This window comes from Haplochromis burtoni, unplaced genomic scaffold, assembly GCF_018398535.1.
Source record: "Haplochromis burtoni strain Fernald_Lab_line unplaced genomic scaffold, NCSU_Asbu1 Contig_31, whole genome shotgun sequence".
Taxonomy (NCBI): Eukaryota; Metazoa; Chordata; class Actinopteri; order Cichliformes; family Cichlidae; genus Haplochromis; species Haplochromis burtoni.
The window spans coordinates 1,442,000-1,514,088 of NW_024582392.1; the positions used below are offsets into that span (position 1 = coordinate 1,442,000).

The following is a 72,089-nucleotide window of genomic DNA, read 5'->3' on the forward strand; positions in this document are numbered from 1 at the left end:
AACATAGGCAATATAGTCAATATGAAAACAGTGTATATCTTGGTAACAATGGCAAAAATTCACAAAAATATGAGAACTTAAATTTCATATCATAGATTCGACATAATTTTTGCAAGAAAACTGGGCTACTCTAAAATGTCAATTAAAAACGGAATGCAATGAATTGCATATCTCAAATGATTTTAGTCACAATAGTTCATGTTTAAACTGACAAAGTGTATCATTAAAACACCAAAAAGGTTATTTTGAATTTAATATCAGCTTCTAAAAAAGTTGGGATAGGTCCCAAGTTAGCAGATGCATCCCCTCTTCTTTTAACAGCAGTCTGTAAATGTCTGGAAACTGATGCGACCAGCTGCACGACTTTCGGGGAGGAACGTTGTCATATTCTTGTCTAATACAGGTTTCTAGCACCTCAACAGTCCTGAGGCTCCTTTGTCATTTTTTTCGTTTCATGATGCTCCAAATGTTTTCAATTAGTTAGAAGTCGGGACTGCAGGCAGGCCAGTTCAGCACCGGACTCTTCTACTACAAAGCCACACAGTTATAATAGCTGCAGTACGTGGTTTATCATCGCCTTGGAAAGATGCTGTCTGGATGGGAGCAGATGTTGGCCGAAAACCTGTATATTTCAACACCGATGGTGCCTTTTCAGATATGCAAGCTGCCAGTTCTGTGGACACAAATGCATCGCCATACCATCAGAGATGCAGGCTTTTAAACTCAGTGCTGATAACAAGCCAGATGGTCCCACTCTTCTGTAGTCCAGAGGATGCAGTGTCCTTGTTTTCCAAAAAGAATTTCAAATATAGATTTGTCAGTTTTCCACTTGCACTAAATGAGATTTGGCCCAGAGAAGATGCTGGTGTTTCTGGATTATGTTCACATATTGCTTCTTCTTTCCACCATAGAGCTTTAACCTGGATTTATGAATGGCACGGTGAACTGTTTTCACAGATACTGGTTTCTGGAAATTGAGGACAGTTTGAATACAACAGCAAGAGTTACATTCGCTTTGAATGTGTGGATATCACAAGCCTTGGATTGATATGAGGCTATAAAAGCAACAACAAAATTGTCTCTCATTCAGAATAACTTTAGTAGTACAGTAGTCCACACCTCTGTTTGTACACAGATAAGTTTCTGTTGTAATTTCATTTAGAAAGGTGGTGTCACTACAGTATGTTATCCTTGATTGACCAATAGGCACGCCTCAGCAGAATGCTAGCATTGGTGTCATTTCTTTAAGAAAAAAAAAAGACTTCAGTTTTGCCGCATTATCACGGCCATTTTTCAGAACCTGCTGTTATTAAATATTCCTGCTGTTTAGTTCAATTCATTCATTCAAATTTGCTGCTTGCTGCCCCCCCGGCCAAGTCGGAGGCAATTTATGTATGATGGGATTAGAAGGAAGTACAATGGTTCTGCTGTGAACCCTAAAGAATAGCAATAATTATTATAATTTCTTTATAGGTTCATTAGACAAGATAAAGATTTCTGTAAGTAGGAGAGTTTATCTCACGCAAACCACCATTACACACGCCTGCAGTGATTTGTTCCTCGGTTGGATTTGAGATGATTTCTCAGTCGATTGCAGATTAATCACAGCTAATTTAGAGGTTTAATGCTTTGCTCTTATATTATTACTCAAATATGGTTGATTTTGGACTGTTTGGATATTTGAATACATCAGTGAAGCATAAAGAAATAGCGGTGGTCAATTTATATGCCAAATAGTTAACTGATCAATCAGAACAATTACCAAGCAAAGTGAAAACAGTAACAAGTTGCAGCCTTAGTCTTACACCGTTCTGCCTTTGTTGTGTTTCAGTCAAGTAGATTGGAAAGCCCAACTGAATTTCTGAATGATGGGACAGGATATAAGAGTCCTTAGCCTTGACAGCTGCAGTGAAATGCATTATGAGAGAATGTCAAGTAAGCTATATCATGGGGATTAAGAGGGAAGGCCTAAAAAGCACAAAGCGAGATTGAGTGCAGTGAAGAGACCTCGTGTCGGGGGCTGCGAGAAGCACAATCCAGGTATGCACCTGTGTCAACAAATGTCACAGATCATTTAGGAGGCAGCGATAGGGCACACAGCTCAAACTGTAGACGGCACGCTAAGTTTTTGTGAGACTTTTAAGACTAATTAATTTGATGGTAATGAATTCCTTCACTTCCTGTGGACAGGGACTCTGGACCGCATTATGTGTGGAGGCTGAGCACTATGTTGGGATATCTTCTGTCATTCATTTCATTACTGTCTGTCAAGATGATCAGCCGAGACAATAAAGGCGCAATTCCACTGCGGCGGCTTATGAATCATCTGAATGATGAAGACAAGTCTGTGTGTGGACTGATCCCTCAGTGAGAATTTCTGTGTGTGTGTGTGGGGGGGCATCGGTGCAGCAATCAGAACTTATAAGTGCTTCGAAAACAAATTGGTGTCTCAGAGCCAACATCCAGTGGTTTATTTAAAGATTTGTTTATCTTTCATTTATGAATTGCTGAATTGGAAATTAAAACTTTCACCCCGTGTATTACCAAGCCTCCGCCTAGAATGCCTAAAAATCTGTGGGAGTCTAAGGCTGTAACTTTCCATCAGTTAGCTGCTTTAATCAGAGGCCCCTAATATGCAGAGAATATTACTTCAGAAATACATTTCCATATCCACCACGGAAAAATAGACCAATAACTTACCATATGAAAGACAGTAGAATGACTCCAAATATATCAATGAATATCATTACCTAAAATTTTTGTCAGTTACACAGCAAAGACCTTGAAGAAACGGACATATGCACGCTTCACGGCATGTAAAGAAAGAACAGACTGTTTAAAACCTACTATAGTTTTGTCTCTTAAAGGGATTTTATAGAACTATTTTGAGTTATATGCAGCAACGTGTCTAATATACCCCACCTCTTGCACTATAACAGCTGGGATTTGTTTGTCACATTTAGCTGACAGTTGGTTGCCACTGGATGTTCGAGGCTCTGGTTGCATCTTTCTTTTGTATTTACCAGACCCTCATATGTCAATCAATATATGTTTCACTCTGATTGGTAGGGGCTTCCCATTTCACAGCGGTAACAGTTATTTTGCATCGTCATTGTGTGATATGTGGCGTGTTCTCTGTGGAAGGGTGGATGATTTCTTTTAACCATTTTAGTCACAGTGGAAGTCGTGTTCGTTAAAGGCTAGACAATCTGGATCAGTGCGTTTGTCTACCCCTGTGGTTCACATTGACCAAGTACAAGAGATACTGTTGTTTATATAGTTTATTCAGGTATTCGAGGTTCCCGGAAGATCAAGTAAATTTCCTTTTGTACTCCTTTTTAAATTTACTCTAATGTCTGGATACCAGCGTATGAAAATGCAGAATCTTTGGACCAAGGACAAGATTGTGGGTTTTGAGTTGTTATTGTCAATTTAGCTTTCTCTATACGCTTTAGGTCTTTTGTCCACATATAAAAGGCATTTTGGGTCACTGAAAATGGAGCTTTTGAAAAAAGTCCATCCAAGGTGAATGTTTTCAGAGACTCGAATTCTGCATTTGACATGCAGACAGGGAAAGTGAAAATTTTGTGTTGCTATGTCAAAGGCGTGCACCTTTATGTCCTTTTTAAAATATCAGATAGGATGCAGTGTTTTTGTTTTTAGGCTTCTGATTAGCCAACATTTCTATACACTTACAAATATAACACAGACTCTTTCTTTAAGATAGATAAAATCTTTATTGTCATTGGACAGTCATACATAGTACAATAAAATTGGTAAACTGTATAACACAACACAGTAACTTAAGTAATAAAAGGCAGAATGAGTGTATGTTTATTGCACATTATTATTGCACATTGTTATTAGTATTAGTATTGTTATTCTTGTTACCAACAAAAAAAGTCCAGGTCAGCTGTTTGCATTGATTAGGGCTATTGCCCTGTTGTAAAGCTATCCTTGAGTCTATTTGTCAGGACCTCAGCAGCCTGAACCTCCTGCCAGACGGCAGCAGCTTAAACACCCGGTTGTCCTGGGTGTTTACAATCCCGTAGGATTCTGCCTGCCTTCTTGAGACAGCGAGTGCTGTGCAGGTCTTTCAGGGAGGGAAGAAGATGTCCAATGATTTTTTTGGGCCATATTAATGACCTTCTGAAGTGCCTTTTTGTGTGCTGTGGTGCAGCTGGAGAACTATACAGAGATGCCATATGTCATATAACGGTTGAAGACGGTCAGCAGCTCCTTTCTCAGGTTCGTTTTTCTGAGGATTCTCAGGAACATGGAGACGCGGTTGGGCCTTCTTTAAAACCGCGAGGTGTTTTTAGTATGCAGTTGAGAGAGCATGGTATCTTTTACATTTTCATGTGGACAGATGTGTCTTTCAAAAATAAAGCAGAAATTCTCTTTTTTTTTCAAAGTATCCATATACATGTGGACTTAGCCTTAGTATTGACTCTTAATATTTGGCCAAGCTTTTGGGTGCATGTATGTAAATAGTCCACTTGGAGAACCAGAGCGACTGTGTTTACTGAAACTGTCACCATTAGAGGTGCCTGTAGCCCAGGGGGTGGAGCAGGTCATCTACTAATCAGAACGGTTTAGACCAGGGGTCTCAAACTCGTGGCCCGCGGGCCATTTGTGGCCCACGTCACCTTTACTTGCGGCCCGCATATTGATGTGAATAAATATTAAAAAAAAATATTATTCGAAAAATGATTTAATATGAAGGCAATATGAGCAGAGTGTTACAGGCATGGCCCTTTAAGACTGTAGCCTCATGGGCGGTGTAGTCCGTGCTGCAGGGAAGGTGTGGGACTGCCCCTCCCGCTGTGTGTGTGTGGATGGAGAAAAAGCAAAGTCGAAAAGTATGAGGTGCTACCGACCAGAAACGGGAGATGGATGCATGTAAATATAATAAAAGCCACTGCAGCCAAAAAGAGTGCCTGGCGAGCCCAGTTGTAAGTAAGCTGTTAAGACTCGACTGTACACTGTGTTCGTGTTTTCCTCCTAAACAATAAGTTCCATTGGAGCAGCCTTTCAGAGCCTCTCTCTGTCTGTCTCTAGCAAAGTTGACCCAGACAGTAAAGCTAGTTCCTGGATACAAGCCCGACACGAAACCCGAAGTATTAGCCAGAGGTCTCCTTACCACGTTTCGGAGCCGCGGACCTGGCCGAGGTAACAAGAGAGGACAAACATGTTGAGGGATTGGCTGTATTAGTTCGGTGACAGATTTATTTGGAACGAAAACCATTTTCACTTACAGTCAAAAGCTAATGTGTATGCTTATGTCTGCATTTTTATTTTGTTAAATACAAACAAAATTATAGCAAAAGTGCTGCCACGGTGTACCAATTTGTTTATTTGGTAGTTCAATGAACGGCTTCAGATAGTAAGAGTGAGGAAAATAAATGCGTTCTTGTTATACAATATTTTTAATTAAATAAAACAACAAAACACTACATTTTAGGAAATATTAGTGGGGATTTTCTTTCTTTCTTTCTTTTTTTTTTGCACTACTTGAACACTAAAGTAGCCCTCCAATGAGATGACGGTGCCAGAATTGGCCCGTGGCTCATTTGAGTTTGAGACCCATGGTTTAGACCTTCTACAAAAAAAATGAAAATAAAAATAAAATTGAGTGTGAGTGTTAGATAGGAACCACTTAAGCAAAGAATAAAAGTGTGGGCGGATCACCCCACCTTACGCTGAGCTGATGCACCACTGGACAGCTTCAGCAGACCGATTGCGGCCTCCGTGTCTTGCACAATATTACTCTAATGACGTTTACTGAAGAAAGATGAGTGCTTCAAATATACTCCAGGAACATTTTCCCCAAGTACACGTTTAAACCAGCGATCCTTCAGTCATATTAGTTTTGCACTGACTCAGCTCCACTGTCACCTAATTAGTTTCAATTTATGGTACAACAGCAGCAGAAAATATTCTTATAACCTCGCTTTAGGGTGACATTTCTGATTTCTAGAATCGCTCCGGTGTTCATCTCTTCTTGTTTTTTTGAAATATAAACATAGCTTAATTATTTAAAGTAAAAGAAGGAAAAAGAAGAATGAATCACTTTATTATAAAAGAAATAAGTGTGTTCATTGTAGACAAGCAATAAAAGTTTCAGCATTATGTTCATCTGTGTCATAGAATTCCATTATAAGTCCCACAGACTAAACCCTCATTCATCTGGTTTATAAATTCCATTATAAAACTTGACACTGTGATGTTTGTGGGTGTTGTTCACCTTGATCCTGCTGCTGAATCTCTGCTATTAACACCTCGGTAGGTGCTGTGCTGTATTTTCACTTCACTTTCAGTTTCAACACATCAGTCAGCTCCAACTGGCAAATGTAATGCTGATGTGTGCCAGTAAGCTAATGTCATCCCGCCAATAAATTGTCTATTGAATACATTCAATTAGGCCACTCGACCAGCTCAGAGGAGAATACCATCAAAAAGGGATGCATAATACTGGAGCACAATTAAGTCTAGCCTTAGTGTAAGTGGTTGAATTGGATGAAGCTCAGTGGTTAAAAACAAAAACAATCTGGATTGTGTCATTTCATCTCACAATTGTCCTGGATGTAGGGTACTTGTGGGCCTGGAGCATTTTTGTGGATACTAACAGAGTTAACTAAGAGCAGAGGTGGCAAAATACAGATAGTCTGTACTTAAATAGAAGACCTTATTCACCTTCTTACTCAAGTAAAAGTAAAAAAGTACAGCTCTGAAATGTAATCAAAGTAAGAAAGTAAGAATAGCTTTTTGGAGGATGTTTCTACGTTTTTTTAAAAAAATTCTAATTATATTCAGCTTGAATCTAAAGAAAAAAGAGAATTTATTTTCTGTTGCCTATATTATAGAGGGCGACTTTTCCTCTAAATGTCAGAGGTCAAAGTGGATTCAGCAGGTGGCAAACCTAAAATTGGTTGTAATGGCTCAGTGTGGGGGAATGAATCATAACTCATAATAATTTCTATTGTGAGCTCCAGTAGGTTTTCTTAGTGTACAGGCTGTGATCAGCTGACCTGCTGCTCTTTGTTCAATTACACAACTGAATGAAACCAGATGTGAGCAGATGTCTTATAAGTTCTCCTGGCTGATTTCATCTTCTACACTGACACTACACTGTTCATGGTGTCTTTTTTTCTAGAAGTTATAAAGTTGGTATAAAGGTGGAATTTAGTCAATGAATCTCAGGATCATCAGCTAAAAATTCAGATGAATCTCTGCTACCCTTGATGTAAATAAAGTAAGTAAAATTTTATTTGTATAGCACTTTTCAAGATAAAAATCACAAAGCGCTTCACAGTAAAGCTAAAACATAAAACAAAAATTAACCAAAAGCAAGTTTAAAAAGATGAGTTTTTTGCTGTTTTTTAAAATAGACCACAGATCTCAAGCTCAAAGGGATCTGTGTAACCTAACTGACCATGAACCACAGCCACAGTACAGCAAACTAACCTGTTTATCCTGCACTAACTTGCAGAGGATTTTCATGCAACCTTTAAAAAACAGTTAGTCTACATCAGTTTGTTTTGCAAAATAAGAAAAAACTAAATGTCACGTGTACATACCCAGTATTTAATTTAAAAACACGAGAACTTACATGTAAGCTTTACACTTCCAGTTTATCAGATCCCACTGAGCAGTCCTTAACTTTACATCTAACCTCTCTTCTTCCTCTCATGTCCTTTTTCTTATCTTTCTCCATCTCTGAGTGAAGTTAGCGCTCTCTCTTGTTTCTCCCTATAAAATACAGCAGCTGGACCTTTAGCTAGCAACACACTGTGAGACAAACTGCACACGAACAGTTTGTGTGTTTGTTGATGTTTGTTATGCTGATAGAAACGCTACATTTGAAACACCCGTCACTTAATAATATGACTCCCTTTATGCTCGCTCCTCTTCAGTAGGGCTAGCTAGATGCTGAAGTACCGCAGCTAATAAACATATCCAGTCACCCAAAACACCAACCCATTTTTAATCCCTGATTTTGATGTGTTTCTTTTTAGGCTCAAATCGGTTTGATGTTTGAAGGATCACAGTGCTGAAATAATAACTCCCTCCAAATGCGCTAAACCAAAATTAATGAGCCTGTTTTGAAAATGTAAGGAGTGAAAAGTACAGAAATTTTCTTAAAAATGTAGGGAGTAAAAGTAAAAAGTACTCAGAAAAATACATCTCAAGTAAAGTGCAGATCATCAGGGGGTCCTTTTGTCCCTCTTTGGGGGGATACTCCCACTGGGTTTATATCTGGGACTCTCCACCATTTGACCTTAGAACTGAAGAAGCTTCTCGGATGAGAGGTGAAACGTCTTCAAGCAACTTAAAGAAGTCCAGACGCTTTTCTTTCCAAGCTCCTTAGACTACGATGACCTGGATGACTGAGAACCTTCACAGACAGAGTTGGTGTACTTGTTCAGTCATTAACAACACAAAATATAGGAAGCACATTTACAGACTATTATGGGTTATTAATCACTTCAAACTGTGCACATTTTTTCAGTGGACAGAAGTAAATATGATTTGAGTGGTTTCATAATTTAGCCAATAAAGAGAATTAAACACAATGAATCTTTATTGTTAAACTATGGAATAATGCATAACTATAAAAATGTGAAATTTGATTTGCTTTTTCAAAATAAAAGTACAAAGATATTTTGAAAGATTAACAGTGTGAATAATTTGGTAATATTATTGTTCTTTTTGTTTTCTTCTGCACAGTAGGTTTTATAAGAAGGATATGGACTGACCCTGTTAGGTTAATAGCTAGGTTTCATTTGACGTAGACGTGACGTCGACGTAAAGCGCGAAATTTGACTGGCGGTCGGAAGTGAAAAAGATAAGCGCAAAATCACAGACAGACAGTACGCAAAATGCCTATGTCCTGTTGTGTTTACGGATGCTCCAGTAGGTCGACCCGAGAAACTGATAAACGGTATTTTAGGGTACCAAAAATAGCCCAACGAAGAGGAGAAAAATGGAAAATTCTAACCGAAAAACGTAGGAAAAATGGATTTTAAATTTACGTTTACAGTCGGGAGGAGCAGAGTCTGCCAATGCCCGTGTCTGCAGCGACCACTTCGTCAGAGGTAATGTTATGTTTGCAAACGAACTTATTAGCATTAGGTTGTCGTTAAATTCTCGTTTACTTAGTGCTTTTAAGTTAGTAGTCTAATATTGACTTGATTGGGACTATAGGCTGCCCAAGTGCTTTGGATGACGAAGAGTCGGAGGACTGGGCTCCGACGGTCAATCTCGGCTACGAACGAAAACCCAGATCGGAATCAGTTCTCAAACGAGAGAAAAGAATGAAGCTTAAGGCAGAACAGCATCGATGTGCAGAGGCGATTTTGGATATGCAACAGACGGCTGAGAGCCCGGATTTGAGCCTAGTGACAGTGGAGAACCCCGAACTGCAGCTTCCAGCTGAGAATCCACAACCAGAAGACTTCAGTGTGAATGAGACATTCACTTATCCAGGTAAGATATTGTGCTGAGATGTAAAACAAACAAGAATCATGTCAAAGAGAAAAAGATGCCATTATCTGTAATGATTATGGTCCATGATTATGGTTGGTGATATCCACAGCCTCGATAGTAGGCAAATCCTTTACTTCTGTGGTGTATTCGGACATTTTCAAAGAATACGGATCACGTCCGATATATTTTTTAACTATCTGTTTATATCTCTCCCGAGAAACGGGGTCTAAAGTTGCACAATAGCTGCTCTCCTGACTCTCCACAGTGTCCTCCATGTTTACTTCCGCCCTCCACTCAAAAATCGCGCTGCCTCCGCACGTCATCAGAACCACGTGACCGCAACCCAACTATTGATTGAGAACCTTCTATACAAGCACCGTAAAACTGAAATGGCACTGCTAAGAGTCTAAAATGATCTTCTTGTATTTGCTGACTCTGGTCGCCCTGCCGTTTTAGTTTTATTGGATCTGTCTTCAGCCTTTGACATGGTTGATCATAATATACTCTTGAGGAGGCTAGAGCATGTTGTAGGCATCAAGGGTTCTGCCCTTAACTGGTTTAATTCTTACCTCACAGATAGATCCTTCTCTGTTGTGATGGGAGGATACTCTTCCTCTGTTGCCCCTCTCTGCTGTGGTGTGCCCCAGGGGTCTGTATTGGGCCCTTTATTATTCTCTTTGTATATGCTACCCTTGGGCTCCATATTTGAAAAATACAATATTTCTTATCACTTTTACGCTGATGACATTCAAATCTATTGTCAACTGACTGATGATTTGTCAGCATCACTGAACTCCCTGTACGATTGCCTGAGAGAGGTTAAAGATTGGCTGTCAGAAAATTCTCTCGTTTTAAATGAGAAAAAAACTGAAGTTATGGTGTTCGACAGCCATATTCCTCGAGACCAGCTTGTTGCCCTGCTGGGGCCCCTAGCTAACTCTCTCTCTGATTCTATGCGTAACCTGGGTGTCTATTTGGATAGCTCCTTTAAGCTCGATAAGCAAGTATCATCTGTAGTTAAATCTGTTTTTTTTTTCAACTGCGCCAGATTTCTAAAGCTAAGCATTATATACCACACAGGGACCTGGAAAAACGTTATCCACGCTTTTGTGACCTCCAGGTTAGATTATTGTAATTCTCTCTACTGTGGTCTCCAAGCCTTCTCTCTTCGAAGGCTGCAACTCGTTCAGAATGCTGCGGCTCGCCTTCTTACTGGACTAGAAAATTTGACCCTATTACTCCGGCTCTTGTTGATCTACACTGGTTACCAATCAAATATCGCATTGAGTTTAAAATCTTGCTACTCACTTTTAAAATCCTGAATAACATTGCGCCCAGCTACCTCACTGACCTCCTCAATTTGTACACTCCTTGTCGTGCATTAAGATCATCAGGTCAATTACTCCTGGCCCAACCTAAGTTTAGACTGAAGACCAGAGGCGATCGTGCCTTTGCTTCAGCTGCACCCAACCTTTGGAATAGCCTCCCTGCTTCTATTCGAGCCTTGGACTCTATCCAATCCTTTAAATCAAGATTAAAAGCATATCTATTTGACTTGGCTTTCCTGACCAGTTAATACCCTTTTAAATCTTTTAAATTTTAAACTTTTAAATCTTTTATTAGATTTTATTAAATTTATTATTTTTTATTAATTTTACTGCTGTTTTTGTCTTCTTAGCATATTTTGTATTTATCTAACTCTCCTGGTCTGTTAGTGCCTCTATCCTGTCTGTGCTAGTGCCCGATTTGTACCCTGTTATTGACTTATGTTGACTCTCCATATTACTGTGAAGCACTTTGGTGTGCCTTCGGGTTTTTAAATGTGCTATATAAATAAAATTGTATTGTATTGTAGTAAAAAAAAAAAAAATGTTAACAAAAATATATGACTAAATAAAAAAAAATTAAAAATTAAAGAAGCTTATATCCATCCATATCATTCCGCACATTTAATCTGAGCAGGTTATAGTCATTACAGGGTGAACAGTGTGTGACAGTCTGTTTTATCAATACTTAAACAGAAATGAGGAAATCTTATCATTCCTGCGTCCCTTATACGTGACTTACAGCTGACAACAGGAAAGTTTAAATGAAATGAATAAAACTATTTAACATGAGAATTAAAACACTGAAAAATAACTAAGTAAAAGAAAAAGATGTTTTATAAAAATTTTTTTACAAGAAATTACAACAACAAATAAAACAGACAGCAACATGTCTTAACTGCTTGTCCCATTCTGGGCCAAGGGAAAGATACACCTGGACAGGTTCGTGTTCACACCTACAACCAATTACAGCCATCAGCTAACTTAACACTTGTGTCTCTGGGCTGTTGGAGGAATTCATAGAGCACAGTGAGAACATGCAGATGCTACACAGAGATTCAAACCCAGATCCTTCTTTTTGTGGGGTGACATAGCTAAACACTTCATCACCATGCCGCCCTTATTTTCTAACATGAAACAATGAAACAAATCATCTTCAAGCTGTTCTCTCATCCGAGAACATAAAAACTAAAAGCTGGCTCATTACAGATTTGATCTTGCACCTTGGAGAGTTTGAAGGCCTGAGAGAGCGCCCAGTATCACGAGCTGTAAGGATGGAAGACCATGGAGTCCCTTTAATATATTCATGGTTATAGTTGAAATGTGGTTGCACCTTCTACGTGTCAAACTACCACTATCAGTGTAACAAGTGCTGTAGCATAACTCCTTCTTTTGTTCTTCCTCTTTTTTCTTTTTGCTCTGTTCTAGTTAGCCTGATCCGGTGGCACAGGGCATGCCATCGTTTTAAAGAATAATATCTCGAGCACTTTGATAAGAGTGAAAGAAAAGATTAAAGCGTCATTCACTGTGGACAATCCTTCAACTTGTGTTTTTGTCATGCAGACATTTCACAGCCTAATTCAGACAGTGACATACAGTTTGACATTTAAATGTTTTATAAGAGTAATGGTGTTACCCCAACTAATAAACTGTGAAGAAAATGTTTTGCATGGAGAATATTGGAATTCAGTGTGTATCACTCTGTCCACAGATCAGATACGGATACTGTTTTGGAGATCTGGTGCAGGATAGCAGCTGCAAACCAGCTACTGTACCTGCTATAATTGTAAGTGCGGATACTTTATCAGTATTATCTACTGAAGCTAAAAGTATGTTAGTAAGAGAAAAAGATACACATAACAGTGCTACTTCAGAGGCTGGATCTTTGACCCTGCGGTGAATCATCTGGCTGATACACTCATACTGTATATGAATGCAAGTACAACATATGCCTGACTTCCATGAATAGCATAAGAGAGCAGCTTCTTGGAAGGATGTGTTTTTAGCATTTGTAAAGCTAATGGTTTGACACATGCAGATTTCTCTTTCCACTGGTCTCCAGCAGCTGTTTAGCCTCTAATACTGTGCTGTAGTTTGATCAGCTGATCACCCAAACCATGGCTTTCAACACATTGCTGTCACCATTTAACCAGTTGTCAAGTAACATAGACCAAAAAAAATAGGTGAAGTTTAATTTACTGTTAGGAAAATTAAACAAAGAGTCGGGCCTCTAACAAACTAAAAGCTTTGTAATTTTAATAGTCGCATCATTTCTGAACACACAAAAAGCAAATCGTTTAATGCTGTATCCATAAATTTTCCCAAGTTTCTTATCAAAGTTATTTTAAATCATCTCCTTGTAATTTCGGCTGTTTAAAAGCTTCTACAGTGCTCAGACCCTGCTGTCCAGCTGTTATTAAAGCTATGTGAACTAACTTCAACCCCTCAACACCCTCCAGGTCTTGCTTCTCCCTTTGAGCAGACACATTTGACCTTTATGGAAAATTGTGTTTACCGAAGGTCACTAAAGAACATAAATATTGAATAATCAACAATTTTTCACTTCAGCTCTCTATATCACAGTTTTCTGATTAAAAAACAACCAAAAACCTGAAATAATATTCACTGTAAAAGCTGGTTACGCTGTAATGAGGCAACTTATGCTGAATCATAATTATTTTTTACACGTTTAAAAATTAGTTTGGTGTTTGAAACACACACAAACACAAATTCTGCCCCAAAATATAAATATATGTAAATTTTGTTACATTTGTTAAGCACAATGTAACATTTTGCACTTAATAGAATCTGATCAAATCAAATTTACATGATTGGTATGTATTCATTTTATGTGAATAAACGTACCTTTTATTTTTATACTTAAAATTATTGCCTCGTGTTTTCTGAAGGTTAAGAATCTTTTTTTTGTGCAAGTTTTTTTTTTTTTTTTTTAAGTATGCCTAATGTAAGCGTAGGGGTTTTGTGCAGGGAGGACCTTGCTTATTTCAACAAGAGAATGCAAACTATGTATGTGTATGTATCACAAATTAATACCTCCAAAGAAAAAACAATGTGGGTGACCTGTCATAGGTGACCTTTCACCTTTTCACCTTTTGAAAACATCACAACAATGTAAATGTTAATGTTTTTACAGAAAGTTTTTAATTTTGCAGCTCAGTGGTAAATATACTCTGACATGTCTCAAGTTCTTTGAAAGATCTTGCTGGTTTATTAAATAAGTATTTATTTATATTTATTTAATTTCATTTAAAACTATTATTTAAAGCTATTTAAAACGAGATTTATGTCTAAGTTTCAAGATACAGTCATATCAAAAAAAGCTGAAATGAATTTATCCGTCTCTCACATCAATGTGAAGGAATTTTGGCCCACTCTTCTTTACAGTGTTGCTTCAGTTCACTGAGATTTGTTGTCATTCATTTATGCACAGGACCCACCACAGCATTTCAATCAGGCTGAGGTCTGAACTCTGAGTAGGCCAGTGCAACACCTTGATCTTTTTCTTTTTCAGTCATTCGATTGTAGATTTGCTGCTATGCTTGGAATCATTGTCCTGCGGCATCACCTAATTTTGGCCACATTTAGCTGTCAGACAGATGGATCACATTTGACTCCAGAGTACTTTCGTATAAATAGGAGTTAATCGTGGACTCAATGACTACAAGGTGCCCTGAGGGCTATACTATGAAGAACGATTAATGGCTTAACGAGCTAAGTCAAGCTTAAAATGAAGGTTTTTTGTGTCACAAAGGTGGCCCTCTTTTTACCTGGCTAAAAAATAACATGGTAACTTATGCTGAACACATAACCTTATCATTATAACCTGAAGTCGAACTGTAAGTTTACAGCACCGCAGTCTTTGCATTGCATTCTCACCGGGATTTGCTTGTATTTAGCTGGTGATGCAGAAAATGTAAATCAAATTAATTTATTTTTGATCCGCAACAAGCTTCTTGATTAGGCTATGGGGCAGTAACTTTTAATGTTTAAATGTTTCCAGTTTCAAGTTTCACAGTGCTAATGTGCAGCTGTCACATTATGAATAAACAGCAGCACAGAGAGGGCACTCATCAGTGAAATAATTAACTTGAATTAAAATATTTAGTTTACTGCTCTGTGTGTTAAATCACCAGATTAACATTTTCTGCAGCATTAATCCCTCGTCATATTTGCAACATGGTTGCATTTTACAGTTCCTTTATGTCCTTTTCGTCACCATTTTATCATCAACATTATCAGATAACATCTCCGATTGGAGCAGGTGGCACTCGCAGGGATCGTTTTGTGTGTGAGTCATGTGATGTCGGTCAACAAGAGTCATGTGATGCATAAAACTCCTTTTTTTAAAGTCCATCCTCACCGAGCCTGAAGCAGAATGCTTAGCTTAAGAGAGAAAGTTGATAGCCCTCATTGTTATACTTGCTCTCTCCAACTGGGGGTTTGAGGTTTTGTCAAGCCAGATAACTCAAATTAAGCCTGGTTTCTTTAGGGGCCAGCATACTCCTCAGGTCCCGTAACTGTAAAACAAATCCATGGACATTATGGTCAAACATTTCTACTCTCTTTAAAGAGAAGATGCTTGCTCTTGGTACAAACAAATAAGTCATATTTGTTGCGTCTTTTTCTAATTGTACTGTCATGAACCTTAACATTTAAGACATGACTGAGGCCTGTGGAGTCTGACGTGTACTTTAGCTCTTTGTTTTTTTTAAAACAATTTTTCCATCTGAACTTGAGGTGAATTTACAGTGGGACATCCACTCATGGGAAAATGGTGGCATAGCGTTAACACACACCTGAATGCTGCAGACCAGTAAAATTCCTATAGGCCACTACTTTCACAGAGGTGGTCACAGTGGCTAATGATCAATTAATCAAGAGCCTTTGATCAGCAGCACCTGGCCACTACTTACGCTCTTCTTTGCTGTGGAAACAGAGTTCTGTAAAAACCTGTGCTTTATGACTCTATACTGTCTTTCTTCTACGTTTGTGTTATATTTTTTCATTTACATTTTACACAGCATCCCATTTTTTCCCATCCCTACAGATTTATACCACAGCCCTATTTGGATGCTATAAAAATTTGGAGAACCAAAACTGTCACTAGTTAGTGTTTGTGCTTAGTTAAAGATGCTAATCTTTGCCTGGATAACCAGGAGCATGTCTAGCAATGGAAAGGAGCTAGACATGTAGTATTTCTGCAGTTGCACATTTACTGGAAATGTTTTTACAGTAAGCACTTAGGTCAGCTTCATTGTCAACATTGCTCAATGGTTGACATAATTTTATGAACATTGCAACACATTTATATAAATTCCCCGTGTGATCAATTGATGTAAAGCTCTCTTTTGGCCTTACAGCAGCACTATTCTGCAAATATTTGATGCAGTTATAAAAGGAGCAGAATGTGGACACATCTGGCTGCTTATGTTGATGCTATGAGGATATAACTGTGTATGGTAAGATTTATCCAGCAAGTCATTTATCAACATAAAGTAAGACAGCAATAAGCAGCCGTAAAAATACATTTATGTTCAGGCAAGATGGTTAATCCTCCTGGGTTTGTGTAAAGGCATCTGTGCATTTACAAAGAAATCTTATTAATATTAATTGTGATGTTGAATAATGACAAATTTTTTTAATGAATTATCTCATATGCTGTTTGTGATCTAAAATTAGTGTCCATTTGATTACCTTTTTTAAAATTTAATTATATATTTTCTATATACTATGGACATGTAGCCTTACAATTCAGTCCATGGCATAAACTGGATTTAATTAGACTTGTGGTGAGACTAAAGCGAGTGTCTTCAGACAGTTTGATTCTACACAGATTAAAAATTAAACACTGGATGCCCTGGGCTTCACAAGCATACTCTAGCACATGCATGTTTCATTTCCACAAAAAGATTGGAATGTCAGTAGTTGAACGGAGTTGTGTACTCATATTGATAATGCAGCTATTTTGGATGCAGTGTGAAGTTGCAACACAATTCATTACCATGTCTGTACTTATTCAGTTTTTAGCTTCAGTACAAGTTCAAGTTCATCCTTACAGGGAGTGCAGAATTATTAGGCAAGTTGTATTTTTGAGGAATAATTTTATTATTGAACAACAACCATGTTCTCAATGAACCCAAAAAACTCATTAATATCAAAGCTGAATGTTTTTGGAAGTAGTTTTTAGTTTGTTTTTAGTTTTAGCTATTTTAGGGGGATATCTGTGTGTGCAGGTGACTATTACTGTGCATAATTATTAGGCAACTTAACAAAAAACAAATATATACCCATTTCAATTATTTATTTTTACCAGTGAAACCAATATAACATCTCCACATTCACAAATATACATTTCTGACATTCAAAAACAAAACAAAAACAAATCAGCGACCAATATAGCCACCTTTCTTTGCAAGGACACTCAAAAGCCTGCCATCCATGGATTCTGTCAGTGTTTTGATCTGTTCACCATCAACATTGCGTGCAGCAGCAACCACAGCCTCCCAGACACTGTTCAGAGAGGTGTACTGTTTTCCCTCCTTGTAAATCTCACATTTGATGATGGACCACAGGTTCTCAATGGGGTTCAGATCAGGTGAACAAGGAGGCCATGTCATTAGTTTTTCTTCTTTTATACCCTTTCTTGCCAGCCACGCTGTGGAGTACTTGGACGCGTGTGATGGAGCATTGTCCTGCATGAAAATCATGTTTTTCTTGAAGGATGCAGACTTCTTCCTGTACCACTGCTTGAAGAAGGTGTCTTCCAGAAACTGGCAGTAGGACTGGGAGTTGAGCTTGACTCCATCCTCAACCCGAAAAGGCCCCACAAGCTCATCTTTGATGATACCAGCCCAAACCAGTACTCCACCTCCACCTTGCTGGCGTCTGAGTCGGACTGGAGCTCTCTGCCCTTTACCAATCCAGCCACGGGCCCATCCATCTGGCCCATCAAGACTCACTCTCATTTCATCAGTCCATAAAACCTTAGAAAAACCAGTCTTGAGATATTTCTTGGCCCAGTCTTGACGTTTCAGCTTGTGTGTCTTGTTCAGTGGTGGTCGTCTTTCAGCCTTTCTTACCTTGGCCATGTCTCTGAGTATTGCACACCTTGTGCTTTTGGGCACTCCAGTGATGTTGCAGCTCTGAAATATGGCCAAACTGGTGGCAAGTGGCATCTTGGCAGCTGCACGCTTGACTTTTCTCAGTTCATGGGCAGTTATTTTGCGCCTTGGTTTTTCCACACGCTTCTTGCGACCCTGTTGACTATTTTGAATGAAACGCTTGATTGTTCGATGATCACGCTTCAGAAGCTTTGCAATTTTGAGACTGCTGCATCCCTCTGCAAGATATCTCACTATTTTTGACTTTTCTGAGCCTGTCAAGTCCTTCTTTTGACCCATTTTGCCAAAGGAAAGGAAGTTGCCTAATAATTATGCACACCTGATATAGGGTGTTGATGTCATTAGACCACACCCCTTCTCATTACAGAGGATGCACATCACCTAATATGCTTAATTGGTAGTAGGCTTTCGAGCCTATACAGCTTGGAGTAAGACGACATGCATGAAGAGGATGATGTGGACAAAATACTCATTTGCCTAATAATTCTGCACTCCCTGTATATGAACTACAGCAAAGCTTCTGGGACTTCACCTCCACATTTGACCACTTTGTTAATAACTGTCTCATTCTTTGACCTGAGCTGCTGGTCAAATAATATACTAATAATTTTGTTTGACATATTACTACCATAATTCCTACATTCATGAGAGTTTTGCATTTAATGCTTATAATTAACTGTGGATGTGTATTTATTAGAATTGTCTATTGTGTGCAAAGTTTAAGTTACTGTGCAAAATGCATGCATGTGCACATTTTTTGTTGCTTTGCATGTAAACACATTTGTAATATGATTCCTACAAAGCATTTTATAAATGATGCTACAAATGCATGACTAAAAACGAAATGTGCATATGCTTTATTTTATTCAAATTATTAGTACTGCTGGAAATTTTTATTAGAGTTCTTAGTACCTAGAGATGGAAATAGAAGCCTTATTTGCACCCACTGACACTGAAGTGCTCACATATATTTTACACCTTTCAGACAATGCTACAGTCGGCAGGGCCTGAAGTACTGCAAAGAAATGCAGACATTGACTTTACAGCAATGCTTTCACAGTGTGCCACATATTAAACACATGTAGCCTACCTGTAAATGGTTGTTGGCATAGCTACAATTACTATTAAAGATGAGAAGGATAAGCAGTGATTTTATCTGTTGCAAAGGCACGTTTAAAAGCTGAAGGTGACAGAATATTTACATTTCAGTAAGACCCTGAAGCTACAGAATGAACAGCCTAGGTAAAATAAGATCTGCTGAGACAATGACTTATCCATTTTTAAATATATTTGTCTCTATGTGAGCAATTTTCTGGTCAAGTTCACAGTTAGTGTGTGTGTTTAATGTTGCGTGTATGTAAATCTATTCTTTATTTACTAGAAAGCATTTCTCAATTTTACTGATCTACTTTTATTTCTGTTCCTTTTAAATGTTACTTGTTAAACTGTATTATTCTTTCTTTTCTTGGTTTTATGCCTTCTAAAGTGCTTTTTTAAGCACGTTGTGCTCTATAATTAATGATTGTTATTGTTATTATTTCATAGGCCATTTATTGAAATGGCCTTTGCAAATGTTTTGGGGTTTGGGATGAAATGAAAAGCTCTTTTATAGCAGTGACATCAAGACTAAGGAATTCACTCATTAATGATTATGTTTTGTACGTCGATGAGTACTGTGTACTGTGTTAAAAAAGAGGTTTACATAAACAATGACTCACCTGGGATTTCTCATATATATTTATTCTCTTTCTTTTTGTCTCACCTGCACGTCTCTCTCTGTAGAAAGCTAGTACAGCTGTAGCACCCATTGTCTCGGGTATATGAGGGTTGGACAGTTTTATCATTAGTTTGGATGTAATAATTAAGAAATGTCTGTATTGGCTGATGCACATCACCAATTCCAGGATACTACTAATGATGATTGGCTCACATGTACGTGCAGTAAATAGTCACAGACATCCAGGTGCAGGACTTTACGGCCTTAAAGGGTTTCTGTTACTTGGATAATCAATCATATCATTATTAGATCTGATGCGTCTCATCTTGGGAAAGATACAATGCCATTACTTTGTGAGTCTTTCTGCCACTTTGGAAAATCGCCAAGACTAAAGCTGCGATTTCTGCAGCTGCTTTCAACTTGCCATCTTCCCAAGGTCTAAGTTAAGTAACCTATCTTCTGCTGTGCTGCTTGTGCATTTCTTCACTGCTTGTATATTTTGACAGGTGTTTTTTTGGCATAAACCTGTAAACAAACTGGAACTTCTTGCTGCTCAATTTACTATTATACTACTGAATCTCTGCATATTTATTCAGAATCTATTGTCCAGGTCATTATTAGAAGTCCACACAACAGTTAAACTAACCTTTTCTTGGGTTATTTGGCAACTGCATGCCTTACGGCCAATGCACAGAGTCATCATTGGGCCATATTTTATTTTCTACTCATGATTTTTGAGGTTTTCCCATACCTCCAGTGTGCTTTTCATCTAATTATCGTGGTTTTTGTTCGTTGTTATCCTAGTCTAATAGAATCTTTATCTATATCCCTATGCAACGTTCTTCAAAAACTAAAACCAGTATACATTTTGTTGAATAAAACAATCCCAGATAAACAACAGATACCCAGTCCACACCATATCTCTTCTTTTTTATCACTCCAATCCTGCTCATCAGCAACTGAGAATCAAACAAACATGAAAATGATCAGCGTTGCATTCACAACAGGACTTTCAATTGATCTCAGTTTCATCTCATTTCTAATGAATAATTTAGTTGCTTTAAGAGAGGCCTGACTTGCATAAAAGAAGAATCTACGTCCATTTTAGTGGTGAAATATTTCTCATTTAACAACATGCGTGTTAACAGCATGCCATGGGTTTATCAAAGTAACCACGTTAAATTGCAACAATCTTTGTTGCTTCCCAAAGAAAAGGTGGGGTACGCTTGGTTTTAAATTTAGTGGGCAGCACAGTAGAAAAAGGTTCTGGGTTCAGCTGAGGCCTTTCTGTGTGGAGTCTGCACATTCTTCCTGCATGGTCCCACGTTCCCCCAGAATCCACAAGAAGTTTGTTTTAAATTGGCTGTAGATGTGAACGTAAGTATGCATGGCTGTCTGTCATCGTGCCCTTGGTCTAAGCTGGGCTAGCCTTAACTCCATCACGGCCTTAGCTGGATAAACAATTAAGAAATGGATGGTAAAACTGAGATGTATTTAGTTTAGAATATTTCCTTTCACTGGGGATTCATGTTTACCTGAGGGCGTCCAGCATGCTTGCCGAGCTACTTCTCAATCAATAAATCAAACAAAATTTATTTATACAGCACCTTTCATGGAAATGGTTTACAACTGACTGAAAGATGCACAAGGCAGTAAATATAGTCTGGGAAAAGTAATATGTGCCATGATACCTTCTTTTTATTGCCTTTTGGCTTTTATAATGTAAATAAAATAATGGAAACCCAAAAAATATACATCAGAAAGAAAGCTGTGATAAAACTCGCATAAAAATAATTTATTGAAACGCAGCTATAAGGACTAAGGAAGTGAACGGTTTAAATATAAATAGTGAAATTACTCAGGGAAAAAGCATTACAGTGAAGTAGAAGGCTGTTATTTATGAAGAAAATGAAATGAGCAAAACAGCAGCGATGCCTTGAAATTATAAAAACTGTTCTTGGATGAGAAGGGCTTGAGTTCCTGTGAAATTGTTGCACAGACTCATATTGGTGGATCACAGAGGCTCGGTTATTTTTTTGAATGTTTTTTTTGAATGCTTATTAAGCAGGAAGCAATAATTTTGGTTCAGGGTTAGATCTCAGAATCCGTGTTGCTTTGGGAACTGAGTCAAACTTTTTTAAGTATTTGTTACGTATGGTAATTTTCTCAATTTGAAGTGTCTCATACTGAAATGCCAGCCTACGTGTGACTTTTATTGCATGCACGATGTTTGCAACATAAAGAAAACGACAAAGAACGACTTATTAGAAACCCTGTAAAACTGGTTATCTTCATCTTGTTTAATAGCATTATCTTTTGTAGCTGTTTAAAACCTTGTGATGAGTGTAGATCGAAAGGTATTCCTGGTGCTTTGCAGCAGTCTCTGAATATGAACAGACTGACCTCATTTGAGGGTATGGGTTGGTGTTTTCTGCATTACCGTGGGAATGCCATTCTATTTCATCCTATTCGTGGCATATATTTATCAGTCAGTTGCATATTTGTAAACCGCCTCATCTAATGTGTAATTGTAAACTGGCAGTGTGGCTACTGTGAAGGTCTCTGTTGAGCAGACTGGATATTGCATGAAAAGAATTGTTGCACGATGTAAACTGATGAATATTTTACATGTTTGGAGAAAAATGAAACGGCTTTTTCTTCAAAGTAGAAATTACCTTTTTTCCCCCCAGTGTAAAAATCATTCTTTGGAAGAAATGTCAAGAATTTTCAAAACATGAACATCATGTCCGCACAGAAAGAGAGACGGGACTATCTGATATTGAAACATATTTGTATGAAAACATTGTCTTTGCCAATCACTTCTCGCCGCTGGGGTGGGGAGTGGCTGTTAACCTCATTTGTTTTCAGCGAGCTCGTCTGTCTCTGGGTGTTTTTAAGTGTGATATTTTCAAAGTCTTTGAAGAAAGACAACCTAGATTTTTTTTCTTCTTTCAGTCCAATTTATGCGATAGCAGAATTTGAAGGGGTGCTATGAATACCAGTCATATGTTGACGACGCTGCAGAGAACTCATAAGATTTTAAAAGATACTGAAATTTTAGAAACTAGAATTAGTATTGCATTTGAGAAAACTGATCAGATGCATTCGTTGTTTCAAATGCATATCCACAAGGACGGGCCATTAATAAGGCAAGATAGGAAACTGCAGCAGGAGAAACCACCAGGTCACTGCACCTCCCTTGATTGATTTGATCAATTGCTAATTTGCACCACTAGAGTACAGTATCAACTATGCAGATCTTTCATTATCAGTTAAAAGAATAGCTTGACACTTTGTGAATTATGCTTATTTGCTTTCTTGCAGAGAATTTAATTAGTTAGACTTCCTGTTCAAACAGCATCCAACAGCCAAATGAAGTTCCTGCACATATCTGCCTATAAAGTAACATCTTGTTTTTACAATATCCTCTGTGAACCGTGCAAATGAGATGCAATGTATTCATTTCAGAGTTTTAAAAGTTACGGTTGACTTATTTTTGAACTTTGTCCAGAGTAAGGCTAACTGTTTCTCAACATTTCGTTTCTATGCTAAACAAATTTGAGCAACTCCTGTTTCCTGCCTCACAGTTAGCGCACAGATAAGAGAGAGGTATCTTGTCATCTAGCTCTTGGCAATGTAGCAAATGTAAATAAATATTACAAAATTCTAAATAATTTGGTTTAAGGGCATTTATTATGATCTGAACCAGAAGATTTCAGGCTTCACACTGTTAAGTTTCAGTCAGTTTTATCACCTCCTGGCTCCGTGTGGGGTCACTGAGAGCAGACCTCACGAATATGGTAATCTCAGATACAGAACTCTGGCGGTGAGCACAGAGGTTCTGCTGCTTTTGTTTGCTCGAGGCGACCAGGGACAGAAAAATTAGTTTAAAGGAAGTAAAACGACTTGTTTCAGACAGTGACTAAATTGAATTGAATAAAAATAGAAAAAATCCAGAGGATTATTTTGAGCAAAGCTACTTTATTCCCAGAATAAAAATCTGGACCTGGGTATAATATGACTTCAGTAGACCCTAAATTATAATATTACACTTTCTTAGAGAGGGTGTCAAAGTTTAGTTTTAATGCTTTTCATTATTTTATATTGTTATTATGGTGTATTCTGCTTTGGTTTATAAAATATAGGCTGACCAGGCAGTGATTAAAATGAAAAGAAATAAAAAATGGGTCCAGTGTCAGTTGTTTGTTTTATCCAAATTCAGTCAGTCTATGTTCACAACATGTACATTACAATTTAAAGATCACAGTGACTCTACAAATAAAATACACCTGAAAATGTGAAGTGGAACAGCTTCAAGCTTAGTATTTTGATTGAAACTATCTGCTAGGCTGCACTGAATCATTTGGCGGATAAATGTTCGAGGACATGAGCTTTAAAATAGGTAAACACGTGGGAGTAATTTTCTGGTGACATTTCAGGCTGAAGAGTGTCCTGTCTGTGTTGTTTTGAGAATCAATAGGTTAATGTCTTTTTTTAAATTCCCTAGGTACCAGTCGCACAGGCCTTGATACCGGTTAGTGACCATCTGGCGTTGAGAGGGAAAAATATGTATTCCCGAGGAAGCTGAGATTGGTGATTGGAGGTTTTTGGTAGTAGTTGATGGCTAAAGTCAGTTCAGCCTAGAGAGTGGTCAGTGACTCCCTGGTAACTGACGGATGCTGGTGTGTATTCAGTGGCTTATTGGTGAGTGTTTCTGGAAGTCTTGGTCGCAAAGAGGTATATATGCACAAAAAAACCTCTTTGCACTTGCTTTGTTTGCTGGCAGGCTGCATGTAGCTTCCAGTGTTGGTCGTTACTTGAAAATAGTAATTAGTTACTAATTACTGATTACATCTCCAGGAAAGTAATCCAATTACTTTACTGATTACTTGTTTTTGAAACGTAATTAGTTACTTTATTACTTAGTTACTTTTTAAAAACGTGATACACAACCTGAATATATAATAAAGCAATAGAGCTTTCAGCCCAAATCAGTTTTTTCTGCATAATCCATCATATAAAATGTAATCAAATGAAAAAGTCTCTTTTTAAAACTTGTTTTTATTAGTTTTAATCTTTTAACTTTATGCATCAAGCAAAAATGTAATTATATGCAACTGTCTTTGACTTGAAGAAATTTGTTTGACATTTAAACCTATTTTATGCATATTCCAGCATATAAATAAAATAACTTGTTGTGTTGACGCTCACTCTTTAAAATAGATGCAAGTAAAACACAGCAAAAAAGGAATAAAATCAAAGATTCAGCAGCACTAAGTCCTGTTGCTCTTAAGTTATTTTCACCTGTTTAGCAGGGGTGGGGCCGGTGGAGGTTTGCCTGGTAATTTGTGTTCACAGCTGGGGGGGGGGGGGGGGGGGGGGGGGGGGGGGGGGGGGGGGGGGGGGGGGGGGGGGGGGGGGGGGGGGGGGGGGGGGGGGGGGGGGGGGGGGGGGGGGGGGGGGGGGGGGGGGGGGGGGGGGGGGGGGGGGGGGGGCGGGGGGGGGGGGGGGGGGGGGGGGGGGGCGGGGGGGGGGGGGGGGATCCAGGGGTTTCTCTGTGAATTTCACACATTCCCTGTGGCAGCGTGCTAGGTGCTTGCTCAGATTTGAAGTTTAATTTTTCGCTGTAGAAAGAAGTTTTCTTTCCACGCACAGTCTACAGTGGACGGTTTTTGCCAATTTTTACATATCGTTAGCTTCATAGCATAAGTGCCTAAGTCATTTTTTTGTGTTTTGTGTTTCAGACGGACAGGATGATGCAGCAGTGGTAGGGGAGTAAAGTTAGGCAAAAATCTCAATTTGACCAAAAAATGACTTAGGCACTTATGCTATGAAGCTAACGATATACATTTTACATAATTTGCTTAGGGATTAACAAAGTATTCTGCTTCTGATTTATGGAATCAAATGCTAAGTAATGTCAGTGCTTCCAAGCTTTAAACGCTGCATGGTCGTACTCTCTCCTACACTCCATATTATCCATTGTGGATCTACACAAATCAGTAAGAGACAGCTTTTACTTTGAAGGCAAATGTTCTCCATTTCTGATTTACATTGCATTTTTTCTTAGTTTCACCACAGCCTGGAAGGTAAAAGGTGTTTGTTTGCAGACAACTTGGCATCTTTCATGCAAATGATTCCAATGATAGCAATCAGAAAGAAAGAAATTTGTGTGTAGCGCTCTCTTTTTTATTTTAGCTCACCCCCAGCGACCACTTGCAATACACATCCTTCCTGACAAGGCCTTAGCGTATTATTGCTTTTCAGACAAAGTACATTATATTTTTTTTCTGGACATTAATCTGCTTTTGATAATTTTGTAAGGAAGTAACTTTTGCTTCTTATTTTTTCTGCTTTTTTTGTACAACACTTGCCACGTTTGATTAATGCCCAGTTCATCAGTTGCCCTAATCTTAGCTGTCCTTGCTTCCACTCACTATTGAGGAGAAGGTAGGTCTGATAGTGTGGTCACATCAAACCTGCCTTAAGATGTGTAGTTTATATTTTTCTGTATTTTTTTTTGTTTTGTTTTTTTTCTGCAAATAAAATTCAAGAAGCAAAACAAAGTTACTTTCAGGTTCAATCTTAATTGTGTATCTCTACATGAAAATAATGATGACCAGTAACCTGAATGTTTCAAACCATCTGACAGCATGATACAGCAGTTTCTTATGCATCTGTCCTACTAATTATAATTCCACTGTGAGGAAGAGATATGGTGTTGAAATTGGCTGGGCCAGAGGTCAGATGGAGACTCTTTACTGTACAGTGGTGTTTAGTAGCTGGATGCTAGGGTGATAATGACTTATTTAGGTTTGTTTACTTACTAAAATATTGCCTTGTTACTGGAACCTTATCCAAAGAGCAGTGATTAACAATATTCTCAAAAATACAGTAAATTGATAGAGTAAATTGCTTTTTTGTTCATCCTTTCAATCTCAGAGTTTAATTTGCATTCTTAAATAGTGCTTTCACCTTGTCAAAGGACAAAAGAGCAGTGCTTTTAGGCATAGTGCATTATGGGATCTGCATTTGTAATATGCTATATCAGATAAAATGATTTGATGCATAGAAACATTTTACACTTGAATGCTCTCTACATCTAACCCAATTTTGGGATACGGTTAGGCAGAGTCCATTAAAAAATCCTCTCAGTCAAAGAGGAGGCTGTTTACTTTTAAATGAACACTGAGCACTACCAGGTAATGGAAAAATAAATAAATGAAAACGCCAATAACAGACGCTACTTCTATGTTGGTACAGCTATGTAAAATTAAGATCTACAATAAAGCGGGGATTCCATCAGATTGTCGTGCATTAACATTAGCAATAGAGAACAAATTGAAATGACAACTTTTATATAAGAAAAAATGAATAACACTGACATCGAAATTGATAAATTTTCCGTTCGGTTAATTTTTATTTATATAACATCATTTCCCAACAACAGTCATCTGAATTCACTTTATGTTGTAGCATAAAAAAACCCTACAATATTAACGCACAAACTGAAAATGCAGTGATTCAGTCTGCCTCCATGAGCAAGCACTTGGTGAGAAACAGGAAAAAGGCTTCTGTGAAGTCAGACATTCATATGAATGACGAAGATTGGGAGTGGAGGGGCGAACAGGAAGCAACTTTTTATACACATTGAATATATTTTTGCCTTTCTCACGTGTAACAAACGGGAAGATATGGCCTGCCATGTCTGCATCGCATTGCTGCGGGTTCTCAGGTATGCTGCTGCTGTCCAAAGAAAAGGAACAGGCCTCTATGCAGTCCATTGAAAAACTAATTACACCCAGTGGTTATGGTTCAAGCAACATAGTGGATCGGACTTGTGCCTCACTGCAAGAAGGTCCTGAATTCGACATCACCACCTGAACGGGGCTTTTCTGTGTGGAGTTTGCATGTTCTACCCGTGTTTGCGTGGGTTCTCTCCGGGTACTCCGGCTTCCTCCCACAGTTCAAAGCCATGCATTTAGTGGGGTTAGGTTAATTGGTGATTCTAAATTGCCCATAGATGTGAATGTGAGTGTGAATGGGTGTCTGTCTCTGTATGTTAGCCTGTGATTGACTGACAACCTGTCCAGGGTGTGCTCCGCCTCTCGTCCTGTGGCAGCTGGAAGAGGCTCCAGCCGTCCTGCAACCCTGATGTGGATAAACAAAAGAGCATGGATGGATGGTTATGGTTCATGCACTTATGGGGTCACCCTTATGTTCAAATATGGTGTTCACTGTGGACAAACTGTGAATCCTTGTATCCCCTCGGCTTGCTGCATATACATTTGGATTTTTGCACGTGGACGAGAGGGTTGCTTTATTGTACCTTCTGGTTGGGGATCGATTTCTCACTGTTGTTTGTGCTTATGCTCGAAAACAACAGCTTAGAGACCCCAGCATATTTGAAGCTGCTGGAAGCTGTTCCACCTGCTCCATCACCCAATGGGAGAGTTCAATGCTCATGTAGGCAATAGCAGTGAGTCTTGGAGAGGCGTGATTGGGATGTATGGCCTGCCTGATCAGAACCCGAGTGATGTTCTGTTATTGAACTTCTGGCTGCAACTTACCTTCTTAATGCAGTTTTGGAGCAGTAAAAGTGTTCTTAGTTTTGGTTAAATAAATGAATCTAGCGGGAGGCACGCTTGATGCTCAACAGTTAGCAAGTAAATATGTGGGACAATTACTGACATCAGCTGTTATTCAAATATAAGCTGATATTCTCGGCAGGCTAGTGGGACCAGTAAGTGCAGGCCAGGAACATGTAGCTCTACCAGAGCCAGAGATATCTGCAAAAAGGAACAGGTATATACAGAGAGAAGGGGGGACATGGCACAGACTACAGTAGAGAAAAGTTACAAGGTTAATGTATTAGTAGCATATAAATGAATGATGAGTTAAAGAGAAGTGAGTGAAGGAGAGGTGCTGGGAGGTCCCCTGGCAGCTTGGGCCAATATCAGAATATTAAAGGATGGTTCAGGGTCACCTGATTCTGGCAGTAAAACTTATCAAAAAGGAAATTTTAAAGCCCAGTCTTAAAAGCAGAGAGGGTATCAGTCTCCTGAACCTAAATTGAGAACCAGTTTTACAAGAGAGTAGCCTAACACTTGAAGACTGTGCCTTCAAATGTACTTCTAAAAGCTCCAGGAACCACAAGTAAGCTTGCCATCTGTAAACGAAGTGCGCTAATTGGATAATATATTAATGTGAAGTCTTTAGGGTATGGTGAAGCTTGTTCATTCAGGACTTTGTGAGGAGAATGATATTGAATTCTATTCTGGATCTTAAAGAGATTCAGTGAATAGAAGCTAGTGTGGCAGAAATGTGATCTCTCTTTCTAATTTCCTTTAGTGCTCACCCTGGAGCATTTCCTAATAATGAGGTATTACAGTAGTCCAGTCTAGAAATAACTAATGCTTGGAATAGTTTTTCAGCATCACTTTGAGGCAGGATGTTCCTAAGTTAGACAATATTGAGCCAATGAAGGACGGTGGCCCTGGAGATTTTCTTTAATTTGCTTAATATGCACGTTAAAGGACAGCTGTTCTGGAGGCCAAGGTAATGTCGTCTTGAGTATCTATCTGGTAGGACACCTGGCTTTCTAAATGTAATAGGGCGAAAATATAATAACTTTAATTGCGTCTGAATTTAGAAGCAGAAAATTACAGGTCGCTCGGGCCTTTATGGCTTTAAGACATGCTTATCATTTAACTAATTGATTTGCGTCCCCTGCCTTCGTAGATAAATACAGGTCCAGTGCTTTCTAATCATTTTGCCAGAGGGATTGATGGTCAACAATTTCACAAAAGTTAACTGTGGTTTCTTTGAACAGGTTTATTGCCCCTCCTCAAAAAAGAAATACAAAAAGGGTGCAATAAATCTTTTCTTTTCCTTCAACATTTTTTATTTTAAGGGTTTTTAAGTAATCCTGTACTTATAATCTTAGTATCAGCAAGGCCATGCACACATCATGCACACCAAAACATTTAAACCTCTGACGGGTAAACCAGTACTGATCATCTTCTCGCAGTATAGAGCTCTTTTTGGGAAGCTTTGGTTCCTTTTGAATTCGTCTTTATGGTATTGGAAGTTGTGCAGGAATAAATCAGGACACAGAGGCCATAAAAGATCCCCTGCAAGCATTTTTTAAGTGGCATGAGTGAGACGGAAACAAAATCTGACTAAGTGTACTTTACATGTGCATTATGGCTAATCAGTGTAAAATTATCAGACTTTAAATGAAGGGGAAAAACTGCTTCTCTAATCTTATTCTGATTCAGTGTGCTGCCTTTTCTTTTATCAGACTTACCTTAAGTCGCTTCTCTTCAAAATGTACCCTGTCTGAGACAAATCAGTTGGTTAATATACCCCACAATTATGCAGGGACTTGTATTCTTTTGAACCATGTCCCCAAGTCAGTAATTAACCTTAAACAATATCGGCTTCTTTTAATGGAAAACAACAAGCCAATGGTTATTCACAGCTTTATCTCGCTGCAAAATCCCTCTATAATCCCCCAACATCTCCTGGCATATTTGTGGCTAGGTGGAGGTGGGCAGCTTTTTAAGTGTGATAGATGGAGTTTAGTTTCAGGCTGCTGCCGCTGCTTCCTTCTCTGGCCCAGCCATCCCCAGAGAGCCTTGGATGAGCCTGAGCCACAATATAGCTCTGCTGAAAAGCTTTTTGCTGTTGTTCAATCTGTATTCAGAAGAAGAGCAAGCAAGCCACTCTTACCAGACTTTTTTTTTTTTTTTTGGCTGAATCACTGACTTTGTATAGCCTTTTCATTTGTATTTAGATTAACATGACAATAATTTGAACAAAGAAGGTGCAGACATCCAATTTTACTGGTTTATCTAAAACAGTCCTTGTTAACCTGGGAAATAAAGGTCACTGACAATGAAGGAGGTGTGTTTAAAATCAGTTTATATTAAATAATCACATTTTTAAGGGCATAATACCTGCATAGGACTCCACCTATAGATGGCACGATCAAAAACCCCTTGCCCCCTAGACTACATCCTGATTCGATAAGTTGTGAGTATAGAGACAAAGAAATATATATAATTGGTAGGAGTGTGAAATTTCAAGATGCTGACACAGCAGAGAATCAAATCGAGGAGAAGCTGGAAATATTATGAAAAGCACCAGAAGCAGGTTTGGAACACTGGAATGTGCAGTGGTTTTTCCAGAGGAGTCGGCTCATCAAGCTTTAAGAGCAGCCCATCTGTGTAAAGAAATCTAAAAGTAAACTCTATAGCTGCAAAATATTCAGACTAAAAATGGTTTCATGCACGACTAAAGGGTAGAAATACATTTCTTTAAACCCCATCAGAGGAAACTGAGGCATACATCAGAAATTTGTGCACTATGACAGTGGTCACCAACCCGTTTTGCGCCACAGACCGGCCTTTCAGGTAGTGCGGATAAATACAACATAATAAAATGATACGACCAAGACAAAAACTGTGGTATTTTGTAAATATAATAATAAATGCGAATTCACTATGTAATTGTGTAACTTTATTAGCAGCGACCTCCTGAAATGTTCCAACAACAATGAGAGTAACATCCTCCTCTCTTCCCCTTAATACTCTCTGGTCACCATGGTAACGCGTAAACACTTCTTTCACACTAAGACGGCCAACTACAACGCAGGAAAAGACCCGGGGAAACAGAGTTAACGATAAAAAGCCTGAAAACCATAAATTTCACACCCGAGCTTCGACTCCAAGCGACTCGGGGGTTGGGGACCGCTGCACTATGACATTTCAAAGTCTCTGGATGACTCTAATGAAGAGATAAAGAAACATTAAATGTGGGGTAGAGAACGCTTTAATCTAATATTTAATGCCGGATGAGTCACACCATTTTCATGATCCAGTCGGTGATATAGATGACCCTTCAGACCAACCTTCTATGTAGTAGATAGAGCCAAACCTTTAGAGAAAAACGTCAGCCATGGCAGAAGAGTCGCTTTGTTACTGCGAGGTCGAGGGTTTAATCAGTCACGCATTTATAAATTACAAAGAATTAATTAATTATTAATCAAAATTCACTGATGATAAACTGACTAACTGCTTCATCTATAAAGTACTTTGGCATTGCTGCGTTGCTCTTGCACTGAAAACAGTTATATTAATAAAGTAAATGTATTTATTTTTTTTCCTTTTCCTTTTAATACATTAACTGCTCTGAGGTGAGGAAACGGTTATTTTTTTAGTTATTCTGTAGCTGTCTCTCAGGTCAGTTTCAAAAGAAGAAAACAGACCTTGAACTGGAAGCAGAAACCACGTAAAATGTACCAGTGGATATTACATTTGTGTAATATAACTTAGATCTGCCAGTCTGTTGCATCATAGAAAAATGTATTTGATTTGATTGACATGTTTTTTAGTTCTTTACAAAAATGCGTTTTAATCTACAAAGCATATAAAACAGGGAGTTGTTGTCGAGGATATGTCAATACAGACAGGAATCAAAACTGTTGCTTCTGGAAAGTTCTTAGACCGATCCATGCTAAGATGTACATCCTAACAAGGTTCTGGTGTTTCCTGTTGATAGCAAAATATCTAGAATAATCTGGTTCACAGCATGCAATATAATGGCTGAAGGAATGCCAGTTTGTTTGGCTTGGCCTCCATTTATGCTTACAGTGTGTTATTGCTGTGAAATGGTGTCAAATGCTTTATCTTAACTGCAAGACCCCATGGTTGCAGTGTAGCTAAAGTGGTGTTTTGGCATGGTACGTAAATACACTGAACTCAGCTTTCACAGCCACTACAAATAATTAACAAAACATAATTATAAAATAATAATTAATTATACTGAACTGATACTGTTTTGGTTCCTAAAGTGTTTAACTCTATTATCATGTTTTTTTAATGCGCGCACTTAAGATTTTCTAGATATATTTAAATAACATGTACTCACATTTTGCAGCCAAATTCTTGGTGAATTGAGCAACTCAGGGGATAGCATGAAAAACGTGCGTTTATTGAGCAAATTGTCATCTTATTATTATTATTCTTGGCAACACGTCAGAAAAGAAACTCGAGTCCCATCAAAAATATCCCAAAATTTAAAAGGGCGTGTGCAGCAATAACCTTTCCTAAAGCACCACCCTGAGGCCAAAAAATAAATACAAATAAAACTTTGATGTCACCCAGAGGATAAATCTTTTTGATTTAAGCAGCAGTACAATGTGGCCTTTTTTCTGTCACAACCCCCAAACCTTTTTCTTTTTTTTCTTTTTTGCCTCATGGATGGCTCAGAATAACAACATGTACCTCTGTTGTTGAGCCCTCTGACTGTCTGTTGTATAACACGATTACCCCCTCATGGGGCTGTTATGGTTATTACTAACTTTTAGACTATTCCGGTATAAAATCTTCAGTGCTGCAAATAAAACCCTAAAAACATCCGTGAGCCTCGGATGGAAGCTTGGTCGTCTCCAGTACTGATCATCCTTCATCCGCACTTTGTTTACAACTAACCCCGTCTTCCCTCTGCGATACAATATGTTTATAGACAGCTTTCCTTTATTCTTCAGTAGAATTTAAAATATAAGAAACTGTAGCAACAGGGAGTTATGTATGACTAAAATCCTATTATTTCCACTATGAAAATTACCTGGGATTCTCACTTTGAGGTGAGACAATCGCTTTTGTCTGCGTACAGTTGGTGAAGTGTCACAGCAGTTACTAAGAACGAAGCATGACTTGGATTGTGATGAAGTAAGATTATAAAGTAAGATTTGATGGAAGGCAGCCTTCCACCCCTCTTGGGGCTGTTGTGATTCCAGACTTTCATTATGCTTTCTTATCTCTCATAATCTAAAAGGTTTGTCCAAGACAACCAAAGCGTGCACCCTGGTTTCTTTGTACAATTATACTGCAATGTGTGATTAAAAAAACAAAATGAAAGGTTGCAGATTCGCATTCAGACATTGTGTTCTTTTTTGTGCAGTTACCATTGGGCATCTCCCGTTATTCACACATCAATTGAAACAAATATTGGCATGACTTTGATTTTCTTTGAAGATTAAAGTTGTTATCTTGAGCTAATCAAGTAGGTCAGCGGTGACAGAAAGCATGATTCTATGGCATTAAAGTGTAGTAGGCTAGCATTTTCAGAACTACCCTTACTCAGGTTTTTTCAGTTAGAGGAGATCAGTGCCTGCCTACCATGCCCACCAGTTAATTTTACAAGGCTGGTTGAGCCAAAATACTCAAATGGATGTTGTTCAGTTGGTCTAGCCCCTCAGTTTGGTCTCAGTTGCCTCCAAAGCCTGAAATATGGGACTGCAGTTAAACACTCTCTTTCAACCCTTGTGAGGATTTAGTGTTATTCATGGTGTAGTCATTTGTATTTCTAGTTCTCTTAGTTATTTTCTGGTTATATTTGTAGTCTCTGGTCTTTAGGTTTTGTTTCTGTGCCTCTCCTGTGTCACATCTAGTCACCCTTGTCTCTATGTTTGTGCATCTCCTGTGTCCTGACTGTGTTGTCTTTCTGTCTCCAGGGGTTAGGGTTAACCCTAACCCTAACCCTAGTCAATTATATTCTCATGTCTGTTCTTCCCCAGTCCCAATCTGTCTGTCAGTGTGTTTCTTGTGTTTCCTGTTTTATTTTGATAGTCCCTTGTCCTGTGTTTATTGTATTCTGTTTTGCTTCCTCTCTGTCTATTCGGTTAGATCTGTTCCAGCAATGTTTCACTTCTTTTTCCTTTGTGTATTTAGTCCTCTGTCTTCCTCTGCGTGTTGTTGTGTCGTCCTCCTTATAATTCCAAGTTCTATGTTCCAGTTTCCTAGTTTTAGTTCCTTGTTTATAGTTTTTGGCTTAGTTTCTTGTATTTAGTTTTCAGTCTATTCAGTTTAGCATTAAACCAGAGGCTTGTGCTAACCTAACCAAAATATTATTCCCTTATCCAAAAACTAATTATGTGATGGATCACTAATGCCTACTAAATGAAGCATTAGTGATCCATCAAGATCTAAAATTCATAGGTCTGTTTGAACTATAAGCGGTCTTGCTTTGCAAGATCAAAAACAAACACTGCTTAAGTGGTGCTTAGGGGCTATGGCAGTTTTAGGTGATAGAAATTCGGTAATGGTAACTGTAAACTTATCTGAAAATGCAATGCGTGGCTTGAGATGGATGGAAAATTGACAGACGTTTTCTGCAGCTTTGTTAAGTTGCTGTCTTTTTCCATCTCAGGGCTTTTTTTGCTAATAACATTAATAAAAACTTTACTAATTTATGCCTTTATAGCCACAAAGTAAATATAGGTCAGTTAGCCAGCTAGCTTATCTGAGCACAAAGCGCAGAAGAAAGCAGCTAGCAGTTGCCTGCATGTACTTCTGAAACTCATTACATAATGGTAAATACGCTAATTTAAATGTGGATGTTATTAGTTTCTTACAGTCACATGACATGTTGCCCGCTGTTCTCAACGCATGTTATTTTAATGCTGCCTTTGAGCAAAAAGCCTAAAGATAAAAAATACACTGTCTACCACCACTGTGGTAGACAGTCCATTATAGCAAGGTTAAATGGAAATCTCTGGAGAGTGTTAGCTCAGTGTATATGTACTTTTGTGTCACAGGAGATGACAAAGTTAAATTCAGAACTGTTGGAGACGCAGTGGGTTGAAAATAACTTTTTCTTGGGTGTTTTCAAATGATGGCGACTGGATGAGAAAATCTCAGTAATATAATGGGTTAATGTCTTAATGTCATACTTCTATGACAAGCATATGAAACAGGCTCATTAATTTACAGTCTCCATTATAAATGGACCATGTAGTTAGTCTAGAGTGATTAGTTTCCAGGGCAACTTCAATAGTTTTTTTTTTAACTTGCGACTTTTTGTTTCAAGACAATGTGCAATCAATTCTGAAGCACTCTTAACTAATTCTATCAAGTGAGATTAATATTACCTGTGATGATGAGGTGTTATGTACTGAAAGCAATTCGTGACACTTCATGAACAAGTGTGACTTGATGAATGCTACAGCATATTCTTATTAATTCAAATAATGGTTTTAACTTTCGTGTTTAGAAATAAAATGCTCAGCAATAGTTTATTCAACTTTAAGGTGAACGGTGGTGACTCCAAGAGCATAATCGGCTTTTTCAGACATGTAATGTATAATGCTGTTCACCTTAGGTACTTTTGTCAATACACAGTGATTTTTACAGTTAGGTTGTCCTTCTTCACACATCATTTGCTGACCCTGATCTACACTATTACGGAATGCTACTCTTTCCCAAGAAAAGAGCATTTACTTTTCAGGTTTTCAGTATGAATCAGCACGTAGGAGTAGAAGCTTGTCTTCAAGGTCATCACACAGGTGAATTTACTACACTGACTGAATCTGTAGCTTTTACCCCCAACTGGTGACCAAGAGCTGTTGTCAGCTGCTTTTCTGAAGAGTTTATACACCACAACTGTGTGTTGTCTTTTTAAGATATTTGTCCACACATCATTCTGTTTGAATCCATATGTAGCCTTTGATGGCAAACAAGTATTTCATCTTATTCATGTTTTTTGATTGCGATTATGTTCCCCAGAAAATCACCAAGAGTCAGGATAAACCAAGTGACACTTTGAGGACAGCATTTTACTCACATTTGCTGAGTAAAGACATCTAAAAATAAAAAGTTTGTGCTTGCGTGGGTTCTGTCTGTGTAACTACTCCTCCCTCCCATGTGTTAGGTTATCTGGTAAGTCTAAATTAGCCTTGGCTGTGAATGTGGAATATTTTTGATTTTTTTTAGCCTTGCAAAGGATTGGCAGTCTCTCCAGGGTGGACCCCACCTATTGCCCTAAAATAGCTGATACTGTGTAGGATTCAGCCTCCCCACAACTTTGAACTGAACAAATGAACGAAGATGGATGGAAGGAAAAATGACCTTTTAAGGACTGCGCCGTAAACATCTTTCAATTTCATTACAAATGTGTCTTTTCAAAGATGATGTGATTGCAAAAAAAGTATCTTTAAGCATTAATGCCAGACAAAACTGAACTTCATAGTCAATGAATGTGAACCTTTTGAATTGTTTCCATTCCATTTATAACATCAACGCAAACCAGCAAGCTGGTAAGTATGTTCCCATCTATTGTTGAGTAGCAGAAGTTATTTTGCAGATTTGAATTACTTTGTTAAGATTCATTCAGCGCCAGGACTGGGCTTGTATAACTTTTCAATTGCACTTCAGTACATTTGTATGTCAGTATTCAGTCTGGATATTCATTCAGGTTAACCGTCCTTGTTGGATGGATCATCATCATTATGGATGTACAGAGGGGTATTTATTTTCTCACCATCACACAAAGAATAAGGACTAACCCTACATGCGATGAATACCGAACAACTTAAAGCAGCTTGTTACTTTTCTTTGAACATGGTAGGTGATAACTTAAAAACTGTAACTGTAAAAGGTTTATTAGGTAAGCTTAATATTTAACCTATCGTTGCATTACATTGGTCTCAGGACTCTCAATTCAATGTGTCTACATATGCCACCTAACCAAAGATCATGACTTTAAAGGTTTTAATTAGTGCGTAAATTTGGCGTGGTTTATGCAACTAATTGTGTATGCAGATGAGAATTAAGGACTTTGTGATACAGGCCTCTGAATGTAAACAGAAGAAAAAATACATGCTTACCGAACGTGATTACAGGAGTGGAGGAGGTTTCACTTCTGCAGTCAGAATTCACTCTGCAGATGTGAAATGGTTTCAGAAAGTTCCACAGTTGCTTGACCTTCCAGGGCTCACAGATTCATGAGGCAGTGCTATTGATTTAAACAGGTGTAAAGGCCTTTCTCCTGCTGAGGAAATTTAATCATGTCAGAGGGCCACCGGGTTATTGCACAAGACACTGTCACCAGCGCTATAGGACACTTTTATGTCAGGGGCCTAGACAATATTAATTTTACTTTCACCTTATATTGTGCAGAAGAAGCGGTCTGGAGATCCAAAGCAGATTCCCGAGAGAAAACCACCAAAACTAAAGCACCCAAAAAAGAGATTAATAAGAACATTTTATTCTTGGAAGTATCTTTGAAGTTTTCGAATGGGTCCCGAATTCACATTCTGATCATTTTTCTGATTTAATATGTTCAGGATCTGTGCTCATCCTCTCTGACAAATCCAGTGATGAAGTTCTTTACTCTGTTGACTAAGCCCAATTAAGTTAAAAAAATTAAATAACCAAAACAATCCTGTGTTTAATTTCAATTAACTTAAAGCACGCTTCCACAGAATCTAAATCAAAGTGTAAAATTTCTTATATAAACCTCAATGTTTTATACAAACAGTAGCAGTTATACTTCAAAGTCATTTCAGGTCTACACTGTGTGTGTGTGTGTGTGTGTGTGGTGTGAACTCATAGGTGAGCATGCTCAGACTAATTTCAATCCCTTTTGTGAATGGCTGATTATCACAATCTGTAGATTAAGTCTGGGGCAGCTTTAAGTCTGTCAGAGTGAGAAAAAGACCAAAAGACGAGGGGAAGGCGTCAGCATGGCCCAGAAAAACAATTGTAAGTTAAACTTCTGATTATTTTCATCTTTTATGCTATTTTTGTTGTTGTTCTTGTCATGTTGGTTATGAACAAGAGAACTAATAAGACAGCACGGGTGCAGATGAATGGCAGTACTAACAACCCCTAATGACATAAACACGTTTCAATAAAACTAAAACGCTTTTGTTTGTTGCCTCAGGATCACCTTCGTTTGATTCCGATCATTAGCACATTTGAGACCTAATTGTATTGCATCCCCAGAATGACTCTCACTCTTGGAATCTTAATAGTAGTAATAATTTTAATTGTGATTTTCACCTCAGGTTGTCACATGAAAATGGCATTTTCATATTTATGTGGAATAGAAATGAATTAAAAATGAAAAGGGTAAGAATCAGTGAGAGGCATAGTGATTTATTTTATATTTATTTAACAGGTTACGTGAGCATATTTAGCCCATTGTGAAATCCAGCAGGAATTTCTGATTGCAACAACAGGCAGATTAGTCTCACCGAGCTCTCATTCTCTCCCTCCCTTCTCTTTTCCTCTAACATGCAGTTCAGTTCTCCATCAGGGAATATAGACCTTCAGATCAACATGTGGTCATGTCACTATTTAAGGATGGGATTTTTGAGCATGTTTACCCAGCCTTTTTCAAGGCCATGAGCCATCCAGACCATATTGGTGTTGCTCTGAGCATTTCGATGGCTGGTTATGTGCTTGGAGGCAGCTCCTACTTCCAAGCTCTACTGTTTGGCAGTGCATGGGCTGGCCTCATTTATTATTGCTGCCATGATATCTATGAGGGCTACATGATGAGGAGGCAAAGCGCAGATATGGCCGACATTCAGGCCAGCTACCTGGAAAACCCAGATAACGGCTTCTGGGTAGCAGAGACAGACATCAATGGCCAATCCAAGGTGGTAGGAATGGTGGGAGTGACTGGAAAAAGCGGAGAGGAAGAAGGCGAAAGGTTTGAAGACTGGAATGGCGGAGTGACGGGAGGAGGCTCTGAGTTGGCTCAAGATGCCGGGGATGGAAGTTATGGTGAGATGTGTCACATGGTCGTGGCATTTTCGTGGCGCCGCAAAAACTTGGGCTCGCAGTTGACACGGAAGGCTTTGGATTTCTGCAAAGAGAGAGGCTTCGGCCGTCTCATCCTGGATGTGAGCTCTCCACAGACAGCAGCCATTTCCCTGTTCGAGAAAGCCGGCTTTGTGCAAACCTCATCCCATCGCAACACGCATGCCAACCGCTGGTTCTCCAACCTCGCCAGAATAAATGTGATGCGAATGGAGAAGTTAATTTAAAGATAAAATTTAATCTAGCGAGCAGCTATTAGAACCTAAAATGTACAGCATATCATGAATATGTCACTTAATTTAATCTTGTACCATCATTGGAAAAAACTCTCTGTGTGATATTGGTCACTGGTTTCTCAAATTTGCTATCATGGTAGTTTGAAAAATATATTAAATTTCATGTTTTTTTCCACAAAGCAGGATTAACGATCTCAGTTTCCTCGTATTTCTTCTCGCTTTGATCTATTATGTATACACCTGCACCCCTGACAGTCTGTTTCCCACAAACATAGAGAACAATGAGACAATTAGTCAACTTCTCAAACTTAGTTAAATGAACGTATTTGCGTATGCAAGTCTAGTACACCCCAGTAAGTTTCTATTAAAAGAATTTATTGTATTTTAAACGTAGTCACGTTCAATTATCTATTGTTCTCCTGTCCACTAAGGAATATAAAAATGTATGTGAGAAAGGAGAAGTGTAGTCATTTGGAAGCAGGAGAACTTTCTTTTAAGCCTCTTTCCAGGGAGAGGCTGAATCCCTCTGCCTCAGAGGAATTAATGCCAGCTGACTTCTAAGACCTCACAACTCTTTGCTTAAAATACCAATGAAAAATGCAATAGTATCAGGACATTGGGAGGTTTAAAATTCTTTGGAGCTAAAAGAGCTGTGAGTGTGTGGCATAAAAATAGGATAAAGACTTTGGTATACTGCAGTGCATTCAGGTCATTGTACACACGGCAAATACTGAGATTATCAACACCAAACAATAGAGAAAAAGTTTAACTGTTTCTTTATAGGTGGTCCTATGGTATGTGCGTGTATGGGAGGAGGGATTGGGTGAATCCAGGTGGAAAACCCATGGAAATTTTTCTTTTATAAAATAAAAAATGTGATTGTTGACTCTGAAACAATGCAAAAAACAGCATTTCTGTTCATTATAGAACCTGATGCAGGAAAAACCTAGTGACATGAATAGTGCAGCATCAGCTAAACAATGTAGATTTACACCTTTCTTAACCTACATTGCACCAGACATCTGCTAAAGGTGATTACAATTTCCAGAATATTATCATCACCGCACAGTAGCTGCTTTTCTTTAAAGGGTATGCGTCTGCAGACGACGAGCCTATAAGGAAAAAACATCAAGCAACCAATGTGTGCAATGACAGGTGCGACCTAAATGAGCTTCAAGAGAGGGTGCTGGATGGATAAAGCAGCTTGGCACTGAGAAACACACACACACACACACATCAAAGGCCTTCAGGCATCAATCATTCCTGCTGAGGCTGTCAGAAAAAAATTCGGCCTGTGGCCAGCAGGCAGGTGCTGAACTAGCCAAAGGAAGATGAGCCCTAATTCTGGCCAACCTGTTGTCATCCTCTCACAATTACCAGTACAATTGGCCTCAAGGTAATGACAGCTTGATTGTAATTCCTGTCATACACATGCTGCACAGATGAGTCAGTTGCCATTTTGGGGACAATGATATGAGATGAAGCTGCTGTGCAACTACTCTCCGTAACGTCAAAATCCATGCTGCCACAATGTCTATGAAAACCATTCAGCCCCTCAGAAGTTGTCGTGTTTTATTGCCTCATAGCAATGATGTCACACGCTTGATGTGCACTGATCACTAGAAAATAACCTTTTAACAGCAAAACATAAATGTAAAATACAAATTGGGAGTAGTGTGTGAGGCAGATGTATAAATTCAAGAAAGACAGACGGAATTTATTCTCTGGACAAAGCTATCCATGTTTATATCACATTATGCAAATGAATAGGCTGATTTTTAACCTTTATTTACAACATAGAACAGCGGTCCCCAACCCCCGGGCCACGGACCGGTACCGGTCTGTGAGTCGTTTGGTACCAGGCCGCGAGAGTTGAGGCTCGGTTTCCCTGGGTTCGTTAACTGAATTTTCCTGGGTCTTTTCCCATGTGTTATGAATAACTCTTTTTTTTTTTTTTGGAACTGGTACTGGTTTTATTTTGTTGTATTTATCCGTGACACCTTAAAGGCCGGTGTGAAAATATTGTCTAGCAGATCATTACATGAAGGAACCTTTTAAAAAAACAAGCGCGTCCATGCTCACAGGTGTACACACGGGTGGTCACACCCACAAACTACACCCTTTTTGGCTCCTACCTCAAAGCACACTGTGTTCTGTTGATCTTATGTGCTGCACAATAATGTTTAATATTTAGTATTTACTGTCATATTCCCATATATCATTGTGATGTTGTTTATTCTATTACTCTTGTTCTCTTCTGCTTGTTTTCTTTTTTCTTTCTCAGCAGGTGACCCAGGTGATCGATATATGCATTTTTTTTCTCTGCCCATTCTGTTGGTTTTTGTTTTTTGCCCTTCTCCCCCGTCCCTCTTCTCAGCTGTTTCTCTTTCCCTCTTTCTTTCTCCCCTTCTTTCCCCCAGTCAAGTCTGTCCCGTATTCAGCAAGTGAAAATAAAATAAACAATAAAAGGTGAATCAAATGGACCATTATGGCAAGGCTGGGATGGTCAATTTGGTAAAGTAAATCCGTTGGGCATCTTTCTTTGCCTTTAGACAATAATTCTGATGGCAAAAGAGCCAAACGGGACAGGCAAAAAAAAAAAAAAAAAAATTGTGGACATAAACGCGGTCCGTGGCGCAAAAAAGGTTGGGGACCGCTGACATTGAATAAAATACACATAATACCAAGACGAGATAATAAAAAAGCTCAGGGGGATAGAGAAGGCTCTGTTTGCACTTCATTTGAAGAAAAAGATGGTGACGTGTTTTGTGTGTGACCAATAATCACACGTACATTTAGATTTGGCAACTCCACAACGTTGACCCTTGCTAAGCCATTCCTAAGTAGCTTTGTGTTGCAAAAGCTGAAGTTTCCATATCCACTTTAATAAATTAAACCATTCCACAGCACAGACGTGATTTTCATTTGATTAATTGTAAGTACTAATAGCTTTTAATAAATATGGATTTTATTTAACCTTATCACTCAGTAAAGAAAGGGCTTCTGTTGATCAAACAGACATTAACAGACATTAATTCTGGTTAGATTTAGTGTTGTAAAACAATAATATTTGGAAAGTATCAAATGAAGTGAAATATGGTGTGAAATGTAATTTTCCATGCATGCACAGAAATTAAATGCAACAGAGAAAAACTGATTTATTTGTATTCTTAATTAGAGTACTGACTTTACAGAGGAACTCCGAGGGTAGGAAAGCATTACTTTGAAATTTCTTGTATTTATTTATTTTTTCCTGGTTTGAGGTATCAATAGAGAAACTTTAAAACGTCCTTCCATCTATCTCTCATTACTGGACCAAAGGTTTCCAATTTGAGATAACATAAGATCAATAAAATGGGCAGACTCTCATCATAGGATGAGCTCAGAAATCCGATTAGGAAAACATCTTTTTGTCCCCTATAGGGTGGGATGGTGAGTGCACACCTGTGTGGTGTGTGTGTGTGTGGGCAGGGATTATCTTGAGAAATCCCGCATGCATGCATATTAACAATAACGTATTTCTTTCAGTATCTTACTGATCGGACTCATATCGAGATCTACGCCATCTAGCTTATCATAAGAAAGGAGCTAATGTATCTTCAGGCAAACTCTGACAACAACAAAGGAAGTAATCAACATTGTAAACAGTGCCTGCTTGTGAAGAGGTCTGTCTCTTTTTCTAGATTAGCACCCTTATTGAAAAGGCAAAGATTATGGAGATTAATTACATGAGGGTAACAGCCGCCTATGTGCTGTTGTGTGAAAGCCAAAAGTAGATTTGTTTGGCTCATACATCATCATATACTATTCACCACAGCCTCGCATAATCGCTTTTCATCTTCTTCGTTTCACCACTGGAAGTTACTTTCTTGGCCGTTCTGCTGTAATTCACTGCAGAAGACAGCACCTGGCCCATTCTGTTAGCTGTTAAATCACAAGTAACAACAGCATACCGTGCATTTACACAAACATGTTTGCTGCATTTTGGGAACCTGACATTATGCAGAGTGTGCACTTCCTTTTTACTGAATAATTGGTCAATTATTTGCTGCATGGTTCAAGAATGATAAATATACTTTTTATCTATAACAGCAGAATATTAGACCACAGCGCGCAGTCTGAGACACTAACAACTAAAGCATAAAATCAGGACAAATGTGTTGACTGCATCTATTGAATTATACCTAAGGACTGGAACATGTATGAAAGCATAATTACTGTCTCATTAGCATTCAAGATTGGAAGTCAAATTATGAGGATAAATGTAGGATTAGATGTAGCTAATGAGTTGGTATTAAATATGTTTACACGAAAAGCGAACCTCTACATCATGGATAAATGTTCCACACAGTATTAGGCAGTGGCTCGTTTGCTGAGCTCCAGCTTCAATCCAAGAGGACTGTGGGGATTTGGTCAAGCAAGTAATTGGACAAAACAACAACGGAAAAATTGATCACAGCTGTTATAATTAGGAGAAATATGGGACAATCAATTTTTTTCATATTTCAGACGCAATGCCAAGTTACCCAGAATAGCTGCATTCCAATATGGTGAAGGGTAATAGTTATAGTCGGATCCTCTTGTGCTTTAAATAATTCTGCAATATTTTAGGATAATGAACCTTGAGACTCAGATCTCAATCACACTGAGAGTTTAGCATATTATTAAAAATGTACAAATGCGACTTGAAATGAAATACTTTTGTAGACTTTTACATGAAAGTTATTGGAGTAGGAGGCTGAATGTTAAATTTGTTTTAATAAAAAACTAAACTAACAACGACAGAAAAAAAGGCCAAACAAAACAAAAAACCTCCCCAGTGATATAATTCATATACATGCTCATATTCGTTCTTTGGTTCTGTCCCACCAGTATCTCAAAAAGCAACTGCCTGTATTTGTGGCACAAATATGGCTGCGTTACGTACAATATTTAATAAAAAAGTAGCTACACAACATACAGCTCTGACCAGATTTTTGCAGTCTTTCACGCTGCTTATTTGAAAAACATAGATATGTAACAGCAGGCTACATAACACCTTTTCCAGGTTTTTTATACAGAACATTTATTTTGGTCTCACGTTCTGTGTTAATGTTATCTTGTGATCATGAGCTATACGCTTGTGTGACTTGAGCAGAGTCACCGGCTATAGCTGTTGCCCTATTCAAGCCTTTAGCTCAGTCCACATCCCAAATAATCAAAACAAATGTGAAAGGTGCAAAGAACCTGGTCTGCTTACGTCACTTCAAAGACTCCATTTCATTTGCGAGAGCAGTTTGCTCTGTTCTTCAAAGCCACATGACAATTTGATAAGAATAGATGTCTTCAGCTGTACGAGGTGCCTGCATACTCTTGACTAACTAGGGAAACCATGACTGACAACTCTCTGGCTGAAGGAATAACATGGGAGGGCAAAAGTTTCACTTGAAGTGAATAAGAACTTGTATTGGAGGGCTCAGAGAAATTCAACCAGATAATTTGACCTAAAGGAATCACAAAAGCAGCACAAACAAGAGAGAAGTGGTGGCGTCAGACAAATTAAACAGATAAACAGTTCACCTTAAGGAAATGCATTCGTTTTAATATCCTTCTACTACAGCACACCAGTAATAGTAGTTAAAAAAAGGAAGCAGAAATTAGAACAACTCTAAGGTAACAAAGCGTAACCTTCACAGAAGAAACATAATCCAAGGATAGTTTAAACTAAGAAAATACAAGTGTGAGAATTGGAGTAGAAGAATCAAATTCCAAAAACAAAATGTTACTTGCATTATATATATATGTCCATGGTGTTGATGATCTTATGATCATTTGTATCTGAACAATCCAAGATGCACTCTACACGCTCATCTGATGCTAAGTTGTCAATCATAAAGTTCCTCTTCAGCAGAAACTGACATATATTCTTTTTTTAAAAAACCCTGGCACAAAGCAGAGCTTTTACTTTATTAAATAAGACTCTGAAATAGTGGTTGAGATCATAAACTCACCAAGGTTATGGATAAAGGAATCCCAAAGGCTATTTTCCTATGTGTAGTTTTAGGCACTTCTGCTTTGGCTTCAGTTTTCTTCCTTTGAAGCTATTACATTTATGTACACTTTACGCTAAAGAGGTGCATTTAAGTGCATTTAAGGGTTTCTTCCCAGTTACAGCAAATATAAAGAGGACAGGTTGAAAAAACAAACAAAAGAAAAACAAGTCAGAACCAGATGGGTCTAATGTAACATCACATTTTGGTTGGGTATCAACCAAAATCATTACAACAGCAAATTTTCGAAGATGTAAAAGGAAGGACGGCGCTCCTTCTGAGCGACTGAAAGACTGCAGCAGCGGTGACTCCATTTCAGGTAACGTAAGCTCATTGGACATCCTGCAGTTCGTGTCATATCACGGGCCTTTGTGTAATTTTTTTTTTTTTACTCATTTATAATTATTTGGCAGCAGCGGCAGGAAATGTAACACTTGGCTTCTAATATAGGTGCTAATAAACCCTATTTGTGAATTTTTCCCTCCTGGCTGAAGTGGCACCTCTCAAAAAGTAATGAGTCAGGGTAAGCTAAAGGATCATAATAACGATTGTGCTATATTCTTTCCACTTGAAATCTCATTACTAATGCACAGATTGCAACTGGTTCCTCTTGTATGAATGGAGTGGCCATGACTCACTGACACCATTTAGGTCTGTCTTACATCTTGTTTTAACTAAATAAACCTGCTCCAGGTTAGGTTTGCTGTGACAATCAAAGAAGGTCAGCAATATAGTCCAACAACATTAATATGCATATGGAGAAAGTGTCTTATTAATGATAAAAATATCTCCTGACCAAGTTGGGAGAAACCAATAAGAATATTGGGCGTGCCAGCCGTTGGTCTAGAAACACTAAGACATTTTTGCAGTAGGAAACCTGCATTACCTGCAATCCACATGGGTTGCAGGTAATGCAGGTTGCAACATGGGTTGCAGGCAGTGTTGGGAAGGTTACTTTTAAAATGTATTCCACTACAGATTACAGAATACATGCCCCAAAAATGTATTTTGTAACGTATTCCACTACGTTACTCAATGAGAGTAACGTATTCTGAATACTTTGGATTACTTAATATATTGTCATGCTTTTTACAACTACATGAATGTACTATTGCTGTGTGATTTATTACTATTACTGAAGGATGCTCGTCATACCAATACCAACTAGATTTTTGAATCTTAATATAAATGAGTAACAGTAGGGTGGACAGGACTGCACTTTTTGCAGCGATCTTGTATAGAAAACTATTCAGCGTGTATATAAAAGGGCTGGCTGTAGCTCAGGTGGCAGATCAGGTCAGCCACCAATCAGAAGGTCGGTGGTTCGATCCCAGGCTGCCTCCTGGCTGCATGCCAAATATCCTTGGGCAAGATACTAACCCCATGCTTGCCTACTGGTGGTGGTCAGAGGGCCTGGTGGCGCCAGTGTCCGGCAGCCTCACCTCTGTCAGTGCGCCCCAGGGCAGCTGTGGCTACAATGTAGCTTGCCGTGTGTGTGAATGGGTGAATGACTGAATGTAGTGTAAAGCGCTTTGGGGTCCTCAGGGACTGAGTAAAGCGCTATACAAATGCAGGCCATTTACCATTTCCACCGGCGTGGAATTACCAAAAATATTTCAACAAAGTAACTGTATTCTGTATACCACATTTTTAAGTGGTAACTGTAACGGAATACAGTTACTCATATTTTGTATTTTAAATACCTCCGATACATGTAATCTGTTACTCCCCAACACTGGTTGCAGGTGATGTGACTCACCAACAAAATCAATAACACTGACGCTGATCGTTTGCACAATTATATACTACTTGTTCACAGGAAAAAGAAAGCTTGCAGCGCTGATAATCTCAGCCTCAGCTATCTGATAGAATTATTCATCAAATAAAAAGTGCACTCTTCAGGCCCCAATTTGTTCGACAGTTCATTAAGTTCACATTAAATAATCATTAGCTGCAAAAATACATAAATATTTGTGATTTCTCCTGAATAATCTAGCAAAATTGGTGCTTTATGTGGTATTACCACATCAAAGAGGGATGATTTGTTTTGTTAACTTTTGGAAGCTTCAGCCTTGTGATATCCCTTAAGAGGAAACTTTTATTGGCATTTAACTCTGAGTGATTACGTAAGATCTTTTGTGAGTGCAAGCACAGATGAGAGCTCAGCACTAAATGTCAAAACACATCACTTACGGACTAAAGAAGAGGTGCCGCATTGATTAACTGATAATATTCGTGTTCCAAACTGCGAGCAGCCGAGGCCGGCCTGTTTGATTTAAGTTCATTCATTGGTTGAAGCAGTCGGGGACATTTTGATAGTGAGTTCGGGGTAATGTTACTAGGCATTTTCTGTAGTTGTGCTTTCTTAAAGAAGCCTGCTGAGAAATATCGCTTTCTGAGAGATGATGTACAGCTATTATTGAAGACTTGCATTTCTTCTGCTTCTAAAAAATGTCGACTTCTAATGAGACAAAATAATTGATGACATAAAGACATATTATTGGCATCAGTGTTTTTTCGCTGTGTTATTTTACAATAACCATCATAAATGAACGTTCAAGTGAAACATAAATCCACATCTCTGTCTTTGCTCCGTGATACTTTTTCTATATTTCTTAAATGACAGCATAGGTCCCGATCCAATATATTGGGAAAATCAATAATTTCTGATGATGTACACCATATCTCAGAGTTTCCAGGGTTATTGAAGGAAGTGAAGAAAATAATCCCTATCACAACTGGCCCACATAAACCATTAAAAATATGGCTTTGATCGATATCTGTATTAATTAAAGAAGCGATTTGACAAGGAAGTTGGACGACGGCACTTTATCATGCACGCTCAGTGAGTCACGGATTAAGTTGTGCTGCGGTGAGGATATCTGCCACGTGTCACAGTATTAAAGTGAGGAAGGGATAACGTCTCAGTCTTCGGTGATGAGATTTGCGCTTCCGAGTGAGAGAAATAGACCTGTTATGGACTTCGATTTCTCCTCGAGGAAACGACTGCAAGGATGCACAGCAGCCTCGCAGTTATAGAGCGCTTGTTGCCATCTGTTATGTAACTCCATACATGCCAGCTGTCATATCCAGACAGATTATGCAGTTGTTAGCCGTGCTGCTGTTTGTATTAGCAGCTGTAACACTAGATAGCTCAGTCTAACCTCTCTGCGCCTTCAACGCTGCGTCAGAAGCTTTCGTTCTCATTTTAGGCAATTTACATGTATGAACAATTCTTGGACTTGGCACACACTTCAAAAAGACTATTAAAGTGTCAAATTAAAGCTTTTATTGGCTGGGATGTTGGCATTTTATAAATTATTGGTTATAAGAGAGCGCAGTGGGATGTTTATACATCTTAAAAGCTGTCTTAAAAGCTTTGTGTTTTTCTCAGCCGGGTGTCACTGTCAGCACTGAGCAACAAGACAAAACACAGTGTGACTGGAGAATGTGCAAGGTGAGATGTGATCTCTAAAGTGAATCAAATGGTTCAGACACTGGGTATTGACTGCCTTTGGAAGCTTAATAGGGGATTTAATAGGCCCAGACAGAGAAACAACTTACATTTTTCATGATGCTGTTTCTCAGGGGTATTAATGTTTGGACAAGCTGACAAACCTAGAAGATATTTATAAACAGTGTGCTGCGGTTGCTACAATTCAGGTGTCTCGGAGGATCATTTTGGGATGGATTCTTACTTCTCGAGCAGAGGGCCGAAATGGATTTCTTCTCAAAATGAAACAGAGACATACCAGCTTGGAGAAAATAGGATTTACAGTACAGTTCCTCCAATAACGGTGTGGATTATATATATATAAAAAAAGCTCTGAGCATCATAAAAAAGAATCCACGCAGGCAGATCACAGGTTCAAAATAAGTCTCCTTACAAAAATAAGAATGAAGAAGATGATGGATGGATGCAAGCAAAGATGGGACATGCTGGTCCAGCAGCTGGGAAAGTGGCAAACCTGACCCCTCTATAAATTCGCTTTCATATGCTTCTTTTTTCTAGCACCAGCATAACGTTGCCTGAGCTATATATTCAGATTTCCAGCAGTATGCGTTTGAAAAAACGAAATGAAAATGAGACTTTATGGGAGTTTTAAATATCAGTATTTTGGATAAATGTGTATGTATATACAGGACAATCTCATCTTTAGCATCAGATGCCGTGGGCAGAAGCAACGCCCAGAGACTAATTGCATCCATAGGTGAGTGCCTTGCACAAGGGCACAATAACAGGCGAATCACCTCAGGTTTTAATTAAGTTTTTAATGGTGGGAGAAGCCGGAACCCCAAGAGGAAACCCACGCAAGCAACAGTGCTAACCACTGTGATTTACTGTAGCGTTTAACTGAAACCTCTTTCTGCAACCGTACCAACATCCAACAGGCTGTTATCAGTCCATCTAGAGTTAGGATTAGGATTGGGATTTGATTAATGCCAACTGCTTCTTATAGAAGTTACACCAGTTCAGAAGACTCAAACATTTGGTACATAAGATCTTCAACCCTAAACTGGTGGATGTCAGCCCTGTACACTGACGACAAATAACACCAAAATAATTATAATAGCAACACTTAAATTTAATCAGAGCATTATTCGTTATCAAATTGACCTCATCTAAATAATAAAAAAGGATAAATATTGAATTTGCATAGCTAGAATTCATTTGCATATTTTATAAAATGAAATTCTGCACTTGTCTTTAATACAATATTCAGCTTTTATCCAAAGTATAATCCACTTTACTGTGTTTTGATTCTGGTGTCAGGCTTTAAGTAATTTCAAGTAAATATTATTATTGTTGTATTTGTATTATGAAACCAGCTGGGCTCATTTTGACCTAAATATTAAATAACTGAAATTAAAGAACAAATGGCCAGCTCCGAGACTTAATCTCTCCAACATGTCCTTCCCCTGAGCCTCCTTGCAGACATACCCAAAACACTTTATGTATGATGCATCCAGGAAGCATCAAATTCAGATGCTTGAACCGTCTCATCTGGGTCCGTTCGATGAAGAGGAGTACTGGGTCTACTTTTAGTCCCTCCGGATTGGCTGTGCTCCGCAAGCTAACAGACTTCGCCTGCTTCTATTTGCTATCTTGTTCTTTCACCACCCAGAGCTTGTGGCTGTAGCTGAGGGTAGACTCATAGATCAACCTGTAAATTTACAGCTTCACCTCCTCTCTCCTTCATATCGCATAACACATCAGTACAGCATCCACATTGCAGCAGTAATCTGTCTGTCAGTCTCATGATCTCTCACGTTACTTTTGAACAAGACCCCAAGATACTTGAACTCCTCTACTTAGGGGAGCCCCTCATTCCTGACCCAGAGTGGGGACCCCACCCTCTTCTGGCTGAGAACCATACACTCAGATTGGACATGGTAATTGTCATTCCTGATACATCACACTCAGCTGCAAACCACCCCAGTGTGAGCTGGAGGAAGCCAAGAGAGCCACAAAATCTACAAAAAGCAAAGATGAGATCCTGAGATCCGACACCCTCCTCCTGTTGGCTGCACCAAGAAAGTCTGTCCATTAAAGTTATGAGCAGAACCTTTGACAGATTACCGTCCTGGTGGAGACCAACACCCACCAGGAATGACTCTGATTCATTGCTTGCAATGTGAACTAATCTCTCACTACTGTTGTATAGAAACAATAAAAAAAAACAACTAAAACTAAACGCACACTTCAAGCACTGATAGCACACAGTTTATCTCATGCGTTGCTCAGAGCAAGTGACAGGAGGAACAAACACTTGCTACCTTCTTGTCAGTGCTCCAGGAGCAAAGGTAACCCCTTTTTCAAGCAGATTTTCCAGCCAAGCGTTGCACAGTCACATCAGCAGGTGAAGTTTTTCTCGCTCCCAAGAGGGTCATTGCTGCTCGGGTTGAGGCTTACAGTGTAGCAGGATCAGTTTTCTTTTTCATGTGTGGCATGACCAGGGCACGGCGCAGCTGTCTCAAAGAGATCTGACAACATCACCAATGTTCGGAAAACTTCCAGCCTGGAAAGTTCCTTATCCAGGTGATAAACGCAGCGATGTAGCAGCTCCTCTTTAAAATGACTGACAGAATAACATACCCACTTGGTACCTGTGGCAAACATTAACTGAATAAATAGCTCAGTTTAATAAAGCGGGCGAGTCACCTGGGACTCTAAAGCATTTGTGTTTTTTAAAAAGCACTAATCAAAGCAGAAACAGAAACAATGACAATGTGACATCATTGGGAACATTCACTACTTGAATGAGCGGTCCTGTGTCCACACTGTCACTAAAATAAGGGTAACAAGGTTAAAGACCCCAGAATCTATATTTTGCATCGCTTCTTAGTTACTACTGTTATGCTACACGAACACAATGTTCTCTGGAAGGAATAAAACTGTTTGGTTGAAGGAGAGGCTTTGTTTATTTCGTTTTTTCCTTGTGCTCTCCTTTCTACTTCAAATAGGATGTGACTCATAAATGAAGTAAGGTCACACTCACTTCAGCAGCAGTCAGCAATATTTCTAAATCAAAACTGGTTGTCAGTTGATGGATTGTTTGAGTGTAACGCCTGGTTGCTGTCAGTCATTTTGATCAAAAAGCACAGACCTGTGTGGTTTGTGCTGAGTCTTAGGATGATCATAGTAAGATTCTTTACCAAACGTTTGCTCTTAATGTCGGTTTTTCATTCATAAATATCTACAACCAAACAAAATGTTTGAAATAAAGTCATATGCAGTGTGCACCCACAGTCTAGCCCAATCATCTCCCAACAACTAACACATACATTTAGATAAATTGGGGAGAAAAACAAATCCTTAGTCATTAGCAGTGCATAAACATCATTTCTAGAAAATATGGTTGGATGTAGAGAAGATTTATTGAGTATTTCCATGTTGATGTCACCAGCCTTCTATTGCATTCGGGGTTGTTTATAGCTTAAAGCTGGTGGGCTAGACTTAAAATGTCTTCATGGCAGAAAAAAAGCAACGTGTCAAATGTGAAATCTGAAAGATGCTGTCAGAAAAAAAAAGACTGCTTTAAAAGCCTGTCAGGAGAATGTGTGTATCTGAAGTAAGCTTCACAAATGTGACTTCTATGACTTTTTTCTAACAAGGGAAGATTTTAATAAAGGGGATTCTTCTTGTACCTGAGGGAAACTCAGCGGATGAATGTAAAGGTGTTTTCTATCCTGTAAAGTTTGTTGATTTCATAATTGCTTGGATTACATGCCTTACCAAATGGCGGAATCCAGACAGTTTGAGGTAGATCACTATAAAGTTGCAACCCTGTTCCTGAAATTATGCTATACTATGCACTAGTACTTAGGTAACAACACTAAATATTATGGGGTTTTTTGTTTGTTTGTTTTTTGGATTTTTCTAAATATTTCAGTGGGCAGCATGTTGGTGTTGTTGTTAAAATCATATAGTTATCTGAAAATAATGCAATCCATATATGCTCACATGTTTGCAAATATATTTGCACTGTATGTTTTTGCATAATTCATGAGTGGTCCTCAGCTTTTGAGGTTACAGCAATATTTTGTTATGCATTAAGTCGTGATGAATACAAATATAATATAATATAATATTTTTAATTTCAATATAATAAAACAATAGGCCACATGGTGGTTGCCGCTATCTGGGCTTTAAGTGATGACGTGATGAATCCTGCTTCTGGGACCAAACTACTCTGCGTTTAATAAGGCTATTGTGTTTTTAACATGTTTGATCACTGTCAAAATCAGATTTTATTTAACAGTGTGATAGAACAAAACAGGAAAAAAGACTTTTCCAGCAATGTACAGAGGGTTAACCAGGGTTTTAAAAGGTTCACATCACAGAAAATGAAATGCATCCCGACGCAGTCCCAGCCATCCAGTGCACTCACTCCTGCGGGAATGGATTTAGTTGGATTTTTAATTATCCGACTGTGATTGCTAAATTAGTTTTTTATGCCAAAACTAATAATAACAATAGACAGTGATGGATCTTTGGAGATTTGAATATGCTTATAAGGAGACAGATTGTTCTCTCTAGCCAAGCCGTCAGAGATTACCACCCCCACCTAGAGGGCTACAAGCAAATATAAATACTTGTAAGCCAATTAAATGACACAATCAAACCAAGGTCTTAATTATTATTCTTGATCGTATAAGTTTAAGTATTGCATTTACTGACATCATTGATAGCCTTTGGTTTGAACTGTAGTTGAAATATTTTAGAGGGACTCTCCATGGTGTTTCCACAGTTCGATCTCAATATCAGAGGAAAATTTGCTTTTGTAATAACTAGGCTGCGTACTCACACATCAAGCAAATATGCTGACATGATACTGCAAAATAAATATGATGATTTCCAGAAATATAACACTGCAAGTGAAGCAATCCTGCATGGAGGAGACACTGTCTTCAAAATGCAGCAATACGTCTCCCTCTCCAACTGGGTGAAAGCCCACACACAGACGCACACAGACTCCCACACACACACACACACACACACACACCAACACACACACACACAAGCACACACACACACACACACACACACACACACACGCACACACACACACTCCTGTCACACACAAGACACACATAGATTTCTAGACAAACCTTCATCCTTCATTTACTGGCTCCGTTTCTGTCTGTGTCCCACTGTAAAGCTGTACCACCCCACCAATTTCACTTAATTTGACCAAGCTACACCTCAACACTGTCTCCGCTGGTGCTCTGAGGTGAAAACACGCGATTATTACCCAAAGACAACATACTGTAACCCAGCAGCCTGGGAGTCAGCTACAGAGAATAGACAGATTGATATTTGCAAATTCTGCGTGCTGCAAAGAGACCGCATTGTCTGCTCTGGATCTCTTCTTGTGTACCATCACTGGGTTTGAGTACGAGCCGAGAGACCCTGAATAAGCACATCCTCCTGCTCACTTCTCAGGAGACTTAATTGTTGCCGGACATATTTTGTGATTCCTGCCAAGCTGCAAGAAAGTTTCCCTCTCTTGCAGCTTTTGTAACCTCCACACAGCAGGGTTCCTTTTCTGTTATTCTCATCCCATCATCTGATTCATGACTATGGAAAAAGCTGATCAGACTAAAATAACCACTATCTGAGGGGCATCATCAGTCACATTTCCTCCTCAGGGTCAAACACACAAACCACTGTACACTGGCCACACTTGCATCTTAAATTTGCTCTGTTTTTCTGCATGTCTGACTTTTATGCAGTCTATAAACCGGCGAAGGTTTTCTGAACTGCACAGAATTATGTAACGGAAGTGATTAGATCTCATCTCTTAGTGTTCTTTAGGATTTTTGTGAGGATTAGCAAATAATCAGGCAGTTTTGCCAAGAAAGCAAAATGTCCTCAAAATTAGGTTAAGATTAAAATCTATAAAACCTATAATGATTTAAAAAGAACAGCATGATGTGAACTATAGATTCATTGTGCCACTAAGAGTGAAATAAGTTTAAAATAGCCTACTATATGCATGTTGGGTTAAAATTAAGAGGCACACTATTAACGTAAATATTCTAGATCATACTGCAGTAACAGACTAAAGGGTCCATGTTACATTTATTTTCTCTCATATATACTGCTCACATTAAATATGGAAATGTTCACAATTAGCAATATTTGGAGAGCTATTTGATGTTTTAATGTGATGACGTGCAAGCACTAAAGTTATCAGAGCTCATCATGTGAGGGAACATGAATTTCTCTGTCAAATTAAATGGAAATACTACTATTAAGAAAGTTAGAAAATTTTAGCTGCAGGGATTTTAATTAAAAAAAGAACTCAAAACTGGATAAGCCCAAAACCCTGATATGATTTGACCTATAAATTTCATGAGGTGCAAAGTAAGAATATTTGCTAATATAACTAAATTCCAAAATAATTCAGTAACTTCAAGCTTCATGTTGCGACATAGCATCTTTACCACATATTAACATTAAAATGTTTTAGAAAACTGTAACACTTATAATTTTTCCTCTGACAAATAGCTCATTTGGGAAGAAATGTTATGTTTAAAATGGAAAAAAACAAAACAAAAAACTTGTTATTAGTAGAAAATAGCATTTCCCTATTTTTGAAAAACAAATCCCAAATTGGGGGAAAGACATGCAGAGCATTTCAGTGACTGATAAGTGAAGGGGTGGTGTGAATGATCAGGTAAGATTAAACAGTGCTACAAAGTGTCCATCCTTGGATGTGTTACAAAGAAGAAAAGAGGAATTGACAGTGATGTTTATTACCTACTTAGCAAATACAGAATTGAGGTAGTAAATGGTGTGCTTGTTGTGCATGAACACTACATGGACAAAACGATTATACCAGCGGTCCCCAACCTTTTTTGTTCCGACCGGTTTAATGTCAGACAATATTTTCACAGACCGGCCTTTCAGGTGTCGCGGATAAATACAACAAAATAAAATGATACAACCAAGACAAAAACTGTGGTCTTTTGCAAATATAATAATAAATGCAAATTCACTGAGTAATTGTGTAACTTTATTAGCAGCATCCTCCTGAAATGCGCCAACAACATTGAGAGTAACATCCTCCTCTCTGCCCCTTAATGCTCACTGGTTGCTATGGTAATGCGTAAATAGTCCTTTCAAACTACGATACACAATTACAACACGGGAAAAGGCCCAGGGAAACAGAATTAACAATAAAAACCCTGAAAACCATCAATTTCACACCTGAGCCTCAACTCTCGTGGCCCTGTACCAAACGATTTGTTCGTGGCCCAGGGGTTGGGGACCGCTGGATTAAGCCACACATTGGAATCATTGAATTTAGGTGTGTTCAGTCCCAATGCCACAAATGTATAAAACCAAGCACCGAATGATGCAGTCTGCCTTTACAAACATTTGTCAAAGAACAAGTCGTTCTAAAGACCTCACTGAATTTTAGTCTCATCCTATTCCCAGTGTTCACTTTTGTCACACCAACCATCTGCATTTTTTACTTCACTCCATCTCTGAACCTTCTCTGTGGTCGTCCACTTTTCCTCCTGCATGGCAACACCATAGTTAACATTCTTTGTCCAATGTATCCATTGTCCTTCTTCTGCATTCCAAAACATCTCAGCTTCACCTCTCTAACTCACATGTCTTGCTTCTACCGACTTTCATTCCTCTTCTCTCCGGAGCATATCTCCACCTCCCCAGGCTCTCTTCCACCTGCTCCTTACACCTCACACTGTCTCGCTGTCCTCGTACATGGTCTGTACCACCTTCACATACTTCTCTGCCACTCTTCCACAGTTCTTGTCTTGGCACTATATCATATGCTTTCTCTAGATCCACAAAGGAACAGTGCAACTCTGATCTTCTCTGTACTTCTCCATCAACACTGTCAATGCTCGCATTTCATCTGTAGTGCTCTCTCTTGGCATGAAGCCACACTGCGGCTCACTGATCGTCCCCTCTCTCCTTAACCTACCTCCAACAACCATTTCCCTTCATGGTATGGCTCATCAATTTTATTCCTCTTTAGTTACTACTACCCAGCACATCACCCTTGTTTTTGAAAATATGTACCAGTACTCTCCTTCTTCTTGTATCAAGCACTCATCATTACAGAAAAAGTCCACTGCTCTCTCTCCTAGACATCACCATACCTGGACCAACCACCTTTCCACTCTTCATCTTCATAGCTGCCTTCACTTCCTCCTTACTAATCCTCTGCACTTCTTGATTCAATAACTTTCCTCCATCCTCCCTCCGCTCTCTGCTAGTTTCTTCATTCATGAGCTCCTCAAATCTTCTGATTACATTTCCTTTTCTAAAATGATATAATAGAATGCCACCTTTGCAACAAGTCAGTTCATGAACGTTCGTTCTTCCTGATTATTCCACAGTAACATGTATATTATTGCAAAGTGCAAGCATTTAGGAGCCACAACCGCTTAGCCACAAAGTGGCAGATGATGTAAAGTGACAGAGTGAGGTCACCAAGAGCTCGGGCACATGCTCTGATGGCTCAATAACTGCAGTATTCCAAACCTCTGGCATTACAGTTTTTCTCAAATGCTAAAACACATGTCACAAACGTTACCACCAGGTCCCCCAATGTCCAAACACAACACCCTTCTCTAAAGCTACATAAACACAACCACACCTTCCCACTGCAAAACTCAAACTCCCACACCAAGAGAGCAGCTCGAAGCTGTCAAAACTGTAAACACTATACACAGCATTACACACTACAGCAAAACAATTGAAAACACAATGCTCAATTTGTGAGAAGGTTCTTTGTTCATAACTGCCAATGCATATTCTTATAAACTGATACAGTAACGGATCGTCAGTAGAACCTCTGCAGAGGATTAGGCATTTAGATTTGTGAGTTTCACATGAGTAGTATAAATCTATAAAAATCCTGCATGTACGTACACTACTGTAACACAACTCAATGCAAAAACAGAATCTATTGCACACAACAGTAATCTTGAAAACATGAACAGGGTGTGAAGTTTTTTTATTTACGTTATTCACACCACACACACACCACAATCACTGTGCGGCATCATGTCGCTGAGCTGTTGCTCGCATCTCGTCCGTAATGATGGTGCGAGGTTGTCTTGCTCTCCCTCCTGGCCTCTCTCCTTCCCAGGGCCGTTCTCTCTCCTCCTCTCATCTAAACTCCTCTTCCCTGCCTGCCCCTTCATCCATTGTGTTTGTTTGGAATCTTCAGCATACTGTGCACTCTGAACTTGCTTTTACATGTGGGTACAGCATTAGCAACAAGTGTCTTCAATTTTGAGTCATTGTGTGTAGTGAATGACGCCAGGTGTGTTCCCTGTGTTCAAAGATTGGTGACTGTGGCAAGCATTTTGCATCACATGGGCTTTCATTTGAGGATATGAGCAGAGTTGTTTTGCAACATGTGTTTTAGCAAGGAAAAATGTGTTTAGATTTATGAGTACAGAGGGTTGTGTTTTGTGAATTGTGTCTTCATGTGACATGTGTTTATGGTACTGGAATATGGTGGCTACATTTAGTAAATGTGTTTAGACTACTGGTCATTTGGGTTACAGGATTGACCTTTGTGTTTTAACATTTGAGAAAAACTGTAATATCAGCACAGAAATTGTATGTCAGAAGCTTCATGGCATGGTTTCCATGGCCAAGCAGCTCCTGCAGGTGCAATGTGCAGGTGGCCTTGTACTTTTGTTCATATAGTGCATGTGTATCTAAACTGTGTAAAACATGGATGTAGCCACTGTTGTGTCACCTTTTTGTTTTAAGAAGGTCCAGTTCAGTGTGTTGAAATATAACAGAGATGTTACATAAAGCAGCTATGCCCCTAACTCTAGCACATGTCCATCTGCACCAGGCTGCAAACATCCTTTTTAATGCTGTACAATGGGGTATGTTAAGATGTGAGTCTATGCTTTCTGAGCAAGTCTCAAGTGGCCACAAGGACTTACATTTTTGAGCCTTTTCTGGAAGCTTAATGTTTCAGCTTTGGAGGTTGGCACTGATGCATCTGTATCCACTGTGTCTTAACAATGTAGCTTAGAACAATGTCACCAAAACCATTAGGGTTCAGAGCAATCCATCCCATAGCTGCTAAAATTGTTTATTCTGCATAACTAAGTACAAATACATTTCAGTGTTCTCAATGTTAGTAAAACATTGCTGTGAAAAGCCTGAGAAAACATGTTGGGGTAAACAGTGCGATAAAAGGACTGAGGCGAGGCTCCTCAAAGCATTCCAAGCGTTTGAACTGATCTTGGCCGGTTTATCAGTCTGAAACAACAATAGAAACACATGCATACACTGTTATCTACCCTTATAAATATCTCTGTGGAAAAACAAAAGGAAATTAGCTCTCAACAGTACAGAAAATAACTGCATTCTGTGCCATAACAGACCTGCATTCCCGCTGCTTGTCTCTTAACAATAAGCTAGACTTTCAGGAGTGTCTTTTCTCAGTTTCCATCCTTTTTATGTGGCTGTATTGTATCATATGATATTCTGGTATTAGCTGATATTTCCCTTTTTATTGTGCCATTTAAGATATCTCACCACGAGCATGATATTTCTGCACAGGATGTTTTAATTTTATTATAAAGTTATGACAGCCTGGCACATACAGTAGGAGACCTCAGAGCTTGTGTTGCCATCCACTCAGCACGCACCTCACGACGTAAATACTGCAGCTATGTCAGTGAAAGCTGAGCCAATATGCTTCACAATGAAGGTATCCAAGTGTTACTGACATTGTTTTCATATTGTGTGTCTCAGATCCCACTTGGGTTGGCAATTATAATAATAATGATCTGACGATGTGTTATTGGTCCCGACGGGGAGGTTCTCTTTTGTGCTCTCTTTTTAGAGACGTGCGAGTTTAGGATGCAATGTGTTGCTGAAGGACACTTCAACAGGATGGATTGATTCCTAATAACGAAGCCCAAATCTAGATGTTGAAACTGACGGGGCTCTGGTCATGTGGTGCAATGCAGGGATAGAAGATAGTAGATGAGAGAGAGAGCTGGTGCGGGGAAGTGCTTAATGTATTTGATCAAACACTGAATTTGTTTACTCACATTTTTAATTTAGTAATATGGTGAGGCAACAGCAAGGTTGCTCTAACCCTAAGCAGGTGAAGGAAGACACAGCAAACTTGCTTACTATATGACAAATTGATATTAACCTAAATTAGGAGTCACAGAGGCGATGTCATTGATCCTGGGGGCATGTTAGATTGAAGTGCCGTCGCAAATGGAGGGATATGCTTACGTTGGATAGCTATCAGCCTGATGACTAAAGCCTTCAGTGTCAGAGATTTAGTAGTTGACAAGCCTGTCTCCATGAGGCTTTGCCGAAACCGCTAACAAGAAAGGTCTCGATAGTTATTCACTTTCTCATTTACATTTCTGCTTAACAAGAACATCCACATTAAGGTGAATTATGTTAAACCCAAATGCAAATTCTGACATGTTTTAATTCAACAGAAGGTGCTGTATAATTGGGCTCTTATTGTATTAAAGTCACATTTTTAGCCCCCATCAGAGGAGAACACCACAAGAAGCAATAAAAACCTGTGAAAATGTGTGCTGTAAGTGACTGCCTGTGGTGGAGCGTTTCTTTACTTACCATTAAGATTATTGCTCCAGTAATCAAAATCCATGAACCACAACTCTTGAACGTCACTGGAAACTGTTGTACAAGAGTCACGTCTGATTATTAAGTGGATGTTATATAAGTTACTTTAGAGAAATACATGTGTGAGCAATCTATAATATTCTATTTAAATTCAAAGCACTTTTCTTGAAAATGGTATGCTTTAAAATCGCACCTTTACAGTGTTGAACCAGCCTGCGGAGAGAGTTTGTTAACTGTAATGGTGTTCGTACTGATCAGTGCTAACGGGGAAAAAAAAATCAAGGTAAGAAAGATCTGCTTTGTTTGTGAGAATGTAAAGTGTCACTCCAGGATCCTAGAGTGAAGTGAAAGGCTGTCGGCATGAGAAATTGTAACCTTTTTAATTGAACTATTCAGTGTTGTTAGTGAGCTAAGTATGGAGTAGGCAAAAGGTTTGGTAATCAAGTTCAAAGAATTTATTTGGTCTTTTCAGCTCTGACAGCATCTTGTTCGTTAGTGTTCTTAAACATTAACCTCCTAAGACCTGGCATCCACATATGGGGACGTCACATTTTGGTCTAGACCACAATACCAAATTTTGCTCTTTCAAATGAGCCATATTGCTCTAAGGCAGCGGTCCCCAACCCCTGGGCCTCGGACTGGTACCGGTCCGTGAGTCGTTTGGTACCGGGCCGTGAGAGTTGAGGCTCAGGTGTGAAATGTATGGTTTTCAGGGTTTTTATCGGTTTTCAGCGTTATTTTGTTATCGTTTTTATCGTTAACTCGGTTTTCCTGGGTCTTTTCCCGTTTGTTATGAATAAATCTTCTTTTTTTTCAGTACTGGTACTAGTTTTATTTTGTTGTATTTATCCGCGACACCTTAAAGGCCGGTCCGTAAAAATATTGTCAGGCATAAACCGGTCCGTGGTGCAAAAAAGGTTGGGGACCGCTGCTCTAAGGGGCACAATTGTTGTTCCTTTCTAACATTATTAAGCCAAATCGCAAAGAGAAATTAAAAATGATTGCAAGAAATTGGGTCTTAGGAGGTTAAGGACTCTGCTTGGACTGTTTTCCAGAAAACACTGCACCTCAGATCAAAGTATGTAGTTTTTTCATATTGGCATGATAGCATCTCACAGATGCTGCTAATTTGTCAGTTAACATCCTGTTTGTTGTGAAACCGCCACATCCCAAAGTTCCTGTTTTGGACTAAGATCTGGTGAGGCCATTTGAGTGCAGTGATCTAATTGTCATGTTCAACAAACCAGTTTGAGAGCTTTGTGTTCTCCTGCTGGAAATGTTCACCCTGACCCTCGAATGTCAAAGCAGAAATCGAAGGTCATCAGACCAAGCAAAATTTTTCAATTTTGGGGAGCCTGTGTGAATTACAGCAGTAGTTTCCTGTTCTTCACTGACAGATTTGGCACTCAGTGTGGTCTTCTGCAGCTGTAGCCCATCTGGTTCAAGGTTCAAAATGTTGAGTGATGCATTCAGAGATACTCTTCCACATGCCTTGAGTACAAGGCTTATTTTACTTATTCTTGCATTCCTATCAGCTCAAAGCATTCTGGCCATGGTTCTCTGACCTCCAGCATGATTAAGGTATTTTCACCCACAGTACTGCTGTTCACTGGATATTTTCTCTTTTTCAAACCATTCTCTGTAAACCCTAGAGATGGTTGTGTGGGAAAATCCCAGCAGAGCAGAGGTTTCTGAAATACTTTGGTTAACCCATCTGGCACCAACAACCAAAGTCACTTAAATTTCCTTTTGACTATGTCTGCATATCTAAATGCATGAAGTTTCTGCCATGTATTTGTTGATGAGATATTTATGTAAACAAGCAGCAGAACAAGCGTGCCTAATTAAGCAGCCGATGACTGTACGAAGCCTGAAACAAGAGCCAGGTTAAAGCAGTCGGCTATTTTTTCACACTGAATTCCTGATTTGTATTTATTTTTTCGAGGTTCCAGTTTAAATGAACTGGTACCTAATTTACTGTCATAAGTGTAGACCTGAAAGAAAGATGAGTCATTTTTAATTCAGAATTTTGAAATTCTTTTTCTATTAATATTTAGAAATTAACCAGAGTTATTGTGTGCTCAAGTCAGTAGCACACAGTGCAGATGGTAAGATATTAACTGCTATCATGGGAAATATCCATCCTGAGGTTTGGAGCAAGATGTTGTTTCCACAACAGCTTAAAAATGTTGTAATTTTTTTTTATTATTATTGTTTTTTCTATTAAATATTGTTATTAGGTTATGCAACATCTATTTATCCCTGCTCTGTCCACTCCGCTGCTGTAATAATGCGAATTTCCACTACTGGGGGACTAATAAAATCTCTCTTCTCTGATCTTATTTTACATTTCTATGATTTCTTTCACAAGTGAAAAAAAAAATTGTTTCCATCATATATTTTAGCTTCCTGCAAAATCGCTAGCCCGACGTCCCGGAGTCTCCAATAATACCAGAAAAATTTGCCAGATTTGTTGCTAGTCGCTTTTTAGAAAAACAGTCGCTAAAGGGGTCTGAAAACTCGCTAAATATAGCGACAAAGTCACTAAATCTATCTCAGCCCCGTCCGTCGGGCTATATGATAACCCGACGGACGGGGCTGAGATAGATTTTGGTCGCCCGACCGGAGATATCGCTAGCTCTGGGACGTCGGGCTAGCGATTTTGCGAGCCCTGCATTTATAAAAGCAAGTTCAGAGTGCAGATTCCAAACAAACACAATGGATGAAGGCAGAGTCAGGGGAAGAGGAATTCGATGCAGAGGAGGGAGAAGAGCTGGCCCTGGAAGAAGAGGAGCAGGCCAACGAGGAAGAGGAGTTCAAATCAGTTGTGACTGTATTGTAACACATGTCAATTGACAACACATGTTTCTTTCTTTAGAGTTGAAAGAATGCCACATAGAGGTGGGAGGGTTGCCATATTTACAGCGGCACAAGAAACCCTCATTGTGGATATGGTTCGTGGGAAAAACCTCATCAGACTCCGGGAGATCAGAGACATAGTCATTGCCGATAATGTCAACTTTGAGAGCATTGACGATGTCAGCTTGGCCACAATATACCGAGTTCTCCGATGCAAAAAGACGCGGATGAAACAGGTCTACAGGGTTCCTTTTGAGCGCAACTCTGCGCGACACAAAGACCTACGTTACGAGTATGTGCAAGTAAGTATACATCCATGTTCACAGTACAGTTAGTGGACATACTGTGTTGTTCAGTGGCCTACATTACTTCTGGACAATGCTGTGCATTGGGGGGGGTAATATTACCCTTTGTGCGGCCATGGGTTTGGAGGGGCTTGTCCACCGGCATGCTGTCCTTGGGTCTTACAACACCCAATGTCTCTTCACCTTCACAGAGGAGCTAAAAGACATCCTCCTGGACCGCCAACAACACTATCCTGGGCCCGCACATCACATTTATGTAATCATTTGGGACAATGTCCGCTTCCACAGAACAAACCAAATCAGAGAGTGGTTCACCACCAACAGTGACCACTTTTTAAACGTCTGTCTGCCACCCTACTCCCCTTTTCTGAACCCTATAGAAGAGTTCTTCTTATCATGGAGATGGAAGGTTTATGACAGACAACCATACACAAGAGAGAACCTCCTAAGGGCAATGGAGCTGGCCTGTGTTGACATCTCAGCGGAGGCCTTCCAAGGATGGATTCGCCATTCCAGGGTATTTTTCCCACGGTGCCTGGCAAGAGACAATATAGCCTGCGATGTGAATGAGGTGATGTGGCTCGATGCAGCTCAGCGACATGATGCCGCACAGTGATTGTGATGTGTGTGTGGTGTGAATAACGTAAATAAAAAAACTTTACACCCTGATCATGTTTTCAAGAGTACTGTTGTGTGCAATAGATTCTGCTTTTGCATTGAGTTGTGTTACAGTAGTGTACGTACATGCAGGATTTTCTATAGATTTATACTCTTCATATGAAACTCACAAATCTAAATGCCTAATCCTCTGCAGAGATCTACGATGATCCGTTACTGTATAGTTTCTAAAAATATGCATTGGCAGTTATGAAACAAAGAACCTTCTCACAAATTGAGTATTGTGTTTTCAATTGTTTTGCTGTAGTGTGTAATGATGTGTATAGTGTGTACATTTTTGAAAGCTTCGAGCTGCTCTTTTGGTGTGAAAGTTTGAGTTTTGCAGTGGGAAGGTGTGGTTGTGTTTATGTAGCTTTAGAAAAGGGTGCTGTGTTTAGACATTGGTGAACATGGTGGAAACGTTTGTGAAATGTGTTTCAGCATTTGAGAAAAACCGTAACATACTGCAACAACGTGGGAATAGAGCAGCTGCAAGAGAATTCAACATTAATGAATCAAATGAATCAATGGTACGGATGTGGAGGAAGCAAGAAGAATGAGTTGAGTAAAGTTTGACTTATCTGACTGTTTTGTTTCGCTTAATGCGTCTTATAATCCGGTGCGCCTTATGGTCTGAAAAATACGATACTCTTGCTGCACAGTAGTTTGCATCGCCATAACATTTACTTTTCTGGGAAGATGGATGTCAAACCATAGTGTAAGGTTAGATGGATTGGAATATTATTTTTTTAAAAAGATTGTTATAAAGAAAGGTGTCCTTTTTCTATTTCAAATGGATATGAATGCACGAGTCCAGTGAGTAGGTTTAAAAGGGAAAAGTGGTTTTGTGCTAAACTTTCGGCCAAATCTATCGACTCAAGCTTTAGAACTTCAGATCTTTTTCTTGGTTGAATTATTTTTGGAGGAAAAATGATTAATTGTTGGATTTGAAAACGTTACAGGAATCCATGTATGACTGCTTTTGAACTTTTTTTTTCTGTATTGATTTTCAGAATGGTTACGAGACACTTTGAGCTCTCAAACACAAGTGTGGGTAATTGCCAAGCCTAGGAGAATGAGTAATCTGTTATTGAAATTCAAAGAATACTTTCCTTTAAAGTAGACCATCTTTTACAGATTGCAGTAAAGGTTTCAGATGTTTACTTGCATGGCTCAAGTATTCTCAAGGCACATCATTAAAAGATCCCAAATCATGCTGTTCCATCAGACTCTCACATACTGTAGGTGCTGTGCCCTGTGTGATGCTGCAGTTATGTGTCAGAAAATTGTCGGCAGACTTCAGCAGCTCTCAGTTTTGAGTGATATTTATTCAAGCTGTAAAGGAATTTGAATTAGTATTGTAACCGTGATATGAGCTCCCCTAATCTAAACAAAAAACGTATTTTAACGTAATGGTAGCTTTACTTGGCAGAGTTTTCAATTGACCGGTTTGCTCGTAGCATTATTTAATCTTACATACAACACATATTTTAGCTTTTAGTCCATTCCATTTAACATCAGAAGTCCGAATTTTTGAGTTCCCAGTTGGAATATTAATTCAAAATGCCCCCTCAAGATGGATTTCCAACTCAGAAAGTCAGAGCACCACCAACCTCAACTTAACAATCCACGAGCATTGAGCAGCGGTAGTAGTTGTACGTCATGTACTACCACACTCATCAACTGAGAGAAAATAAAAATGTTATGAGAACTAGTTGGATAAGCTTTTTAAAATATTTGAAAATTGTAAAAATATGACCTTACATAAACTTGCAAACTAATGATCACCCAACATTTATCATAAAAATGTTTATCAGTTGAGTGGGCATGGCTGCATATTTTGTTTCTAAGCCTAACCCATGAAACAATTGCCACAAATTTAGATTTTTTTTTAATTGTATTACAGTATTTACTGAATCTTTTGACAAAAAAGCATATATGACTTTTTTGTGTTATATTAGTTATAACAGGCATTTTTGTGCAATTTATTCCTGTGCCATTTCATGATGACTAGAGAACTCACAAAAACTCAAGTATGATACACTTGGCATTACAATATTAAACTATACCACTTGTTCTATCTTATATTCTTGTGATCATGAAATTCGTTTTTTTGAACTGGCAATGCTCAGTGTGCCAGTTCATAATGGGAACTCAAATGGATGCAATGGATGTTCAGAACATAGTATCACTCTGCAATGGGAGACTGAGACTATGGATGAATTCATTCAACTTACATGTAGCCATAAGACAGAGTCATGCTGTTATCAGTCTGCAACTGATTGGGCTGAAATTGACAATTTCATGAATTTTTCTGATTATTCAGCAATTACAAGTGATTAATCATTGAAAATCAATTATCAGCAACAGACATTTAAGAGAAATTTGGCTTTAACTGTTGTATTTGCCTGCAACCTTCCTATTTTATAGGGAAATAATATTGTAGGGTAGGATAAAAACCCTACTATGATTCAAAGAAAACAGAGAAAACCATAACAATCATATGATCCCCCCACCCCATGAGCAAGGACTATGGCAACAGTAGGAAGGAAAAAATCCCTTTTAACAAGAAGAAACCTCCAGCAGAACCAGGCTCAGGGAGGGGTGGCCATCTACCGCGACTGGGTTGGGGTGCGAGAGGGAAGACAGGACAAAAGACAGGATGTGGAAGATAGCAAGAAACTAATAATAGCTAATGATTCAATGCCGAGAGGTGTATAAACATATAGTGAGTGAAAAGGGTGACTGTAGAAGAAATACTCAATGCATCATGGGAATCCCTCAGCAGCATACACATATTACAGCATAACTAAGGGAGGATTCAGGGTCACCTGATCCAGCCCTAATTATATGCTTTAGAAAAAAGGAAAGTTTTAAGCCTAATCTTAAAAGTAGAGATAGTATCTGTCTCCCGAATCCAAACTGGAAGCTGGTTCCATAGAAGAGGGGCCCGAAAACTGAAGGCTCTCCCTCCCATTCTACTTTTAAATACTCTAGGAGCAACAAGTAATCCTGCAGTACGAGAGTGAAGTGCTCTAATGGGGTGATATGGCACTATAAGGTCATTAAGATAAGATGGGGCCTGATTATTTAAGACCTTGTATGTGAGGAGCAGGGTTTTGAATTCAATTCTGGATGTAACAGGAAGCCGATGAAGGGAAGCCAAAACAGGAGAAATATTCTCTCTCTTTCTAGTCCCTGTCAGTTCTCTTACCATGAAGCATTTTGGATTAACTGAAGGCTTTCAGGGAGTTTTTAGGACATCCTGATAATAATGACTTACAGTAGTCCAGCCTAGAAGTAATAAATGCATGAACTAGTTTTTCAGCGTCACTCTGAGACAGGATATTTCTAATTTTAGAGAAATGGCACAAATGTATCTGCAAAACAATTCGATTCAACTCTCGAGGCAGCAACCAATTTTATTGTTTTGTTTTTTTATTTGTTGTAGATGCAGAGAGGTTGTCGTCTTCTTCAACTTGTGTGACTGAGCCATTTCCTTGCTCTGAATTAGGAGTTAGCTTTGTCAAGCTAAGTGTGTCCAGTTTTGAAGGGTTTTGCTTTTGAGCTAATGTAAGTTTGCTGGTTATGTCAGGATGGTGATGCAAGAGATGAGCCCTCTTGTTCCTGGTATTCCCTTATTTTAATATATATATATTTTTTAAATCAACATTTAGTGTCTTTGTATTGATACATAACACCAAGTAAAGTATATATACTGTATCACTTTTCCCACCACCTCAAACAGGCACACGTGGTTTTATTTACAAAAAATGTTTAGGGGCAAAGCCTGTGAGATTCAGAATTGATCAGTTCATTAGAATCACTTGTGCTGGAACAAAATAAATGCTGCAAAACTATCAAGAGTTAATTTTTTAAAGACGACACTGGAACAATGACACTTGCTACAGTGTTGCATAAGTTTTTTATCTCGGAGCGTTGCGAAGATCTGTTAAAGTAAAAAATAAATTGGTAATATGTATGAGATTACAGCTGAGACATGATCACTGCAATCAGCTCAAGTTGAAAGAGTGTCGTCGAGATGCTCAGTGTGTCAGTACACTCTAAGCTCATCATGTCGAGGACCTGCTGCAGACATTCACAGCACGCTGCAATTAGGTCTGTGACACCATGTGGAAACACAGTCACAGGGCAAGAAATTAGAGGGCCTGTTTGCATCTTTGGATAAAAGCTCTTTAAAATTCAGATTTAGTTTTACATTTTTAAGATTAAATGTGTGTCATTTGAGCAAGTAGGAGATGGTTTTCATCGATGATATGCAGCGCAAGGAATTGGAAATTAGTTGTTAAACTCTGGCCTGTAGTTTAAAAAGTTGTTAGGCTGCTTAAGGACAAACATCGAGCTCCACTTTTACTCGGCTGCATCCTGTTCAGCTTTGGCGTAGTCTTAAAGGTCATCGTTTGAATGCTATTGCTATTTTCTCATATATCCATCTCCAGATTGTCTGAATGTTGGTCTTTTCAGGCTGGCTGATGTATTCACCACCTTTCACAACTTTTAGTCTTATTGTCCATCAAAGCCATTAATGCACTTTTGACTTGAGTCATTACTGAGTCCCATGTCAGTAAGTACCCACCTCACCCCCACCTCAACTTCTACCACCCACCTACCTCAAGGGTTCTGGGTTTCACAGGAGACAGATGAAGAGACAATGGCAATTCATCTTTGTCGTGGCATCCACATTACCATTAATGCGCAGCTTCTTTCCTTATGAAATGCGGCCTGTCTTGCTCACAAATGCATTCAGAGGAAAAGTACAATATCCTGAGAGCTGGGCATGTCATCTGTGGTTATTATCATCAAGTCATCCAGAGGGAGTCAAGCGGAAGACGACGGAGCTGTTTTACCCAAAATCGTCCGTTTTATATGTGTATTTAACACGAGATTTCCAACTATATCAGCTAAATCATATTGCAATAAGATTTATAATATAATTTCAAAAATAGCCTATATAGAAACATGAAGTGTATATACTGTCAAAATGTAATAAAAAAAACACAGAATATTGATTTATTCTGTGGGGACAATCCTCTGCGGCTGCTCTACTCCCACTCCAATTCAGGTGTCTGTGTGAGCCCACACAGTACACAACCTGGATTTCACAGTCTTTTAAACATTTTTTTTTAGATAAACAGATGCTAAACATTATTTTTCTTCATTGGTTTAGCAGGGGTATTTGCTTTGTTTCTTTCTGATTTATAGAAAATTTAATAGATGTATAACCATGACAAAGGCAGCATGTCTCATGTGTTAAGAATGTATTTGTATATCTTTGTAAAGCCTGAAATAGAAGCAAAGAACAGTGGTATATAATGCAATATAGACAAAACTCTCTGTATGTTCTGCTCTCTGACCTGGTAAATCATGGAGACTTCACAAATATTCACAGTTCTATAAACCCCTCCTGGAACTGATGGACATATTGTTATTTAGCTCTTCCATTCTTGCTTTCCGATTCCTGAGAAATGCCTTGCCAAAAATATCTAGCATCCTCTCCTCAGCACTCAGTCCCACTGGATACTGACAGCTGCCTGAAATACAAAGGTAGCAATGTGAGTAATGAACCAACTGAAATCTCATCATATAGAGCGACTTTGAGTTCCCCCGTGAAGCCCCCGTGACCCTAACCCCAGCCTCTGAGCCTCACCAAATGAGCTTTTCATTTGCTATTCAGAAATCAGAATGAGACATGTTGCAGGCACAGAGGTGCTCTGAAAAATTGCACTGCATGCAAACGTGGCTTTGCAATCTTTAAGCCCAACAAACTAGCAATTCTCTTCCAAGCTTATTTGCATACAGTATTCACATATTCTGCCTATGTGCACAGCATGAAAGTACAAATTTCACAGCAGCCTTGTTTGATGCCTATGAAATTGTTTGGAACTCAGTTTAGACTGAGGTTCTATACACACATTCATGCATATCTTGTCTGGATTTGAGGAAGGCAAAACATGTTATTATTTAATGACCATTACTTTGATTCGGCTAATGTATAATGCAGTGGTATTAAAGACCAAGATTAGCAGATCTGATTAGAGTATGCTGGTAAAGGAATCCGCCGAACATTCATGCTTTGATTGAACAGTGCCACATTTTAAGGTAGTAAATATCGAAAAATTTTCTAAAGCTGATACAATTGGAAATGATTCCATTAATAATCGAGTTACAGAAACAAAAATGAAAGGTTAAATAAGGATAAGAAGTGCTGAGGTAGTTTGTTTAGATGAGGGAGGCATCACAGAATTATTCTGGTGAACATCAACAGGTGGAATTTATAATAATAAGTTAATTTTGCTCTTTTTTTATAGTAAAGAATCTCTCAATAAGCACAACACATTTTAATAGATCTCGGAACTTGTTAGCAAACGTAATATTTGATGAACTTCTATTGGGTGTTTCTGATAAATGATACACTTTGCACTTGTATCCCACTTGTAGTCTACACCAATCACGTTTTAGCTGGCTTTCGCTGGAACACAATTTGTGAGTAAGAAAGGAAATTTTATCCGCATTAATAAAAATAAATGAAAAACTCACATGCAAGATGTTCACCTTCCAGAGATGTTTGGCTGTTGCCCCCAGAGGCCGAATCGTCAGATGATAGCCGATGGACTACCAGACTGGTCACAAAATCTCTGTTTGCCATCTGGTGCTGGTTAGGTAGTGCAAAGTGGGATATTAGAGTTTCTTCACTAAAAGCTACCATCTGCTATTGGGGGAGAATGGCACAGATGACAGCTGCAAGAGTGAACCAAATCTGCAGAGTTGTGAACCAAATAAGCAACGAACTGAAGTGCATCATAAAGCTCAGTGAAGCCTAAGGGAACTGCAGAGTCAGGTGTAATTCTCTGTGGGTTTATGAACACATAGTTAGTCATGAATGTGTGTTATACCTGCTTTAAATCTGGTTTGCCATCAGCATTACTATTACTCAAATGACGCTAAAGCTGCCTCACTACTGCAGAATTGTAAAAACAATCTTCAGAATATTTTGCCATGTACTCATTTTCAAAGTTAGGTGGTAATGTGGTATTTTTCCTACACAACAGTCAAGTATTTTACAGACTGATGCCATGACAACAGCTGTGCGGTGGTGAGTTTTTACTCCACCAAGGAGGAAATCAAAGCCTTCAAATCTCACAAGTGACCTGGCACCATTTCTAACAATGAACATTGGAAGGCTGGCTGGCTGCAGCTGATTTTTGAGCAGAGAGATAAACTGCAGGCTTTTCTTTTCTTTTAGAATAGGTCATTTCATCTTTGAATTTTCTTAGATTTTTTTTAAAGCAATGAGGATTGTAATTTTGACTCCAGGAACAATTCTACAATATAATGCACACTATTAAAAAACAGTTTAGTGACACAGAGATACTTTCTGCATCTCCATATTGGGAGATTATTCTGTCACAGTAGCTGAAGAGAAAACACCAGACCATTAACAAAACAGAGCATCTCGAAAAAGCAAAATGGCCCAATAAAATAACATACCTGTAGCATAGATAGTAAAATGGCTTAATGAGTAGTCCATCTATTTGTTTGTTTTCTTAAATAATAGTGCACGAA

General features: G+C 38.8%; 1 protein-coding gene across 1 annotated transcript; it reads left to right on the forward strand.

Moving 5' to 3' along the window:
* Positions 1-34,225: 34,225 nt before the first annotated feature.
* LOC102304115 (probable N-acetyltransferase camello) lies at positions 34,226-40,416 on the forward strand. Its single transcript, XM_005918834.3, has 2 exons — positions 34,226-38,221; positions 38,762-40,416. Exons 1-2 carry the CDS (start codon positions 38,203-38,205, stop codon positions 39,511-39,513), a joined length of 771 nt encoding a protein of 256 aa, XP_005918896.1. The 5' UTR covers positions 34,226-38,202; the 3' UTR covers positions 39,514-40,416.
* The last annotated feature ends 31,673 nt before the right edge of the window (positions 40,417-72,089 follow it).